The sequence below is a fragment of the Ranitomeya variabilis genome, chromosome 1 (assembly GCF_051348905.1).
Source record: "Ranitomeya variabilis isolate aRanVar5 chromosome 1, aRanVar5.hap1, whole genome shotgun sequence".
Classification (NCBI taxonomy): domain Eukaryota; kingdom Metazoa; phylum Chordata; class Amphibia; order Anura; family Dendrobatidae; genus Ranitomeya; species Ranitomeya variabilis.
This window is the reverse complement of record NC_135232.1, coordinates 57,916,393-57,988,481: the sequence shown is the minus strand read 5'-3', so window position 1 is coordinate 57,988,481 and position 72,089 is coordinate 57,916,393. Positions and strand designations below refer to the sequence as shown.

Genomic DNA, 72,089 nt, shown 5'->3' with positions numbered 1-72,089 from the left:
CCATGATGGGAGCTGCCCCATAGAGGAATACTGGTCCCAGTGCTATGCGGCGTATTGCTATAAACATATATCTTCCATAAAGTAGGCTATTTGACAATAGGAAACAACTGATTAACATTGGAGACTGTAGTGAGCATGCTTTGTGATGTGTGAATAAGTTACCATATAGGTATCAGCAGGGTCAATTAAGTTATATATTGCTCTAATAAGAAATCTGCCATACAGCAGACAACTGGGCCTAAGAACACAGCCGATTGTTAACCATGGGAGCGTGTAGTGAGCATGCTCTGTGACTAATGTTAATAAATTGCTGTATAGAAAGCTGCAGGATGGTTAAATTGATCATTTTTCTTTTAGGGCCATATTGCACTGATCTGTAAGCAGGAATGCCAGTGATTGGACATACTATAGGCAGTTGAATGTAAGAAAATAGCTAACTGACTACTATGGAAGGATGTAGTGAGCTTGCTTTGTGACATTTCAAAAGGTCGTTGTACAGAAAGCAGCAGTATGGATTACATGATCTTGTTCTGATCTTTAAGCAGATCTTACAGTAGGCAAGTGGACATAAAAGGAAATTCTGCAGATTACTATGGAAGAGTGTAGTAAGCGTGCTTTGTGCCATGGTCACTGCACAGATGGGAAGTAATAGATGTCTTCACTTCTTTTTTTTTAGCATGTAATTATAGATGAGTGGATCAATCTGTGGAGGATCATGTTTGAGTCAAATTTCATGAAATTTGTGGTATCACTAAAATTCTAACAGTTTGACTTTTGATTTGCAAAGAAAATATTGCCTGGCACCATTTCCTACAATGCGGAAATATCAGAGAGTGGGCTATTGTCTCTTTTTTGTGGCCATGTGGGGATCCCATAATGCCCTACAGCTACAACATCTTACAGTTATCAGCCTTTGTATAGTGGTGGTCAGTACCTAGGACATCACTGACCAGTGATTCTCAGTGGAGCACAGGTCATACAGTAAAGTCATTTTTCATCTCCAGTGTCACCGGCTAAGGGCTCCTTCTCACTTGCGAGAAATACGTGTGAGTCTCGCATGTTAAAACAAAGCTCTGGCGCCTGCACTTGGCAGCAGAGCGTGCAGCTCCATGTATTGCTATGCAGCCGCACGCTCCACTCTGGAGTGCCGGCACCAGAGCTTGGTTTTGACATGCGAGACTCGCACGTATTTCTTGCAAGTGAGAAGGAGCCCTTAGTCTCTCTCTCCTGTAGAATGTAAGATTTTATGGTCATCGGGGTCCTTTCTCCCCTGTAAAGTGTGAGCTCTTATGATTATTCGGGTCCTCTCTCTCCTGTAAAGTGTAAGCTCCTGTGGTCATTGGAGTCCTTTCTCCCCTGTAGAGTGTGAGCTCATGTGGCCAGCGGGGTCCTCTCTCTCCTGTAAATTGTAAGCTCTTATGGTCATTGAGGTCCTCGCTCTCCTGTAAAGTGTAAGCTCATATGGTCATCGGGGTCCTCTCTCTCTTTCTCTGTCCTGTCTCTTGCTCTTTCTCTGTCCTGTCTCTTGCTCTTTCTCTGTCCTGTAGAGTGTAAGCTCTCATGGTCAGCGAGGTCCTCCCTCTCCTGTAAAGTGTAAGCTCTTACATACAGTGAGGTCCTCACTTTTCTGTAAAGTGTAAGCTCTTAAAGTCAGTGAGGTCTTCTATCACCTGTAGAGTGTAAGCTCTTATGGTCAGCAGGGTCCTTGCTTTCCTGTAGAGTGTAAAGGTACCTTCACACGAAACGATATCGCTAGCGATCCGTGACATTGCAGCGTCCTGGCTAGCGATATCGTTTCGTTTGACACGCAGCAGCGATCAGGATCCTGCTGTGATGTCGCTGGTCGCTGAATAAAGTCCAGAACTTTATTTGGTCGTCTGATCGCCGTGTATCGTTGTGTTTGAAAGCAAAAGCAACGATACCTGCGATATTTTACACTGGTAACCAGGGTAAACATCGGGTTGCTAAGCGCAGGGCCGCGCTTAGTAACCCGATGTTTACCCTGGTTACCAGCGTAAAAGTAAAAAAAACAAACAGTACATGCTCACCTTGCGCGTCCCCCAGCGTCTGCTTCCTGACACTGACTGAGCCCGGCCCGAAAGTGAAAGCACAGCGGTGACGTCACCGCTGTGCTGTTAGGGCCGGAGCTCAGTCAGTGTCAGGAAGCAGACGCTGGGGGACGCGCAGGTGAGCATGTAGTGTTTGTTTTTTTTACTTTTATGCTGGTAACCAGGGTAAACATCGGGTTACTAAGCGCGGCCCTGCGCTTAGCAACCCGATGTTTACCCTGGTTACCCGGGGACCTCGGCATGGTTGGTCGCTGGAGAGCTGTCTGTGTGACAGCTCTCCAGCGATCAAACAGCGACGCTGCAGCGATCGGCATCGTTGTCGCTATCGCTGCAGCGTCGCTTCGTGTGAAGGTACCTTAAGCTCATGGTCAGCGAGGTTCTCTCTCTCCTGTAGAGTGTAAACCCCTATGATCAGCAAGGTCCCCTCAATTTTGCTTGTAGAGTATAACCTCTGATGATCAGTGGGGTCTGCTCTTGCTCTCTCAACTGTAAAAATGTGCTCTTAAGATACATGAGTTTTCTCTCCATCTCTCTCGCTATTATATCTTCTCTACAAGTATATTCTGAGCAATTAAGACCTTTCCAGTATTGAGATTCAGCATAAATTACAATTTGGGGGACAATATGGAAAGGACATTACTTTTTATAAATAATTATTATGTCTACTTATGATTTAGGGAGCTAAAGAAATAATGTGTAGTGTCTAAAAATAAATACATTATCTGCAGCAAAAGTAATCTTATAGAAAAACTATAGTGATTACCATTTTTGGACAGATTCTAAATAAATTTACATGTTTTGCCATCAATTGTGAGCACAACTTAAAGGCGGCTGTTTTGTTAGTTCCCTAGAAAATGAGTCACATAATGCTGCCACCACTTCATTCATCCACCAGACCCTTGTTTGCTGGATTGGTCAGACCCCTAGTGATCATGGATTTACCACCTATCCTGTGAATAAATTATATATACAGTACAGACCAAAATTTTGGACACACCTTCTCATTTAAAGATATTTCCATATTTTCATGCCTATGAAAATTGTAAATTCACACTGAAGGCATCAAAACTATGAATTAACACATGTGGAATTATATACTTAACAAAAAAGTGTGAAACAACTGAGAATTAGTGTTGAGCGATACCTTCCGATATTCAAAAGTATCGGTATCGGATTGGATCGGCCGATATCCAAAAAATATCGGATATCGCCAATACCGATACCCGATACCAATGCAAGTCAATGGGACACAAATATCAGAACGTAAATAAGCCCTTTATGTCCTTCTATATGCTGTGCCAGAGGGGGGAAGAGTGTGGGCGGTGCGTGGGCGGTGCGTGGGCAGACACTGAGAGTCTGTGTCTGCGGGCGGGGTCTGTGCGGGCCTGCCAAGGATCTGTACGTGCCTTCCGGGGCTGTATGCAGCGTGCCGGGGCTGCCTGGGCTCTATGCGGCATGGGGGGTCTCTGTGCAGCATGGGGGGGTCTCTGTGCGGCGTGGGAGGGGTCCCCGTGCGGCGTGGGGGGGTGTCTCTGTGTGGCGTGTGGGGTGTCAGTGCGGGCATCGTCTGATGGGACTACAAGTCCCATTGGATGATGCCTGCTACACTGACAGTGATTGACACATTAGCCAGTGATGGGACAGTAGTAGTCCCATAATCCGGCTAATGTGTTGAATGAAAAAAAAAATACTCCATACATACATACATGCTACATACATGCTACATACATGCTACATACATACATGCTACATACATACTACATACATACTACATATATACTACATACATTCATACTGCATACATACTACATATATGCTACATACATGCTACATACATGGTACATACATACATACTACATACATATTACATACATAATACATACATACATACTGCGTACATACATACTGCATGCATACTACATACATACTACATACATACATACATACATACCTACTACATACAGTACATTCATACATTACATAAATGACATACATATAGACATACAGTACATTAAACATAGATTAAATACTCACCATTACTTGTCATTTTGATCCCCGAAGCCAGCGTAATCTGTAAAAAATATGAAAAAAACAAACAACCAATATACTCCCTGTCCGCAGAAATCCACGAGTGTCCCACGACGATCTCCCATGGAGAGCGGCAGCAAAAGCTGTTGCAACCGCTCTCCAGGGGACCCAGATACACTGCACCAAAAACCAGCATCAAAACCTGCACCAAAAACTACATGTCGTGTTTTGGCGGACCGTCGACATGAAAAAACGTTCAAGTGAACGTTTTATTGTCCGTCGTGTCCACCATTTTCTACCGCACATGCGCAGCAGAAACTCCGCCCCTCCTTCCCGCACTTCAGAATGGGCAGCGGATGCATTGAAAACTGCATCCGCTGCCCACGTCGGGCACAAATTTCACAACGTGCGTCGGTACGTCGGCCCGACGCATAGCGACGGACCCGTACCAAAGCAAGTGTGAAAGAGGCCTTTATGAGCGTTGAATTAAAAAAAACACAAAAAAACTGAAAAAAATGGCGTGGGCTCCCGCGTAGCCTTTACTAGCTATTAAAATAGGGGGACCCCCCAAATAATGACTTGGGGTCCCCCTATATTTTATAGCCAGAAAGGCTACGCAGACAGCTGTGGGCTGATATTCATAGCCTAGAGAGGGGCCATGGATATTGCCCCCCCCCCGGCTACAAATACCAGTCCGCAGCTGCCCCGGAAATGGCGCATCTGTAAAATGCGCCAATTCCGGCACTTAGCCCCTCTCTTCCCACTCCCGTGTAGCGGTGGGATATGGGGTAATAAAGGGTTAATGTCACCTTGCTATTGTAAGGTGACATTAAGCCAGGTTAATAATGGAGAGGCGTCAATAAGACGCCTATCCCTTATTAATCCAATAGTAAGAAAGGGTTAATAAAATACACACATTAGAAAAAAGTATTTTAATATTCTTCATTTCACCATACTTACCATACTTCAGCGCCTGCAAAAAAACTTAAAATAATAAACCGCATACTACCTGTCTGCTGTAGTCCAATTAATAACGAGTGTCCCACGACGATCTCCCCTATCGAACAATGACATCGGGTGATGTCACTGCTCTATAGGACCCTCAGTGACACACTGACAGGAGACAATGGCTCCTGCAGTGTATCACTGAGGTTACCTGAGTTCAAAGTCTCACTTTATGGCAATTGCTGCCTGGGAAAATTTCTCATACAGCAATGCCATAAAGTGAGACTAGGGACTTTTTTTTACAGCGGCGGAGGAATACAATGCGGAAGGATACCTTCCTCCCGTCATTATGTATCTGGGTCCCCTGCAAGGGAGATCGTCATGGGACACTCGTGGATTTCTGCGGACAGGGAGTATATTGGTTGTGTGTTTTTTTTCATATTTTTTACAGATGACACTGGCTTTGGGGATCAAAATGACAAGTAATGGTGAGTATGTAATCTATGTTTAATGTACTGTATGTCTATATGTATGTCATGTATGTAATGTATAAATGTACTGTATGTAGTATGTATGTATGTAGTATGTATGTAGTATGTATGCAGTATGTTTGTATGTAGTATGTTTGTATGTATGCAGTATGTATGTATGTAGTATGTATGTATGTATGTATGTACGCAGTATGTATGTATGTAGTATGTAGCATGTATGTAGTATGTATGTATGTAGCATGTATGTATCATGTATGTAGTATGTATGTATGTATGCATGTAGTATGTATGTATGTAGTATGTAGCACGTATGTATGTAGCACGTATGTAGCATGTATGTATGTAGCATGTATGTAGCATGTATGTAACATGTATGTAGCATGTATGTATGTAGCATGTATGTAGCATGTATGTAGCATGTATGTATGTAGCATGTATGTATGTAGCATGTATGTAGCATGTATGTAGCATGTATGTAGCATGTATGGAGTATTTTTTTTATTCAACACATTAGCAGGATGATGGGACTACTACTGTCCCATCATTGGCTAATGTGTCAATCACTGTCAGTGTAGCAGGCATCGTCCGATGGGACTTGTAGTCCCATCGGACAATGCCCACACTGAGACACCCTACATGCCGCACAGAGACCCCGCATGCAGCAGACACCCCGCATGCCACACAGAGACCCCGCACGCCGCACAGAGACACCCCGCATGCCGCACAGAGACCCCGCACGCCGCAGACACCCCGCACGCTGCACAGAGACCCCGCACGCCGCACAGAGACCCCCGCAGGCCGCAGACACCCCGCACGCCGCACAGAGACCCCGCACGCCGCACAGAGACACCCCACATGCCGCACAGACACCCCGCACAGAGACACCCCGCACACCGCACAGAGACCCCGCACGCCACATAGAGCCTCGGCACACACACAATGAGCCCCACGGTCACGCACAGACACCGCCCGCACACGTGCACAAGCACACACACAGTCTCCGCCCACGCACCACCCACGCACCGCCCACACTTCATTATACTGCATAATTTCACTATAGGAACTTCCGATTCCGATTTCCGATATCGCAAAAAGATCGGAACTCGGTATCGGAATTCCGATACAGCGAATATCGTCCGATACCCGATATTTGCAGTATCAGAATCCTCAACACTACTGAAAATATGTCTTATATTCTAGGTTCTTCAAAGTAGCCACCTTTTGCTTTGATGACTGCTTTACACACTCTTGGCATTCTCTTGATATCACATATTTTCAGTTGTTTCACACTTTTTTGTTAAGTATATAATTCCACATGTGTTAATTCATAGTTTTGAAGCCTTCAGTGTGAATTTATATTTTATAAATAATTTGTCAATCTCATAAAATGCTTATTTTATAGATTTTGCCAAATGTGGATCTAGGTATCGCCCAGAGAATATATTGTAATAACTGTCAACGATGAAACAGGACTTTTTTGCATATGTAAACAGGAACAAAAAAATAATTGACATACAATAATATATCTCTAACATTTACATATGTATGCAAATTATCGACTCATAAAAACAAATCCCATATGGCATTCCTGAGCATTGTGCTTACTATTGAAAAAAAAAAGAGAAGATAACAGATTTGTAGAACGCACCAACAGAAGCTCATCTTTATTTAAAGTGGACAACTTGCATCCTAAATATATCAAGCCAAACATAATTTATAGCCCCGGACTCAAAGCTTCATTTCCCGACAGCTATGCTGACGATTGCTCTAATGTCTCTCAGTTATACCTAGACTTACAGCTCCCAAACTAGGAATGTTTATACAACCATAATTAAGGAAAATCATACTGTATTTTTGGCAATTTTTACACTTTTTTCCCTTTTTCTTTACTTATTTTTTCCTATAAATCATTTTTGTTGTTCAATTCCAATACAATTTTTGCCTCCTTTGGTTTTTACAAGCTCTTTGTTAGCTTGCACATTCAACTTTGATGTGGTCTGTAGTCATCAATTAGCGGAGAGAACCTCAGGAGAAGACAGATAAAAGGGCTACAAATTCCCTGTAAGACCATCAGCATGAGATCACTGAAAGATTTTCATTTAACTTTTCTACAGCCAGCAAGAAACAATGCAACAGAGACAATAGAAGAGAAATGGTGCAAAATTTTTAATAAAACTAAATTGCAAAAATTATTTTAATTACAAAATGCATGCTTTTAAGTAAAAAAAAGATGTCATCAAAGTGAGAGAACCTCTTTACGTTTTTGACTTTTCAGTTAAATTAGTGAAAGATGACATTTTCAAGTCAACTGCATTCAGAAAAGATAATCACTGTCACAATGAGCTGCAGATGCGGCCCAGCCCATAGACGCCCCCAAGCCGACCAACCTCAGAAGGCGTGGGGCGCATGTCCCCCGGTGACGAAATACGGACCCATAAAACCGCAGAGGGGGACCCTGGCCTACCCGAACTAGGGGAGAGCAGAGACCGGGGTTCTGTGGCAGCTAAGCATGTGGACAAGGAAAGAGACACGTAGGACTTGATTACACAGCACAACTTCAGGTATAGAAAAAGTAAAGTTTACTAAAGTAAAGTCACACAGTACATAAACAAAACATGATGATGGCAGGCTCCCGATTCCACACCTCCAGAAGGGTACCACCCAGTGGACCCCAAGGCACCAACGGATCACCAAGGCACACATAGGCGGGACATCAGGACCCAGGCAGGACATCAGGGTACACGAGGACATCAGGGCGCAGGCAAGACATCAGTATACAGACAGGACATCAGGACATCTGGACTCAGGAAAGACCTCAGAACATCAGGACACAGGCAGGGCATCAGGACACAGGAATACTGGATAGACATCTGGGACACAGGCGTGGCAGCCCAGGTCATCAGCTGGGACACTGGCGTGGCAGCCCAGGCCATCAGTTACATCAGGACATCAAACACAGGAAGGACATCAGGGTCCATGAGGTCATCAGGACACAGGCAGGACATCAGGGTACAGACAGGACATCAGGACATCTGGACCCAGGGTCACCGGCAGACATCAGACAGGAGTCATTCGGTTCCAGACATCTGACACGACCTACAGGCACCACCAGTCATCAGGCTACAAGCTCCAGGCAGCGGTCATCAGGTTCCTAGCTATGACCGTCAGGCTCCGGGCATCGGACCTAGGAAGGAACTCAAGCGTGATGGTGCAAGCACCGCCGTACTGGACGTGAGCCAGACAGGGTTAACACCGCATGGTAGTCAGAGCACAGAGTAGTAGATGCTCAGCAGAAACACCGGTTTCAAGAGACTCAAAGTCACTGAGAGTGAGGCTCCAGATGCAGAGGGATTCCAGGAACATAATCACAGCAGACACAGTTCAGACAGGTTCAGGTACAGAATCAAGGATTCGGGCCTGTATATACTGCCTCCAGGTCGGGCCAGAACAGGACAAAACAGGAATCAAGGCAAGGACTTTGGTACCAAAACATAGACAGGAGAGGTGCAGGAACACAAACACACATAGCAAAGTTCAGGAGCTTTTTGAGTAGCTCAGGCCCCGCCCATAGGGCAAGGGAACTTTATATAGGAGCTGCCCCTCAGCAACTGGCTGAAGACAGCATTTCAAGTACACACCCTAACCCTGATAAAAGCAGGGGAGGTGTGGCCGCGCATGCCCTAAGCACAAACAGAAACCATTACAGCACAAACAGTGCAGGGACTGATGCTCAGGGCACCTGGCTGAGACTGCAAGCACTGACACACGTGGAAAGTCATACACCAGCTGCAAATGACCTCGCAACCCATGGACAGCTTCCACAGCAGCAACCAGGGGCCGAACATGAGGAAGGTTATGCAATAGAAAAGACCTAACCACCCATGTACGGCTGCGCAGCAGAGCAGGGAACTGAGAAGGCTCCATCCAGGTAACAGCCAACAGTATCCCAGCTCAAATTAGGGGGAAAAGAGTAAAGGGTTAAAGCAAACATATGCATTGTCATGCCGAAAACCAGATACAGACAGAATGGCGTGACAATCACTTTGTAAAGACAAACAGAAAACCCCAAAATACTAGGGATGAGAGGACCTGTGGAAGTTCGGCTTCTGGTACCTGATCGAACTTTAGTCCTAAGTTTAGCTTGGCTACCATAACTGCACCCGAGCTTGAACCTGAACCTGATCTTCATTGAAATCAATGGAAAGCCAAACTTTGTAGTTGCAAAAAAATCTGTCTCTCTCCAGAATCCCGAACTGTAAAATGGACTTCCAGGAGAAGTTTGTGTTCGAGTTCAGCACCGGACACTAGGTGTCCAGTGCGAACCCTGAACTTTACAGTTTGGGTTCGCTCATCTCTACAAAATACTTGTAGGCAATGAGCTAAAAAATTCTATTGTATTCTACCCGAACAGAGACAGCAAATTGCAAATGATCTTGTTTTCTTTTAGGTTGCCAAGCATAAAACAAATAATCCAAATGACTAGAGGCCCACTAAGCTTATCGAGTCCTCATATTATTATTATTAATATTATTAGTAACTCCTTACCGACACACGATGAACTCAAAACGAGACCACATCTTTCCTGGCAGATGATGGCTGTGATGCTCAGCCATCATCTACCTCTAATAGTAGCTCATGAAACCAAACTCTGACTGCAGCTATTAGCCTTTTAAATGCCTCTGTCAACCATTACCAGCAGCATTTAAAGTGCTCCGGCAGAGGGAGGCATAACCTTTGTTGAAATCTCGAGGTGCCGATGGGTTGCCATGAGGATACTTCCTGAAAATCCTCATACCTGTTGTAGGGGGTGTGCAGGTGGCTGCTTTGCACCCTGCACTCCTGTACACACCTGCTTGTTAAAACTGGGTACATTTTGTATTAACAGTGTGCTTATGTTTATATAGTGTGTAGAACATATGTCCTTATGTGTTAGGGACAGAATTAGGGTAATATATTATTTGGAATAGGTACAGTGTTAGTACAGTGGGGGCACTATAGAGCTAGCTATTCGATTAATATGAAATAAGAAATGGTTCAGTAACAGTTAAATAGTTAAGCCAATAGAAGGGCTTATGGGAGGAGCTAGAATAACATAATATGAATTGTTCTAGAAGAAGTGAGTGAACAGAGAAGATGAGAAGTGTGACACGTCTGTCTTCAAGACTGGTGTTATCTGGGCAGTTGGAGTGGTCAGCGGTTAGGCCTTTGGGAACTCGTGATGTCCGGGACCTATGGTTCGACAGGGATTAGAAGCGTAATCCTGTAATTTCGCCCAAGGAAGGGGAAAGTGGATGGGGAGCACCGGGGATCAGCCAGACCTGCAATACAGAAAACTGTGGGAATGGAGATAACAGTACCAGATGATGTGTTGTTAAGGAAGACCAGGGACAGCTTAGAAGGTGGAAGATCTGTGACATGTGAAGACTGTTGGATGGTGTCTGTAATGAAGCTGAACGAGTTAAGTAAAGTTTTGTTGAAAATGAATCTGGACTTTGAGAATATTTGTGTGTTGCTGAAACAGATTGGGACTTTGCACGCTGAGAAGACTTCTGACCGACAGGTGGGTGAAGTACATTGCAAACACAGTACACCAGAGAAATTACAGTTTATTAATGTAGCGGGGTGCGATGGAAGTACCTGTCATGACGGTACTCCGGTGAAAGCCATCCTGTAGATGGCATTCATAGGAGACTGCAACACTATGCTATTGCTGTGTATAGTATAAACAATTGGATGATCGCAGGTTCAAGTCCCCTTAAGAGACTAAGGCTAGGTTCAGATTGCGTTAGTGCAATCCGTTTAGCGCGAGCAGGCTGAAAACCATGGGAGAATGAAGCCCTGCAAGCTCTGCTTCAGTGGCTAGCAGTGACATCATCGAAGTTACCACAAGTCACTGAGGCTGCATTCCCACCAGCACTTCACTGTGAGTTGGGACAATGAACAGTGGAGATCTCAATAAGATCACAATGAGAATTCTCACTGTGCTTACGATGATCTCATTGAGATCACCGCAGTCTATCGTCCAAGCTCACAGTGAAGTACTGGTGGGAATGCAGGCTCAGTGACTTGCAGTAACCTTGATAGCATCACCGCTTGCCACTGAGGTGGCGCTCACAGCACCTCATTCTCCCATGGTTTTCAGCCTGAATGATAGAGATGCTTACCTGCCTAGGCCTCCAAATAAATGCACTATCAGGATGCAGTGGACCTATGTGGTTAAGATGGCGGTAACACAGATGCAGAAATACCGATGAGGCAACCACTCACAACCTACCAAACTAATGAAGGGGGTGGCTGCTTGACATATTACTGTATATAAAAGACTTGTATGTGGCTCTGTTTACACAATGGAGATGCACAGCATCCAAGTTAACAGCCTAGTAGTGACACCCTTCTATTAACTCAGGCGGGATGCCGAGCGCTATCCAAATGCATCCCATGTGAACAGGCACCACAGTTTATAAGACAGAATGGGCCCAACTGGAGCCCGAAAAAAGTGCAAAAAACACATAAAAAATATGTGAGGTATTAGTTTATATTTTGGCCAAAATACGCAAGCTCGTAACCAAAGTCACGGGTGCCCACGCTTACAAGTCCTAACGCTAAACAGCAATAGCACAAAAAGAAGATTCAGAGATTCTCAAAATATTCAGAAAACAGCAAAAAGGCAGAGATGCTTACCTGCCTAGGCCTTCAAACAAATGCACTATCAGGATGCAGTGTACCTATGTGGTTAAGATGGCGGCAACACAGGTGCAGAAATACCGATGAGGCAACCACTCACAACTAGTGTTGAGCATTCCGATACCGCAAGTATCGGGTATCGGCCGATATTTGCTGTATCGGAATTCCGATACCGAGATCCGATACTTTTGTGGTATCGGGCATCGGTATCGAAACAACATTAATGTGTAAAAGAAAGAATTAAAATAAAAAATATTGCTATACTCACCTCACCGAGCGTTGTTTGCTTAAAATGCGCGCTTTTCCTTCCTTCCGTGACGTCACGGCTTTTGATTGGTCGCGTGCCGCCCATGTGGCCGCGACGCGACCAATCACAGCAAGCCGTGACATTATTTTCAGGTCCTTCTAGGCATTCAGTATTTTAAAATTACGTTCCGGCTTTGTGATTGGTCGTGTCGCGGTCACATGGGCGACGCGACCAATCACAAGCCGTGACGTCACGGGAGGCAGGAGACGCGCGCATTTTAAAATGCGCGCGTGTCTAGCCTCCCGTGACGTCACGGCTTGTGATTGGTCGCGTTGCCCATGTGGCCGCGACGCAACCAATCACAGCAAGCCGTGACATAATTTCAGGTCCTTCAGGATTTTAAAATTACGTTCTGGCTTGTGATTGGTCGCGTCGCGGTCACATGGGCGACGCGACCAATCACTAGCCGTGACGTCACGGGAGGCTGGACACGCGCGCATTTTAAAATGCGCGCGTCTCCTGCCTCCCGTGACGTCACGGCTTGTGATTGGTCGCGTCGCCCATGTGACCGCGACGCGACCAATCACAAAGCCGGAACGTAATTTTAAAATACTGAATGCCTAGAAGACCTGAAAATTACGTCACGGCTTGCTGTGATTGGTCGCGTCGCGGCCACATGGGCGGCACGCGACCAATGAGAAGCCGTGACGTCACGGAAGGAAGGAAAAGCGCGCATTTTAAGCAAACAACGCTGCCGGTTCCCTCGGTGAGGTCCAGGCTGCGTCGGAGGGTGAGTATAGCAATATTTTTTATTTTAATTCTTTATTTTACACATTAATATGGTTCCCAGGCCCTGAAGGAGAGTTTCCTCTCCTTCAGACCCTGGGAACCATCAGGAATACCGTCCGATACTTGAGTCCCATTGACTTGTATTGGTATCGGGTATCGGTATCGGATTAGATCCGATACTTTGCCAGTATCGGCCGATACTTTCCGATACCGATACTTTCAAGTATCGGACGGTATCTCTCAACACTACTCACAACCTACCAAACTAATGAAGGGGGTGGCTGCTTGGCATATTACTGCACATAAAAGACTTGTATGTTGCTATGTTCACACAATGGAGATGCACAGCATCCAGGTTAATAGCCTAGTAGTGACACCCTTCTATTAGCTCATTAGCTCAGGCGGGCTGCCCAGCGCTATCCAAATGCATCCCATGTGAACAGACACCACAGTTACAAGACAGAATGGGCCCAACTGCACCCTGAAAAAAGTGCAAAAACACATTTAAAAAATGTGAGGTATTAGTTTATATTTTGGCCAAAATATGCAAGCTCGTAACCCACGTCATGGGTCCCCACGCTTAATAGAAGGGTGTCACTACTAGGCTGTTAACCTGGATGCTGTGCATCTCTATTGTGTGAACAGCGCCACATACAAGTCTTTTATGTGCAGTAATATGCCAAGCAGCCAGCCCCTCCATTAGTTTGGTAGGTTGTGAGTGGTTGCCTCATTGGTATTTCTGCACCTGTGTTACCGCCATCTTAACCACATGGGTCCACTGCATCCGGATAGTGCATTTGTTTGGAGGCCTAGGTGGGTAAGCATCTCTGCCTTTTTGCTGTTTTCAAAAAAACCCTGTTTGGGAGAGAAGAACAGACAAATCGCGGCGCCCTAAGTGCGTAAACACAATATTATAGTCTTTAAAGGGTGCACAATTTTATGCACTCACCTGATAAAAGAATGAAATGGCTTTAGATTATGTATCCTCAAAATTTCCTCTGAGATACTTTTCAATATACAGGGCTTGCAGCTTGCCTCGGGTGGATCCAAGTGAAAGAGCCAGAGTAAGGCTCACACAGGATGAGTAATTCAAGAAAAGCACATCCAGCCCATGAATGGCAGCGCTTCCCAGGACTCGCATCCAAAGATGATATTTTATATTTTTTTTATTTCATAACTTAAAATAGAAGAGAAACAACGCGTTTTGGATACAGTATATATCCTTCTTCAGGTAACATAAAAACACAGTACAAATCCTACTAGTATAAAATTCAATTACACTTATATATAGTATCAAACCTTTTATCCCAGCCTCAGAAACTTGATTTGGGGCATCTGCTACTTAAACATAATAAAATTTTTAACATAAAAGTAACTCCAGTGGAGCAGATACCCTCTGGAGCTGCAAACAGGAATGCTCTTTTAAATAGGAAAGAAACGTTTTGGATATATCATTTGGGAACATTATTTCCAAATGGATTGAATGATATCATAGAGAGAGTGTAAAGGTTGTTTTTTTTTTTTCTCTTTTCTTTCTTTCTTGCATCAATGTTAACAAGGCTGTATCAATCAGTGGGTGTTTTCCTGAACTTGTTCCACACCCCAAATCAAGTTTCTGAGGCTGGGATAAAAGGTTTGATACTATATATAAGTGTAAAGAATTAAAATAAAAAATAGGGATATACTCACCCTCTGACGCGCCCTGGTAGTAACCGGCAGCCTTCTTTGCTTAAAATGAGCGCGTTTAGGGCCTTCCATGACGTCACGGCTTCTGATTGGTCGCGTGCCGCTCATGTGACCGCCAGGCGACCAATCACAAGCCGTGACGTCATTCTCAGGTCCTAAATTCCTAGAATTAGGAATATAGGACCTGAGAATGACGTTACCGCTTGTGATTGGTTGCGTGGCGGTCACATGAGCGGCACGCGACCAATCAGAAGCCGTTACGTCATGGAAGGTGCTGAACGCGCTCATTTTAAGCAAAGCAGGCTGCCGGTTACTACCAGGGCGCGTCAGAGGGTGAGTATATCCCTATTTTTTATTTTAATTCTTTATTTTTTACATGGATATGGATCCCAGGGCCTGAAGGAGAGTTTCCTTTCCTTCAGACCCTGGGAACCATACACTGGGAACTTCCGATTCCGATTCCCGATACCACAAAAGTATCGGATCTCGGTATCGGAATTCCGATACCGCAAGTATCGGCCGATACCCGATACTTGCGGTATCGGAATGCTAAACACTAGTGGGGAATATGGTTTATTATTTCAATATTATTCATTGGAATGAGTGTAAGGTGAGTATCATGGTTGTTTATTATTTTAAGTTTTTTTATCAGGGGACATAGGCTTTAATAGAATGGGCGTAAGGTGAGTATAACTGTGCTTTTTTATCTCAAATAAAGGAGTCAGTGTCTTTCTTTCTAATAAAGGATTTTATTCTGTCTATGTCATTTTTACAATCTAACTATGGGGTTAGTAATGGAGAGGTGTCTCATAGTTGTCTCTCAATTACTAACCTGTGGGCTTGACGTTAGCAGCAATAAACAGCTGACATCAACTCCACAAATATTACTCCACTTACCACCGCAACAGGGCAAGTGGGAAGAGCCATTGCCTTTTCTGGGTGACTGCAGGCTGCTATTTTTAGGCTGGGGGACAATATCCATGGCCTCTTACGAGCCTGAGAATACCAGTCCCCAGTTTTCTGCTTTATCTTGGCTGGATGCAAAAATGGGGGGCACCCCATGCCGTTTTTTTAAATTATTTATTTTAATAATTAAAAAAATAGCATGGGGACGCGACCATTCTTGATAACCAACTTTCAGCCCCCAGCTGTCAGATTTGTCTGGATGGTTATAAAAAAAAACAGGGAAAGCCAGGCTGTTTTTTTATTTAATTATTTATTTAAAACACAGGTGCTGGCTAATGATTACTCCCATCAGCCTGCTCTCGCTGTTATTAGCGGCAGCAGGCGTAGTCTGATGGGAGCAGTAGTCCCATCAGCTGATGCTTTTTCTGGGGTGGATTTGAGCTGCTATTTTTAGGCTGGGAAAGCAAATATCCATGGACTCTTACCAGCCTGAGAATACCAGCCCCCAGCTATTTGCTTTAGCTGGTTTGGTTGTCAAAAATGGTGGGGACCCCAGGCTGTTTTTTTTAACTTATTTACTTTAATAATTAAAAATATGGATGTGGGAACCACTCTATTCCTAATAACCAGCCATGATAAAGCTGATAGCGGAGGGTTGCAGCCCCCAGCTGTCATTTTTGCCTGTGCTGTTTATCAAAAATAGAAGAGACCCCATGTAACTTTAAAAAAAATATTTATATATAGCACAGGCGCTGGTTGCTGAAAACTACCATCAGCAGCACCTGCTCTTGCTGTTATCACTGACAGCAGGCGTAGGCTGATAGAAGTAGCACTCTCTCATCAGTCAATGAATTTGACCAGTGGTAAATTTTTTAACATTGATTTCAGCTGCTGGCTCTTGCTGTCATCATAGGAATCATAGCTCTCTGACCAGTGGTAATAATCTTACCACCAAGCAGAGCCATCGGTATTTCTTGCACTATCATGCAGATGACAGCGTATGAAACACCTGATGTTTGATGTGCCAAACCCGAATAGTAAAATGATCTTCATGAAGACATCTGTGTTCCAGGTCCATGTCCGAATGCTAGGTGTTTGGTACGGACCCCGTACTTTACTGTTCGGGTTCAACCATCTCTACTGGAGACATCTGCAACCTGTTCTGCTTATGAATCCCTGCTTCTTCTTCCAGTCTGTGAAACTTTACAAATTCTAAGTTCTTTACCCACATTATCATGACATTTCCCCATTAGAAGCAGCCCTGTCTATCCCTAGAAGAACATTCCCCCCACCCAAAGATCATCAAATTCCTGTCCTTAAAGGGATTTTCAAAAAAGCAGACCCCAAATTATTAATTGTAATAAAAACATACACATTTAGCATTCAACCTGCCCTGGTCAAGCACCATATTTAAGCACCTGCTTCAGTCTTTGTGTTTTAGATGCAGCTGTGATGTCATCGAACATCATTGCTGTAACCAATCACTGAGCTCAGTGATATGTGCTGTCTACATCAGCTGAACCGCCAAGCTCAATGATTAGCTGCATCGGTGATACATGTTGTGCTTGAAACATTACTTCTGAAACCAAAACAAAGAAACCAGAAAAGTGGCAGATAACTGGCACTGGACCAGGAGAGAGTGAGTACTGTCTGTATTTTCTTTTACAAATATTAAATTGGGGGCTAATTTTTAAGTTTAAATTCTATCTTCAGCTGAAAGACTCCGATTCTCCCTATTGCTCTCGACATTGCTCTTGAAACCCATAGCCATGACTTTCCTTATGCAATCACGAGTGGACAACTTTCTAGTTTCTGCAAGAAATACTCTGTGTAGCAGAGGAGCACCCTTTTTTAACCATATTACTCCCAATCTAATACCTATCATTAACTTTGAATTCCTGACACAGCTTCATAGTCCTATCCTAATCAATTTTAAAATATTTGTCTGAGTTGTTCTTGAAATTTGTATTTTCATCAAAATATCAAGGGTTTGAGGCTGGATGCCAAGGCGACCTGATGCTTGACCCTTCCACCCCCTTTGGATCTCTGGGTTTCATAGAACGATCAGTCATTTATAAATGTTAATCAGTCACAGGGAAACAAATGGATTGTCTGTCAGGATGGATACAGGTCACAGGTAACTTCATTACCAGCGCTGAGCATTACTTAGTAAATGGCACAACATTTAATATTTTTGGACACAGAAATGTTTGTCAAGTTTTTAGCTCTCTAGGTGATGACCTGTAATAATTGCCTCATTAGCACTTGAAACACCATTACGCTGCTATCATTTTATCTCTTCAGCGCAGACAAAGACATTACCATGGTAATATTGTTAAAATAACTGATGCTAGCATTTTGCCCTGGCTGTAATTATCCCAGGTCATAGCAGTATGATCCCAGCTATTATTTTTTTTATTTAACTTTATTTATTTTACACTTTAAGCCAGTATATAAGCTTAGGATTTTTACTAAGAAGAAAAAAAAATATGGTCTCTTAGATTATGGTTATAAAAAGCAAATGCGTGCAACATAAATACAAAATGGTTAATACAAATAATCACCGCTGCCATAACTTATAAACTGATGATATGCTCATTAGCAATTTAATAATATTGTTTTCTCACAACCACATACACAAAATTGTGGATATCCAGTAACATCAGCATTGCTGCTCACATAATTGAGACATTTAAGTCCCTCTTTAAGTCTCAAACTGAGTGTTACCTCTCCTTTTCAAACTTGGGAAAACCTTAATTTTCCAGAATTGTACCAGAACAGTCCCATCTAGGGTCGGACTGGAGCATCTGGACACCGAGCGATTCCTTAAAGTGACCTCGATGCATGCACTAAAGTCAGCCACCTGCCCCTGATAGGTCAGCAGTCATTTTAACATGATCATCCGGTTCTGAAGGGAGTGAACTACGCACGATGCCGGGAGCGCAGGCAGGTAAGAAGAATCTTTTTTTGCTCTTCTGTGGATGCAGCATGATGCGGAGCCATGACACTGGCATTGTCGAGTCCTTGGGGCATACCGGGGCCCTACCCCAACCCATACCTTGTAACCCCACCCCACACCCAATAATTGCCCAATACCCATATTCCCATTCACACAAAGAACACATGGCAATAATTTATTTGGAATAACTTGGCCACAGCAGCCTTTATTTTTTAACATACCAATTAAATAATTACACACAATATATTAACTCTTATACTAGGAGGAGTCCTTGAAGCTACAAAGAATCTGGTGATTACCCAAAACATAATCGTGAACATAACAGTAACACCGATTTACTCCCAGCCATTACCACCCTGGCTCGGGAGCACCAAGAATCTCAAAGGTTTCACTGTTCATGATAAACTTATCGGGGATTCAACCACCCCAGCCGAAAATCCCCTCCACAATTCACCAGATCCGAAACCTGATGAACTCCGAAAAACAATGGACCCATATGCCAATGGATCCCCCAAACCAATTTCCACCAACTCCAAGGACTCCCCCCAGCCGCCTCGGCCGCAATGACCCGGCAAGAACGCTAAAATAATACCACAATAACACCCACCTGACTTCAACCTATATCTTGGCAAAAAAGGAGGGGGGGCGGGAGGGGGCTACGATTCCAGGGTTTGGAGAGCGGGAACTAACAGGCCCCACCCCCAACCTGACCTTTAATACCACCCCCCACGGTGACCCTCCCCTTAATTACCCTATATCCCCCAAACCTCCAAACCACTGCCATGCTGGCCTCCGCCCAGGCCATGGGGGAGGGGGGAGGGCCCTGCTCTGGCCATTTCTTGACACTGGCATTGTCGAGTCCATGGGGCATACCGGGGCCCTACCCCAACCCATACCTTTTAACCCCACCCCACACCCAATAATTGCCCAATACCCATATTCCCATTCACACAAAGAACACATGGCAATAATTTCTTTGGAATAACTTAGCCACAGCAGCCTTTATTTTTTAACATACCAATTAAATAATTACACACAATATATTAACTCTTATACTAGGAGGAGTCCTTGAAGCTTCAAAGAATCTGGTGATTACCCAAAACATAATCGTGAACATAACAGTAACACCGATTTACTCCCAGCCGTTACCACCCTGGCTCGGGAGCACCAAGAAACTCAAAGGTTTCACTGTTCACGATAAACTTCTCGGGCATTCGACTACCCCAGCCAAAAATCCCCTCCACAATTCATCAGATCCGAAACCTGTTGAACTCCAAAAAACAGGGGACCCATATGCCAATGGATCCCCAAACCAATTTCCACCAACTCCAAGGACTCACCCCAGCCACCACAACGAGGGCCATTGAACCTCTCAAAGGCCCGAGACCCCACCATACCGAAAAGCTACGGCCCTTTCAATACCATCCTGTAGACCCAGAGCCCAAAAATCACTGCCAACTTGTCATGTCGGACGCTGTTCAGACCAGGTCATCCGACAGACAGAGGTAATTCTGCTTTTGACCACTATTTGCTCATTGGCGTCTGCTAGATTTTGTCTAGCTGTTCCGGGGTTAATTTACCTAATCCTTGGATTGGAAGCTGGGCCATGCCCACTGCCTTTAAATAGATCTTGTGTTCTCGCCATCAGCACACTTCCCCTGACGAAGCTGCTGCGGTAGCGATACGCGTGGGGCTCTTCTCCCACACCCCATTCTGGCCTTTATGGTCCTTCATCATGTGCATGCCGGCTCCTGCCTCATGGCTCATTAGCTTTCTTGGTGCTTTCCCTCATTTGCACTGCCGCACCACATAGGCCTTTGTGCATCTGGGATTTTTTACATCTTCTCATTGTCCTGACCATATATGATGGCTGCTCTTACCCCGAGATATTCCCTGGATTATGTATCAGGTTGTATGACTATGTATAGGGGTGACTAGTTGTTATTTGGATCAGTATTATCTAGGCTAGTACTGTTTCTTGATCCTATTAGGGATAAGTACTACTATTATTATCCTGTCTATTGTTTGCAGGTTATTATTGCCCTGTGTGGAGTGATTCGGCACACATTATACTTCAATTGTTAGAACTCATATTAACTAGGAATGGGGATGTGATATGTGTATATCTTGTTTTTAATTGTTTTTATATCGCTTTTGGTGTTTAATAAAGGTTGTATATTTTTCTATTATATGTGGTTGTGCAGGCGTTATATTTAGTCCAGCTGTTTCCTCTTTCTCTTTAAATAGATCTCCTGATCTTTGGGCGTCGCCGATTATAGCTTCTGTCTTGTGCGTTGTTATCTCGGTCTGGTGAGGAGAGCTGGTGGTTGGAGATTCGTTGCTGGTGGTGTATTTTCCTTTGTCTTATTTACTCCTTCCTATATTTGTATTTATTTTGCCCTGCACATTTATAGTGTATTCCTGAGTGACTGCGGCGTGGTGTATATTTTCCTTTATCCTTGTCTGTGCTAACTGTGGGTATTGGGGAATAACATCTTCACTGGGTGGTGGGCGGAGGTTTCAGCCTAGGGCTGAGCTCAGGAGACAGGGTGAGGTTCGAGGCCTGGACATGCACACCTTCAGTGTAAACTCCAGGTAGAGGGTCAGTCAGGATTTCCCTAGTCTGAGGGAAACTGCAGGGGCCCGGGTTATTAGCTCTCGCTCACCTAGTCTCTCCCTGACATTATAATCGGCCCAACACAAAAAAAAAAAAGAAAAAAAAGGGGTTTCTTTTTTTGTGTTTTGTCATGGATCCCATGACTTCCATAACCTGCCAGTTGGAGATGCTGTCCCTACAGGTCACGGAGTTAAGGGGGGCAGTACAGCAACAGGGACTAGCAGTGTCTAATGTGCAAGCTGGAGCGACAGGAAGAGTTGCTGAGCCTAAATTTCCTTTGCCTGAAAAATTTGCTGGGGAACGCAGTAAATTTGTTTCTTTTCATGAAGCTTGCAAACTATATTTCCGTATGCGCCCGATATCTTCAGGTAATGAGGATCAGCGTGTGGGCCTGGTGTTGTCATTGTTGAGTGGGGATCCCCAAGCATGGGTGTTTTCTTTGCCATCTGATTCTGCTGCATTTGACTCTATGGAGAGTTTTTTTTCCTGTCTTGGGAAAATCTTCGATGAACCTGACAAAATGGCTCTAGCAGAATCTAAGATACGCTCTATTCGCCAGGGGGAGCGAGTTGCAGAGGATTACTGTTCTGAATTTCGTCGCTGGGCGATCGATACACAATGGAATGATCCAGCATTGCGGAGTCAGTTTATACATGGGATTTCTGGAAGGGTTGAAAAAGCCCTTCTGATGTACGAGACTCCTGCTTCTCTAAATTCCGCCATGAGTCTGGTTGTCCGCATTGATCGCCGTTTGCGTCAGGGGGAGCATGTGACACCGCCTATGGGAGAGGGTTTAGGTTCACGTGAGGTTGCTGCAGGTGAGCCCATGGAGCCTATGCAAATCGCAGGGGTGTCACATGTGGAGCGTCCAGTCCCTGAGCTCAGGAAGCAGGGAGCCTGTTTTTACTGTGGTAAAACGGGTCATTTTATTAATATCAATAATCTGCTGCCTAAGAAAAACGCAACGGCGGAAAACTTCTTAGCTCAGAGGGTGTGGAGGAGACCAGTCTGAGCTTATGTATATCCTCCATGGTGGTTTCTCAGTGCATGCTCCCTGCTAAGGTTTTAGTTGCTGGCAGTGAGCTGCCAATTACTGTTTTTGTGGATAGTGGTTCAGCCACAAATCTCATTGATGAGGAGTTTGCGCGCACAGCAGGTTTTAGGATTGAAAAACTGTCTCATCCTATCCGCGTGGTCACCATCAATGCTGCTCCTCTCTCTCAGGGGGAGATTACTGAATTTGTGGCTGAGGTGAAACTCCACATTGGAGTTCTACATTCCGAGCAGGTTACATGTAAGGTGCTCAGGAATCTTCCTGCTCAGGTGGTTTTGGGTTTTCCTTGGTTGTCTATGCACAACCCGGTAATTGACTGGAAAACTCAGGACATAATTCGGTGGAGCGAGTTCTGCCAGGAGAATTGCCTGGCCACATGTGTGGCTGCAGTGACTTCAAGCGTTCCGGAGTCACTTCAGGATTTTGTGGATGTGTTCTCTGAGAAGGGTTGTTCAGAGTTGCCGCCACATCGTCCTTATGACTGTTCTATCAGGTTTAAACCAGGGGCCAAATTGCCTAAAGCAAGGAAGTTTTACATCTCCGGTCCGGAGAGACAAGCATTAAAAGATTACATTGCTGAAAGCTTGAGCAAAGGGCACATCAGGCTGTCATACTCGCCGGTGGCAGCAGGGTTCTTCTTCGTGAAGAAGAAAGATGGCGGATTACGCCCGTGTTTGGATTTCAGGCAGTTGAACCAGATTATGGTTCGTGATCCATACCCTATGCCTCTGATACCAGATTTGTTCAACCAGGTTGCAGGTGCTAAGTGGTTTACCATGCTTGACCTCAGGGGGGCGTACAACCTCATAAGAGTCCATCAAGGTGATGAGTGGAAGACGGCTTTTAATACCCCTGAGGGTCATTTTGAAAATTTGGTGATGCCGTTTGGGTTGACTAACGCACCTGCAGTGTTCCAACATTTCATCAATGATGTGTTCTCGCATGTTTTGGGGAAATTTGTTATCGGGTACCTAGATGACATTCTCATATATTCTTGCGACCGTGATACTCATTTAGATCATGTCAGGCAGGTGTTACAGCTTCTCAGAGAGAATAAGCTGTATGCTAAACTTGAAAAATGTGTATTTTCTGTTCAAGAGTTGCCTTTCTTGGGTTATATTGTGTCTGCTTCTGGTTTTAAAATGGACGCCGCTAAGGTGCAGGCGGTGCTGCGTTGGGAACGTCCTGATAACCTGAAAGCACTTCAGCGGTTCCTTGGGTTTTCTAACTACTATAGGAAATTTATCAAGGATTTTTCCATCATTGCTAAACCGCTAACTGACATGACTAAAAAGGGTACCATTTTCTCCGTTTGGCCTGAGGCTGCTGTGCGCGCTGTTGTGAATTTGGATTCTGGGCTCCCCCGGTGGCCGCTTGTGGAATTGGACTTGTCATCCTCTTTCCTGTTTCACCTGATTCCATCAGTAGTGGGTGTCGCTATTTAAGCTCATTTCTCTGGTGGTTTCTTGCCGGTCAACAATGTTATCTGATGCCTCTCAGTGCTTGTTCCTGCTTCTAGACAACTACTGATAAGTTGGACTTTTGTCCATGTTTCGTTTGCCTATTTGTTCCAGTTCGCAGCTGAAGTTTTGTTACTGTGTCTGGAAAGCTCTCGTCGATCAGGGATTGCTACTCTGGCGTTATGAGTTAATGCCAGAGTTTAAGGTAATCTCTGGATGGTGTTTTGTTAGTATTTTTCTGCTGACCATGAAAGTATACTATCTGTCTTCTGCTATCTAGTAAGCGGACCTCAAATTTGCTAAGACTATTTTCCTGCTGCGTTTGTTGTTTCATCTGAACTCACCGTCATTATATGTGGGGGGCTACTGTCTTCTTTGGAATATTTCTCTAGAGGTGAGCCAGGTCTTATATTTCCCTCTGCTAGCTATTTAGGTCTTAGGCCAGAGCTGGGCATCTAGCGATAAATAGGAAATGCTACCTGGCTATTTCTAGTTGCGCGGCAGGCTTAGTTCATGGTCAGTATAGTTCCATCTTCCGAGAGCTTGTTCCTCTATAGGCTTGCTATGATCTCTGCCTGCAGAGATCATGACAGTTTGACCGGCCACTAAAGTGTTAAAGACCCAGGTTGAGAAAGGAGAGTTATAAGAAGTCTGCTGGAATTTTTTTTTTTTTTTTTTCTTCCAGTCTGCCTTGCTGCAGTCTTTTTTCTCTCTCTCCTCCTAATCTCTGTATGCGCTGTGTGCACCTGACAATAATGGATCTCCAGAGTGTAACTGCGGGTTTAAATAATCTCATCACGAAAGTACAAAATTTACAAGATTTTGTGGTACATGCTCCGGTATCTGAGCCGAGAATTCCTTTGCCGGAGTTCTTCACAGGGAATAGAGATAGCTTCCAGAATTTCCGAAATAATTGTAAGCTTTATTTGTCCCTGAAGTCTCGTTCAGCTGGAGACCCTGCTCAGCAGGTTAGGATTGTGATTTCCTTGCTCAGGGGTGACCCTCAAGATTGGGCCTTCTCATTGCCAGCAGGGGATCCTGCGTTACGCGATGTGGATGCGTTTTTTCTGGCCTTGGGCTTGCTTTATGAGGAACCTCATTTGGAACTTCAGGCAGAAAAAACTTTGATGGCACTATTCAGTCTAAGTTTATTTTGTCTGTAACCCTGATTTGCTCTTTGTCATCCATTGCCACGGACGCCTATGTTGACTCTGGCGCCGCTCTGAGTCTTATGGATTGGTCCTTTGCCAATCGTTGTGGTTTTGATTTAGAGCCTTTGGAGACTCTTATTCCTCTGAAGGGGATTGACTCCACCCCATTGGCTAATAATAAACCACAATACTGGACACAAGTAACCATGCGTATCAATCCGGATCACCAGGAGATTATTCGTTTCCTGGTGCTGTATAATTTACATGACGATTTGGTACTGGGATTGCCATGGTTGCAGTCTCACAACCCAGTCTTGGACTGGAGAGCTATGTCTGTGTTGAGCTGGGGATGTAAGGGTATTCATGGGGACGTACCTTTGGTTTCTATTTCGTCGTCCATTCCCTCTGAAGTCCCTGAGTTCCTCTCTGATTATCAAGACGTCTTTGACGAACCCAAGCTTGGGTCGTTACCTCCGCACCGTGAGTGCGATTGTGCCATAGATTTGATACCGGGTTGTAAATATCCAAAGGGTCGTTTGTTTAATTTGTCTGTGCCGGAACATGCTGCTATGCGGGAATATATAAAGGAGTCTTTGGAAAAGGGACTTATTCGTCCATCTTCTTCTCCCTTGGGAGCTGGGTTTTTCTTTGTCTCAAAAAAAGACGGCTCTTTGAGACCATGTATTGATTATCGGCTTCTGAATAAGATCACTGTTAAGTATCAATACCCATTGCCATTGCTTACTGATTTGTTTGCTCGTATAGAGGGTGCTAAGTGGTTCTCTAAAATTGATCTTCGTGGGGCGTATAATTTGGTGCGGATCAGGCAGGGGGATGAGTGGAAGACCGCATTTAATACGCCCGAGGGCCACTTTGAGTATTTGGTCATGCCTTTTGGTCTTTCTAATGCCCCTTCAGTTTTCCAGTCTTTTATGCATGATATTTTCCGCGATTTTCTGGATAAATTTATGATAATATATCTGGATGATATTCTGATTTTTTCTGATGACTGGGACTCTCATGTCCAGCAGGTCAGGAGAGTTTTTCAGGTTCTGCGGTCTAATTCTTTATGTGTGAAGGGGTCTAAGTGCGTTTTTGGGGTCCAGAAAATTTCCTTTTTGGGGTATATTTTTTCTCCCTCTTCCATTGAGATGGATCCCGTCAAGGTGCAAGCTATTTGTGACTGGACTCAGCCCTCCTCTCTTAAGGGTCTTCAGAGATTTTTGGGCTTTGCCAACTTTTACCGCCGATTTATTGCTGGTTTTTCGGATGTCGTTAAACCACTGACTGATTTGACCAGACAAGGCGCTGATGTTGCTAATTGGTCCCCTCATGCTGTAGAGGCCTTTCAGGAGCTTAAGCGCCGTTTTGCCTCTGCCCCTGTGTTGCGTCAGCCTGATGTGAATCTGCCTTTTCAGGTTGAGGTTGACGCTTCGGAGATCGGAGCTGGGGCAGTGTTGTCGCAGAAAGGTTCCGACTGCTCCGTCATTAGGCCTTGTGCCTTCTTTTCTCGCAAATTTTCGCCCGCAGAGCGGAATTATGATGTTGGGAATCGGGAGCTTTTGGCCATGAAGTGGGCGTTTGAGGAGTGGCGCCATTGGCTCGAGGGGGCTAGGCATCAGGTGGTGGTATTGACTGACCACAAAAATTTGATTTATCTTGAGACTGCCAGACGCCTGAACCCTAGACAGGCGCGCTGGTCTTTATTTTTTTCTCGCTTTAATTTTGTGGTGTCATACCTACCGGGTTCTAAGAATGTTAAGGCAGATGCCCTTTCTAGGAGTTTTGACCCGGACTCTCCTGGTAATTCTGAACCCACAGGTATCCTTAGGGAGGGAGTAATTTTGTCGGCCGTTTCTCCTGATCTGCGGCGGTCCTTGCAAGAGTTTCAGGCGGATAGACCGGATCGTTGTCCGCCTGATAGACTGTTTGTTCCGGATGATTGGACCAGCAGAGTCATCTCTGAGGTACATTCTTCTGCATTGGCAGGTCATCCCGGAATTTTTGGTACCAGGGATTTGGTGGCAAGATCCTTCTGGTGGCCTTCTCTGTCACGAGATGTGCGAGTCTTTGTGCAGTCATGTGACGTTTGTGCTCGGGCCAAGTCTTGTAGTTCTCGGGCTAGCGGACTGCTGTTGCCCTTGCCTATTCCTAAGAGGCCTTGGACACACATCTCGATGGATTTTATTTCAGATCTGCCTGTTTCCCAGAAGATGTCTGTCATATGGGTGGTCTGTGACCGTTTCTCTAAAATGGTCCATTTGGTTCCTCTGCCCAAGTTGCCTTCTTCTTCTGAGTTGGTTCCTCTGTTTTTTCAGAATGTTGTTCGATTGCACGGTATTCCTGAGAATATTGTTTCTGACAGAGGTACCCAATTTGTGTCTAGATTTTGGCGGGCATTCTGTGCTAGGATGGGCATAGATTTGTCTTTTTCATCTGCTTTTCACCCTCAGACTAATGGCCAGACCGAGCGGACTAATCAGACCCTTGAGACATATCTGAGGTGTTTTGTCTCTGCTGACCAGGATGATTGGGTTGCTTTTTTGCCATTGGCAGAGTTCGCCCTCAATAATCGGGCCAGTTCTTCCACCTTGGTGTCCCCGTTTTTCTGTAATTCGGGGTTTCACCCTCGATTTTCCTCCGGTCAGGTGGAATCCTCGGATTGTCCTGGAGTGGATGCGGTGGTGGAGAGATTGCATCACATCTGGGGGCAGGTTATGGACAATTTGAAGTTGTCCCAGGAGAAGACTCAGCGTTTTGCCAACCGTCATCGTCGTGTTGGTTCTCGGCTTTGTGTTGGAGATTTAGTGTGGTTGTCTTCTCGTTTTGTCCCTATGAGGGTCTCTTCTCCTAAGTTTAAACCTCGGTTCATCGGCCCTTATAGAATATTGGAGATTCTTAATCCTGTTTCTTTCCGTTTGGACCTCCCTGCGTCCTTTTCCATTCATAACGTTTTTCATCGGTCGTTATTGCGCAGGTATGAGGTACCTGTTGTACCTTCTGTTGAGCCTCCTGCTCCGGTGTTGGTTGAGGGTGAGTTGGAGTACGTTGTGGAGAAAATTTTGGACTCTCGTGTTTCCAGACGGAAACTCCAGTATCTGGTCAACTGGAAGGGTTACGGCCAGGAGGATAATTCTTGGGTCAATGCATCTGATGTTCATGCTTCTGATCTTGTTCGTGCCTTCCATAGGGCTCATCCTGGTCGCCCTGGTGGATCTGGTGAGGGTTCGGTGCCCCCTCCTTGAGGGGGGGGTACTGTTGTGAATTTGGATTCTGGGCTCCCCCGGTGGCCGCTTGTGGAATTGGACTTGTCATCCTCTTTCCTGTTTCACCTGATTCCATCAGTAGTGGGTGTCGCTATTTAAGCTCATTTCTCTGGTGGTTTCTTGCCGGTCAACAATGTTATCTGATGCCTCTCAGTGCTTGTTCCTGCTTCTAGACAACTACTGATAAGTTGGACTTTTGTCCATGTTTCGTTTGCCTATTTGTTCCAGTTCGCAGCTGAAGTTTTGTTACTGTGTCTGGAAAGCTCTCGTCGATCAGGGATTGCTACTCTGGCGTTATGAGTTAATGCCAGAGTTTAAGGTAATCTCTGGATGGTGTTTTGTTAGTATTTTTCTGCTGACCATGAAAGTATACTATCTGTCTTCTGCTATCTAGTAAGCGGACCTCAAATTTGCTAAGACTATTTTCCTGCTGCGTTTGTTGTTTCATCTGAACTCACCGTCATTATATGTGGGGGGCTACTGTCTTCTTTGGAATATTTCTCTAGAGGTGAGCCAGGTCTTATATTTCCCTCTGCTAGCTATTTAGGTCTTAGGCCAGAGCTGGGCATCTAGCGATAAATAGGAAATGCTACCTGGCTATTTCTAGTTGCGCGGCAGGCTTAGTTCATGGTCAGTATAGTTCCATCTTCCGAGAGCTTGTTCCTCTATAGGCTTGCTATGATCTCTGCCTGCAGAGATCATGACAGCGCGCATTTGAATTTCTTAAGAACAGTTTTGTTTCAGCCCCCATTCTTGTGCAGCCAGACATATCAAAACCTTTTGTTGTGGAAGTCGATGCATCTGAGGTAGGTGTGGGGGCGGTACTATCTCAAGGCTCATCTTTGAGTGGTTTACGTCCGTGCGCCTATTTCTCCAAGAAACTGTCGTCCGCCGAACGTAACTACGATATCGGCAACAGGGAGTTGTTGGCAATTAAGTTGGCCTTTGAGGAATGGCGACACTTCTTGGAGGGGTCGGTACATCAGGTAACTGTTATTACCGATCATAAGAATCTGCTGTATTTGGAGTCTGCCAAGCGTCTGTCCCCCAGGCAGGCTCGCTGGGCATTGTTTTTCACGCGGTTCAATTTTGTGGTCACTTACAGACCGGGGTCTAAAAACACTAAGGCGGATGCTCTGTCCAGGTGTTTTCCGGGGGAGAACCTCGGGAAGATCCAGTACCCATCCTCCAAAAGGGTGTTGTGGTTTCGGCTCTCACTACCGAGGTTGAGGCTGAGATTGCCGAGGCTCAGGAGGAGGTACCATCTGAGCTTCCCATCAACAAATCTTTTGTACCGCTTCATCTCCGCCTAAAGGTTTTGGCGGAGCATCATGATGCTGTCCTGGCTGGTCACCCAGGGGTTAGAGGTACCTTGGAGTAGATGTCACGTCGGTTTTGGTGGCCCAAGATCCGACAGGACGTGGTCTCATACATGTCAGCTTGTACCACGTGCGCTAGAGCTAAGACGCCCCGCTCCCATCCTGTTGGCACATTACTTCCTCTTGAGGTACCTAGTAAGCCATAGACGGAAATCTCCATGGATTTCATCACTGATTTGCCCTCATCAGCTGGAAACATGGTCATCTTGGTGATTGTTGATCGGTTTTCTAAAATGTCGCACTTTGTGTCTTTGCCTGCGTTGCCTAACGCTAAGACTCTGGCCCAAGTATTTGTGCAGGAGGTGGTCAGACTTCATAGGGTTCCGTCTGACATCGTGTCAGATAGGGGGTCTCAGTTTGTGGCAAAATTTTGGAGAGCATTTTGCTCACAGCTGGGAATCAAGTTATCTCATTCTTCGGCGTTTCATCCTCAGTCAAATGGTCAGACTGAGCGTATGAACCAAAATTTGGAACAGTACTTACGCTGCTTTGTCTCTGATAACCAGGAGGAGTGGTCTACCTTTCTTCCTTTGGCTGAGTTTGCCATCAATAATCACCGCCAGGAGTCGTCTGGGGAGTCTCCTTTTTTTTGTGTTTACGGGCTACATCCTCAATTTTGTACCTTGAGTCAGAGGGGCTCTTCCGGCGTTCAGGAGGAGGACCAGTTAGGAACACAATTGTCATCAGTCTGGAGGAGAGTTAAACAGCGCCTGTTGAGTGTGGGTGCTAGGTACAAACGTGTGGCTGACAGTAGGCGTGTGCCAGGTCCGGACCTGAGTGTGGATGACTGGGTGTGGTTATCCACAAAAAACATAAGACTCAAAATATCATCCCTTAAATTGGGTCCACGGTTTATTGGTCCATTTAGGGTCACCACAGTCATTAACACAGTAGCGTACCGATTGGAGCTCCCTACGGTGTATAAGATACACAACGTGTTTCACAGGTCTCTTCTAAAGAAGGTGGTGGGTTCTGTGGACGCGGCGCCTATGCCACCTCCAGTCTTGGTGGATGGTAATTTGGAGTTTGAAGTCTCCAAGGTGGTTGACTCTCATGTAGTGCATCGCACTTTACAGTACTTGGTACATTGGCGTGGTTATGGGCCTGAGGAGAGGTCCTGGGTACCAGCCTCGGACGTTCATGCTGACCGGCTGGTCAGGTTGTTTCACCGCCGTCATCCGGACAAGCCGGGTCCTATTAGCCTTGAGGGCCCTGGGGTTCCTCGTAGAAGGCGGGGTACTGTCATGTCGGACGCTGTTCAGACCAGGTCGTCCGACAGACAGCGGTAATTCCGCTTTTGACCACTATTTGCTCATTGGCGTCTGCTAGATTTTATCTAGCTGTTCCGGGGTTAATTTACCTAATCCTTGGATTGGAAGCTGGGCCATGCCCACTGCCTTTAAATAGTTCTCCTGATCTTTGGGCATCGCCGATTATAGCTTCTGTCTTGTGCGTTGTTATCTCGGTCTGGTGAGGAGAGCTGGTGGTTGGAGATTCGTTGCTGGTGATGTATTTTCCTTTGTCTTATTTACTCCTTCCTATATTTGTATTTATTTTGCCCTGCACATTTATAGTGTATTCCTGAGTGACTGCGGCGTGGTGTATATTTCCCTTTATCCTTGTCTGTGCTAACTTTGGGTATTGGGGAATAACATCTTCACTGGGTGGTGGGCGGAGGTTTCAGCCTAGGGCTGAGCTCAGGAGACAGGGTGAGATTCGAGGCCTGGATATGCACACCTTAAGTGTAAACTCCAGGTAGCGGGTCAGTCAGGATTTCCTTAGTCTGAGGGAAACTGCAGGGGCCTGGGTTATTAGCTCTCGCTCACCTAGTCTCTCCCTGACACAACTGCATTCAAATGAATGCCGTCAGCCAACCAATACCCACCTTCCCCTTTTTCCAATTCAAAATGCCGAACGGCTACACCCCCGTTCCGGAACACAAAAGACAACACCGCCCTGTTCACCTTTATTCTGGCCTTGTTGATCTTGACACAAGACCGCATGTTCCACCAACGTGTCCATGGCACAATTTCCGACCAAACCACTGTTAGACCGGGATACAAAACCCACAAATGCAACAAATCCTGGTTTTTAACTCTAACCAATTCCCAAAAAGGCCGCACCCCCAAATCGTTCCCACCAGCGTGCAAAACCAAAATATCCAAAGCCCTATCCAAACTCATGCTGTTGTGCACCTCCCGCAATACCATGCTCCATAGCATACCCCTAAAACTGAGCCAACGTACCACCGCCATTGTTTGTTCAAAACCAAGCTGTCTACCCTCCTTCCACATGTCGGCACGCAAAGCTCCCCAATGGACGAACGAATGACCAAAGATCCAAACCAATAAAGGCAGCGACCCTGAAACAACAGAAACACAACAACTCAGAAAAAACTTAAACAAGACATGAAAGCACCAAAAGATGACGAAGAATTAATGTTCCGCGATCACTCGTTGCAGCCTAACGTAACTGTGATACCTATTGGACTGCCACCGACCAATCCGCTGAGTAACATCCACCCCCAAGCCACCCAATGCGGCCTCTGTTACCACCCCAATCCTAAAAGATTGAGGCGCAAAACACGAATTATCCAGGCCCAGCAATTGAACCTCCTTCTTGAAGACCACCGTAAATTGATACCTGGACAAAAATGTACCGTCGGTGTGACACAATAAAGCCCCATCCCGATTAGGCCGCAGCATCCAATAATTTGCCACACAACTCACCGGACACATAGCCGAACAGGCAACCTTACCCAGCACTACCTTCTTACCTCGACCTTCCTGATCAGTTTTAGACCTATTACAGCACATCCTTAGCTAAAATACCACCCATCACGCTCTTGCTGGTTGACACCAGCTCACCAAGCCTCACGCCCCAAAAAAGGCAAATGAAAAAGCCAACCTGAACAAACAACATTCAAAATCTGATGTACATACCGATGGCAAGACCCCTCCCACTTTTTCTAACAAGCCAAAGGATATAGGCCACCTAGCATCCCCGTGACTACATCACCTGCGAAATCCTTTAATAGCCTGCTTTACCAAAAAGACCTTAGACAAATCTTGCTGCCCTTGTAATTTGAAACCCAAGGCCAGGGCTGCCATAATCCATGACATCTTTGCCACTGACCACCCTTCAGAGGCCCCCATACTCAACCAGGATAGCAACGCACCCACCTGGTCCTGCACGCTCGGCCCATACGGCCCTTTCATCAGTATGCCCTCCCAAGATAATCAAACCACCTGATAAGCCTCCCAAGTTCTAGGAGCCAGCGACGACCTTATCAATTCCTCAGCATCTCGAATACCACCTGCCAGAGCTCCACAGGGCATTTCAAGCCAACGAACTCTGCTTCTGGTGCCAACGACTGAATACGGTCAAACTGTGAACGAGAAAGAGAGTCAGCAATGGAATTCCGTGAACCAGGCACATGGGCTGCCGTCACGTGTGCATTCAATGCCAAACATGCCAAAACCAACTGTCTCAGCACACGTACTACTGGAGGTGACGATGCCGTCAGCCCATTGATCGCGCATACCACACCCTGCAGGACAGCATAGAGGGTGGCAGGACTTTTTGTCCCTCTGTTACTAGCACTTAATCTCCTCACACAAGCAATTCCCCTGATGACTTGAGCTTGGAAGAAACGCGTCGGGACAACATAGGGAGAGTGCAGGGCATATGCTTACAGGGGTAGATGTGGACTGCCCTTGTAAGGGCAGGAGCTTGGGGGATAGCTTATTGCAGCCCCATAGGGATTGACAGAGGGATTGTCATCTCTTCATCAACCGGATGTTTATCTGACAAAAGAACACCCGGTGCTCCGATGCCTGCCCTATGGAATTGGTGAGACAGTTCCTTTTTTTACAGTTACAGTATGCATATTTTTCTGTTTTTGCTCATTACTGTTTATTGTTTCTATATGCATCTGTTTGTATAGGGTTGGTCGCTGTCTTATATGATTAGTGTACAGCTTCTCTATAAACCTTATCTCAGATTGATTCCGCATCTATTGTCGGAAACTTTTAATCCTGTCTAGGGCCTGTCATTTTTTCCTAGTCCATTATATATGCTGGTGACTTGGCCCCATATTAAGTGTTCACTTGGGTGACTAGTTTTTATTGACTTTTTGTGTATTAAAAGTTACATTTTATTTTCCACTTTTTTGCTTTGTTGTGCCTAATTAGTAGTGGGATTATCTGTAGGAGTTACACTCTATATACAGACATTGCCTTGCTTTGTTAGCCGGTATAACGAAACCGTCTTGAAAACCAGAAAACAGCAATTCTGCCTTTTCCCTATAAGGGTATCTACTTAGATAAGGGGCCATCTTTTCCAACTTCACCGATGTCACCCCCATGGGTATTACCAGCCCCTGTCTTAGACTTGGCTTTTTTTGAAGCATTTTGCAGCCCCATGAGAGGAGCCACTGCAATGGGAGCAAAGATGTTTAAATTTGCAGTTGGCCCCAAACTTGCATTGAACTGTCAGCATAAACCCGATTTATGCCCTCCTGAATTTCCTGATTGACCCGAGGAACCTGACCCACTGGGTTGATTAGCCTGACTTGAAGTTCCGGACCCCCTGTGAAAGGAATGACCGAACTTATACTGTACCATAACCCTCAACCATAGCCCAATGTCCTTTTGGTCCCATCTGATAGCAGGCCGAATAGTTTTTCGCTGTCTAAATTGTTCATCGTACCGAAGCCACACCTGCCCCCATAAACCCGGTGGGCCTCGCCGATGGAATCCATGTAACAAAATAACCCAGCGCAGTTCTGGGACTACAAGTCCCATCGGACGATGCCTGCAACAGGGACAGTGATTGACACATTAGCCAATGATGGGACAGTAGTAGTCCCATCATCTGGCTAATGTGTTGAATGTAAAAAAAACAAAAACAAAACATACATATTACATACATACTACATGCATACTACATACATACTACATACAATACATTCATACATTACATACATTACATACAATACATACATACAGACATACAGTACATTAAACATAGATTTCATACTCACCATTACATGTAACTTTGTTCACCGAAGCCAGTGTCATCTGTAAAAAATATTAAAATAACAAACAACCAATATACTCCCTGTCCGCAGAAATCCATGAGTGTCCCACGACGATCTCCTGTGGAGAACGGCAGCATCAGCTGATGTGACCGCTCTCCAGGGGCTCCAAGAACACAATGACGGGAGGAATGTATCCTTCCGCACTGTATTCCTCCGCTGCTGAAAAAAAATAGTCCCTGGTCTCACTTTTGGCATTGCTGTGTGAAAACATTTCCCAGGCAGCAATTGCCATAAAGTGAGACTTTGTCCTAAGGTAACCTCTCAGTGATACACTGCAGGAGCCATTGTCTCCTGTCAGTGTGTCACTGAGGGTCCTATAGAGCAGTGACATCACCCGATGTCACTGTTCTATAGGGGAGATCGTCGTGGGACACTCGTTATTAATTGGACTACGGCGGACAGGTAGCATACAGTTTATTATTTTACATTTTTTGCAGGCTCTGAAGTATGGTAAGTATGGTTAAATGACGAATATTAAAATACTTTTTTCCTAATGTGTGTGTTTATTAACCCTTTATTACTATTGGATTAATAATGGATAGGCGTCTTATTGAGGCCTCTCCGTTATGAACCCAGCTTAATATCACCTTACAATAGCAATGTGACATTAACCCCTTATTACCCCATATCCCACCGCTACACGGGAGTGGGAAGAGAGGGGCTAAGTGCCGGAATTTCTGGGGCTGCTGCGGACTGGTATTTGTAGCGGGGGGGGGGCAATATCCATGGCCCCTCTCTAGGCTATGAATATCAGCCCGCAGCTGTCTGCATAGCCTTTCTGGCTATAAAATATAGGGGACCCCACATCATTTTTTGGGGGGTCCCCCTATTTTAATAGCCAGTAAAGGCTACGCAGACAGCTGCGGGCTGATATTCATAGCAGGCTACAAATATTGGCCTTCGGCTGTCGGCTTTCCCCCTCTGGCGCAGAAAATTGCATGGGAGCCCACGCTCCACGTTTTTTTCCATTTTTTTAAATTCAACGCTCATTAAGGAATCTTTCACACTTGCGTTGGTACAGGTCTGTCGCTATGCGCCAGGCCAACGTACCGACGCACGTTGTGAAATTTGGGCACGACGTGGGCAGCGCATGCAGTTTTTCAATGCATCCGCTGCCCATTCTGAATAAGGGGTTAATAACGGAGAGGCATCAATAAGACACCTATCCATTATTAATCCAATAGTAGGTAAGGGTTTATAAAACACACACACATTAGAAAAAAGTATTTTAATATTCTTCATTTAACCATATTTACCATACTTCAGCGCCTGCAAAAAGCGTAAAATAATAAACCGTATACTACCTGTCCGCCGTAGTCCAATTAATAACGAGTGTCCCATGACGATTTTCCCTATAGAACAGTGACATCAGGTGATGTCACTGCTCTATAGAACCCTCACTGACACACTGACAGGAGACAATGGCTCCTGAAGTGCATCACTGAGAGGTTACCTTAGAACAAAGTCTCACTTTATGGCAATTGCTGCCTGGGAAAATTTCTCACACAGCAATGCCAAAAGTGAGACTAGGGACTATTTGTTTTACAGCGGCGGAGGAATACAGTGCGGAAGGATACCTTCCTCCCATCATTGTGTTCCTGGAGCCCCTAGAGAGCTGTCGCATCAGCTGATGCTGCCGTTCTCCACGGGAGATCGTCGTGGGACACTCATGGATTTCTGCAGACAGGGAGTATATTGGTTGTTTGTTATTTTAATATTTTTACAGATGACACTGGCTTTGGGGAACAAAGTGACAAGTGATGGTGAGTATAAAATCTATGTTTAATGTACTGTATGTCTGTATGTATGTATTGCATGTAATGTATGAATGTATTGTATGTAGTATGTATGTAGTATGTATGTAGTACACATGTAGTACGTATGTAGTATGTATGTAGTATGTATGTAGTATGTAGTATGTATGTAGTATGTATGTCGTATGTATGTAGTATGTATGTAGTATGTATGTAGTACGTATGTAGTATGTATGTAGTATGTATGTAGTATGTAGTATGTATGTAGTATGTATGTCGTATGTATGTAGTATGTATGTAGTATGTATGTAGTACGTATGTAGTATGTATGTAGTATGTATGTAGTATGTATGTAGTATGCATGTAGTATGCATGTAGTATGTATGTAGTATGTAGTATGTATGTAGTATGTATGCAGTATGTAGTATGTAGTATATGGTATGTATGTAGTATGTAGTATGTATTTAGTATGTAGTATGTATGTAGTATGTATGTAGTATGTAGTATGTATGTAGTACACATGTAGTACGTATGTAGTATGTATGTAGTATGTATGTCATATGTATGTAGTATGTATGTAGTACATATGTAGTATGTATGTAGTATGTATGTATGTAGTATGTATGTAGTATGCATGTAGTATGCATGTAGTATGTATGTATGTAGTATGTAGTATGTATGTAGTATGTATGCAGTATGTAGTATGTAGTATATGGTATGTATGTAGTATGTAGTATGTATTTAGTATGTAGTATGTATGTAGTATGTATGTAGTATGTAGTATTTATGTAGTATTTTTTTACATTCAACACATTAGCCGGATGATGGGACTACTACTGTCCCATCATTGGCTAATGTGTCAATCACTGTCACTGATGCATGCACACACGCACAGACCCCCAGCAGCCCGCACAGAGCCCCGGAACGCCACACAGAGCCCCGCACAGAGCCCCAGCATGCCACACAGAGCCCCAGCACACCACACAGAGCCCTGGCACACCGCACAGTGCCCCGGCATGCTGCACAGAGCCCCGGCACCCCGCACAGAGCCCCAGCATGCCGCACAGAGCCCTGGCATGCTACACAGAGCCCCAGCAGGCACGCACAGAGCCCTGGCAGGCACGCACAGACCCCACCCACACACACACGCAGTCTCCGCCCACGCACCGCCCACACTCCATTATAGTGCATAATTGCACTATGGGAACTTCCGATTCCGGTATCCGATATCGCAAAAATATCGGAACTCAGTATCAGAATTCCAATACAGCGAATATCGGTGATACCCGATATTTGCAGTATCGGAATGCTCAACACTAATGATCAGTATTGTAATATTTGGTCACTATGTCTTAATATGTGGTCCGGTGATGGTGTTGCGGTATTTCTCCCTGTATGTGGTATTATTTGGTCACTATTAGTGATGAGCATATTTGTTAGGAAAACGATCGCCAAACATAAATTCCGCATGAATATAGCACAATTGAATTTGTGATCAGAAGCACGAGTAAAATTTTATAAAATCGGGAAAAATCGGTAACATTCGGTAAAAGTGCGAGAAAATAGTTGCGTTGCCACAAAAGTATTTTCAGTACTTTTGCAATCATAATGGTGGAGTATCATGAGCACGGTGCACATGTTTGATGAGGGGAGGGTGTTTGCAGAGCTCAGAGGCGTGGCGTGCTTGTAAACAACATTTTTTTCTTACTTTACGTGTTCATATTGCGGCTAGACAATCACGGGGCAAGAAACATCCACAAAGTCCTGACACAATGGCTTGTGTCATTGGCTGCTGAATTCCCATGTCCCTCTCCATATAAAGTGCAGACATCTTGTTTTAGCACCATTTTGACACTGTAACAGCACAGAGAGGCTGCTCCTGATGCTGGCAGTGTTAGCAGCTATATTGTAGCTAGTTAGCTAGGCAGCTGTTTCTTACTCAGATAGTGTAGCTAGGTAGTGGCCTGTGTGGCTGTGAAATCGACCTTCGAGCAATTTGTTTTTGTCACTATTGAGATCCACAGACAATGACAGTAGGGCACATGTCATACAAGTGTGTTGTGCACTGCTTTGATTGTGCTCCATGCACGAGTATAGCATTCTAAATCTTGCATAGAGAATTTTTTTTTTGGGGGGGGCAGTTGCTACCATTATTAATCATGCCATATCTCACTTTGCTATTTAGTGGCAGTGAAATTCCACAGTGTGCATAGCTCATGCACATTAAAAAACATAAATACAATTTTTCTGTTGCTAAATGTGATACAGCACACTGTATTCCACATTGTAATTTTGTGGCAGTAATATGAACCTGTCTGCAGACCTAACATACATTAAAAAATATATATAATTTTTTCTGGTGCTGAACATGATACAGCCTGCCATATCCCACCTTGTCATTTTGTGGTGGTAATATGAAGCTGTCTCCAAACCTAACACACATTAAAAAAGTTATAATTTTTTCTGATGCATAGCGTGATACAGCCCGACATAGCCCACGTTGTCATTTTGTTGGGTTGAAATTAAGCTGTCTGCAGATTTCACGCACATAACAAAAAAATTGTGCTGCTAAATGTGATACAGCCCACCATATCCCATGTTGTAATTTTGTGGGGGTGAAATTGTTGTGTGTGCAGAGCTGCTGCACATAGAAAAATCAACATTTTGGGGTTTTTAGAAATGTGATACAGCAGGCTAAATCCAAATTTGAAATTGTTTGGAGCACATCTTTTAGGTTTTACATGTGTCACCCACACTTAAAAAAAAATTCTTCAGTTACTAACGTCATGCAGTAGGGGACATCTCACTTTCAAATTGTTTGTAGCATATGTTCTTTGTCATACAGGCCTCATCCACACTCTACTTAAACAATTATTTCTTCTGTGACTAACATGATACAGCATGCCATATTTCATCTTGTCATTTACTGCCACTGAAATTCAGCTGTTTGCAGAGCTGGTGCAGAGTTTAGCCCCTTAGTGACGGAGCCAAATTTTAAAAATCTGACCAGTGTCACTTTATTTGGTAATAAGTCTGGAACACTTTGACGAATTCTAGTAATTTTGAGAATGTTTTTTCATGACACATTATATTTTATGATAATGGTAAATTTAGGTTGATATGTTTTGTGTTTATTTATAAAAAATATCAGAAATTTTACAAAAGTGTAAAAAAATAGCAATTTTCAAACTTTGAAAATGTAGCGGTATTTTTTCATTTTTCAAGGAAATTTACAAACTTTATTTTTTTAGGGACCTATCCAGGTTTGAAGTGACTTTAGAGGTCCTATATATTGGAAAACCCCCAAAAGTGATACCATTTTAAAAACAGCACACCATGACATATTGAAAACTGCTGTTGAGAAGCTTATTAACCCTTCAGGTGCTTTTCAGGAATTAATGCAAAGTGACATTACAGGAATTAAAAAGTTGATTTTTACCACCTAAATGTCGCTGACTTTTGAACAGGTCACTGGTACCGGCAGACTCTACGGCTGCTATTTGCCATGACAAACATCAGGACCATACAATCGTAATGTCAGAGGTGGCACCCAAATTACCCTTGATTTTTCCCATGTCGCAACTCTCCAATCATACAACTGACCATACGGAACCACAGATGGGTGAGTCTGAAAAGCTTGTCACACATTCTATGCCATGGTCATCAGAAGTGTACTCAAAAGCTTCACAGAGTCAAGAGAAGGAAATCTGCACAGATGATCAAAATATTTTTAGCTTGCGTCCGAGGAAGGATGAAGTAGGGTCCGAACAGCATCCTGACCCTCATCACCAGACATTAACCCCCAGGGGAAGGTGATCCTGATGAGTCTCAAATATCTGAGGCTCACAGGGACCGTACTTTGCCGTCAGGGTAGGACGAGGATGAGGGAGACTCCAAGGGTGAGGAATGAGATTAACACAGAGGATGATGATGATGAGGTGGTTGATCCCAGTTGACATGAACACAGAGGCAAACAGCTGAGTAGGTCATATGAGGAGGAAGACGAGGAGGTTACGTTGTGCCATATGTCGCAGACACATAGTGATGCAGCCACAATGAGCAATGCATCATCAGCCATAACTGTGGCGGTGACCAGCAGCGTCCATCGGTCTGCAGCTCACAGGGGTGGCAAGGGTTGTCTTAACTGGGCCTTTTCTAACACTGCAAAGGATGAGCCAACTCATGTAATCAACATGCGTTACTCTGGGAATTCCACTGCGCTAAAATGCGGACCAGCGGACCTCAACAACCATCAGCCGCCAAATCAATCACATCTGCTGCTTCTTCCTCCTTCTCTCTTATGCCCCATCAATCTCATCTGCTAATTCTTCCTCCGTTACAGAGCCAACTATTGAGACGCATGTCTCGGACCGCAGAACATCAGATTCTTTACCCGCTCCTGTCACGCTAACTGAGAACCCGCCACCAGCTGTAACAGAAGGGGACATGCCTGCTGTTTTTGATTGATCTCAGAGAACGAGCACACCACAACTTTCTCAATCCACCGTAACATCTCCGCCTGCACCTCCCTCACGGTCCAGCAGTTTGTCTGATTCACTGTTCAGCGACCTCTCTCAGCACTACAGCCAGTCCATGGTACTGCAGTTGTGGTCACATAAAAGATTGTTTCCTCCCACGTATGACAAAGCTAAGAGCTTGAACTCCACTGTCTCCAATCAGTTGGCCACGGAAATGCTGCCCTTTCGCCTGGTAGATACAGATGGTTTCCAAAAGCTGATGGCCATTGCAAGCCCCCAGTACCTCCACACTGCATAGCCAGGGCTCATCGCAATCAGGCAGTGTTAAAATTGATATGCCTTGGCAATCGCAGACATACAGCAGAAGAGTTGTGTACAGCTCTCCACACTGAGTTTGAGCAATGGCTGTGTCTGCTGAATTTGCATCCATGTAAGGCCGTGTCCTTTAATGGTACCAACCTGGTGGTGGCCCTACAGTGAGGCAAGCTCACACATGTGTCTTGCATGGCTCACATCCTCAACCTGGTGGTACAGCATTTTATCCGCCACTATCCTGGCCTGGGTGAGCTGCTGCAGAAAGGAAGGAAGCTGTGAGCTCACTTACGCCATTTGCGCCGTCATCGACTTGCATCAATACAGAGGTCATTGTACATGCTAGTTAACAGATTGATATGTGATGTGCCAACACGGTGGAATATATGGCATATGTTGCAGCGACTGTGGCAGCAGCAACGTGCCCTGATGCAGAATGTCATGTCGTATTGCCTGGGCCAATGCAGTGAGGACGTTGGGCACTTCAGTTTACAGAGTGGGCACAGATTAAGCACCTCTGCACACTTCTGCAAATTTTCGAATAGGTTTCTAAGATGGTTAGCGCTGATGATGTGCCATCATCAGCATCACTATTCCGGTCATCTATATGCTGGAGAAGACTTTGAATAGCCTGCAGGAGGAAGTGGTGGTCCCAGAGGAAGAGGATGAAGCAGAGGAGGATGCGGAAGGGATAACATTTTCTCCATGTCCCAGACTGTCGTCACACAGGTGAGTGCCAAGGGAGGGTGGATTGCTGCGAACGAGGGGGGATTGTGATAACAGACAAACTGTTAATGTCCATATGCTGGGTTGTATTTAGAGGAATACCTGTCAGTCCCTATTATACTATTTCTACTGTGGTGAAATTAATGGCACTTTGTTGGTGTCTTCCACTATTTTTTGTAAATGTGTAGACTCCTGCTTTGGTCTCCTTCATGTGTGTTGCCTGTAGCAATACGCCTCTGACACCGTCATTTCTCCACTTCATTGTAGTCAACTACCCTTGTTACTACTATCCTTCAATTTTTCTGACATTATTAGTCTACGAAACTGATATACTGTATGTGCCACCTGTGTGTGGTTCAACATGAAAGCAGGTTGAGCTGTTGTGTGTGGTATCATAGCTCCCAGTACAGAAGGCCTACACCCATCCCTAACCCACTTTGTCTTACTTTTACATTCAATTGAAAGCTGTAAATGCTAGCCTACACCAAGATACCTCATGCATGGCTGATTGCTGCAGTGTCATGCTACAATTTTTACTGTGGATGAATTGAGGCCATTTTCCTGGTGTCTGTCCCTCATTTGATGTGTTTTGGCAAATTTTGGGGCAGTTAGAAGGTGTTGTGCATGCGTTTGTTTTTGTCTCCCATTGACTGTAAAGGCATTTGGTTATAATCGGCAAATATTCAATGAATAAATTGTCAAATATTGCAAATTCAGTGAACATAATCCGAAACAAACATTGAAATATTTGCTCATCTATGGTCATTATGTGGTCTGCTCATGATGTAGCGGTATTTCTCCCTCATACAGTATGTGGTATTATTCTGAATAAATTGAGCTAAGATTAAATGGAGCAGTGGTCAGACATCCCACCTTACACTCTATAGGAGAAAGAAAAAGAAAAAGAGAGAGGACCCAACTGAACAAAATAGATAACACTCTACAGGAGAAAGAGATAGGATCCCACTAACGAAAATAGCTTACATTCTACAGGAGAGAGAGAAAAAGAGAGAGAGAGAGGAAGAGAGAATGCTCCCTAACAATAAGATCTTACACTCTACAGTGGAGAGAGAGGACCCCACTAACAATAGATTACAATCAACAGGACAGAGAGGACCCTGTTGACAATAAGCGCTTACACTCCACAGAAAAAAGAGAGCGGATCCTGCTGACTATAAATGTTTACACTGTACAAGAGAGAGAGAGAACTCTGATGACCCTGAAAGCTTACACTCCACGTTGACTATAAGAGCTTATGCATCACAGGAGAGATAAAGAGATAAATAGGGAGAGGACCCCACTGACCATAAGAGCTTACACTATACAGGAGAAGAGAGAGAGAACCCCATTAACCATAAGAGCTTACACTCTCCAGGAGAGAGTGGACCCCATTGACCAAAGAAGCTTAAAATCTATAGGAGAGAGAGGACCTCATTGATCATAAGAGCTTACACTCTACAGGAGAGAGAGGACCCTGAAAGAGCTTACACTCTGCTTACAAACTGTGCTCTGCTCGGAACCGCTGATCTGTGATGTCCCAGGTACTGACCACCATTGTGCAAGATACGATAATCTACTAGATGTTACAACGGCAGGACATTATGAGGAAGTCCGCATGACAACGCAAAATGATGTTAACTTGCTCCCTCATGCTTCAGCAGTGTGGGAAATGTGTTGTGCAGGTATTTTGTTTATTTTTATAAAAGTACAAATAGAATCTTACAATGTTCTAATTCACATGAATTTCAGGAAATTCCTCTCGATCTCATGTATCGATCTGCTCATCTCTAATAAATAACACACCAAATTTGTGTAGCATGTAGTGATGAGAAAATCTCCCAAATTTAAAATTTGTCAGTTTGCTCAATTTTGGAAAGGAAACTCAATTTGATGACTATCAAATTTACCTTATTATACTTTTTGTAGATCGCAGAACATAATAAACATAGGCTGGAAAGAAAAATCCTTACTTACCATTGATCTGCCGCAACACCCCTTTTGGACCTCCTGTGTAACGCCCCCCAGCATCTTAATTGCTCCATTCTGGTGCAAGCAGGATCTGCAATGAGGCCTAGAGGGTGAATTACAAGAGCAGCATAGGTTAGTGGCAAGTTAAGTATTGCAGTCTATGTTGTGCTGAATTCAAACTAATCGAATTTCAAGAAAAATGTTAAAATAATCAGGTTTTTTAATGAAATTTAAGACAAACTCAGTTCACCTAAGACATATTCCCTTATATATTGCAGCAAGGCTATTTTCATTTGCTCTCAATATGACAGCTCCAACAACTCAATAGTATTTATCGATGTAATCACTTCAGTGTCTTGAGGGTATGTTTATATGGAGAGGAGGTGGAATTGCTCTGGAAATTTTCAGCATCAGTTTCGCCAGAAACGGCTGAGACATCTACTTTACATCAGCACTCCTGTACTGAATCATGCAGATTTTAGTACAGATTTAGATCTGTGAATTTTCTTCTGTGGACAGAGCAAAAGTAAATAAAATCACTTTCCCTGGTGCTTTAGTGGCTTCCTTCTCTGATCTTAACATACTTTAAAGGTTGATAGTAACCTAACACGACTGTGCCATGCAACATGACAAAACGTAGCCTTATGAGGAATTACCACTTTTATTTTATGAAGCACTCCCATCAAAATTTGCATAATCTTAATATATTGCAGTTATCATATTATACAGTACTTTGTACTTACAATTGCTTATTTTGATTTCTACCCAGTTAATTCTTCTCTTTTCCATGACATCATGAGACTAAACACAGACTAGCTGAATCCTTCTAAGCTCTGTTTAGAAACAGGAGGTCAATTTTCCCTGTATGACTCATGAGACACTGCAAAAGTCACTGGCAGGGAAAGGAGCAACTGAGTCAGGAGTTGAAGAGGCACATGTGTTGTGAAATTGGATTTTGGGCTCCCCCGGTGGCCACTGGTGGAATTGAACTGGTGTGCATCATCCTCTCTGTTCACCTGTTTCCATCAGGAGGTGGGAGTCGCTATTTAGCCTTGCTCCTCTGTCACTTCCATGCCGGTCAACATTGTAATCAGAAGCCTTTCTGTGCATGTTCCTGCTGCTAGACAACTCCCAGCTAAGTTGGACTTAGTCCTTGTTTGTTTTTGCATTTTGTTCCAGTTCACAGCTGTAGTTTCGTTTCTGTGTCTGGAAAGCTCTTGTGATCTGAAATTGCCACTCTGATGTTATGAGTTAATACTAGAGTCTTAAAGTAATTTCAGGATGGTATTTTGATAGGGTTTTCAGCTGACCATGAAAGTGCCCTTTCTGTCTTCCTGCTATCTAGTAAGCGGACCTCAATTTTGCTAAACCTATTTTCATACTACGTTTGTCATTTCATCTAATATCACCGCCAATATTTGTGGGGGCCTCTGTCTGCCTTTCGGGGAAATTTCTCTAGAGGTGAGCCAGGACTATATTTTCCTCTGCCAGGATTAGTTAGTCCTCCGGCCGGCGCTGGGCGTCTAGGGATAAAACGCAGGCTACGCTACCCGGCTACTGTTAGTTGTGCGGCAGGTTTAGTTCATGGTCAGTTTAGTTTCCATCCTTCCAAGAGCTAGTTCGTATGTTTGCTGGGCTATGTTCTCTTGCCATTGAGAACCATAACAGTTTGACCGGCCTAAAAGGGTTAAATTAATTGACAGAGAAAGGAGAGAAAAGAGAAGTCTGCTGAAGATTTTTTTTTTTTTTTTTCTCAGTTCTGAGTGTGCTTGTAATTGAATCTCTTGCAAGTCTGCCTATATTGCAGCCTTTCTCTCTCTCTCTCCTTCTAATCCTGGAATGGCTCTGTGTTCACCTGTTTAAAATGGATATTCAGAGTTTAGCTGCAGGTTTGAATAATCTCACCACGAAAGTTCAAAACTTACAAGATTTTGTTGTTCATGTTCCTATATCTGAACCTAGAATTCCTTTGCCTGAATTTTTCTCGGGGAATAGATCTGGCTTTCAAAATTTCAAAAATAATTGCAAGTTGTTTTTGTCCCTGAAATCTCGCTCTGCTGGAGATCCTGCTCAGCAGGTCAGGATTGTGATTTCTTTGCTCCGGGGCGACCCTCAGGATTGGGCTTTTGCATTGGCTCCAGGGGATCCTGCGTTGCTCAATGTGGATGCGTTTTTTCTGGCCTTGGGGTTGCTTTATGAGGAACCTCAGATAGAACTTCAGGCGGAAAAGGCCTTGATGTCCCTATCTCAGGGGCAAGACGAAGCTGAAATATACTGCCAGAAATTCCGTAAATGGGCTGTGCTTACTCAGTGGAATGAGTGCGCCCTGGCGGCGAATTTCAGAGAGGGTCTCTCTGATGCCATTAAGGATGTTATGGTGGGGTTCCCTGTGCCTGCGGGTCTGAATGAGTCCATGACAATGGCTATCCAGATCGATAGGCGCCTGCGGGAGCGCAAACCTGTGCACCATTTGGCGGTGTCTACTGAGAAGATGCCAGAGAATATGCAATGTGATAGAATTCTGTCCAGAAGTGAACGGCAGAATTTTAGATGAAAAAATGGGTTGTGCTTCTATTGCGGTGATTCAACTCATGTTATATCAGCATGCTCTAAGCGTACTAAGAAGCTTGATAAGTCTGTTTCAATTGGCACTTTACAGTCTAAGTTTATTCTATCTGTGACCCTGATTTGTTCTTTATCATCTATTACCGCGGAAGCCTATGTCGACTCTGGCGCCGCTTTGAGTCTTATGGATTGGTCCTTTGCCAAACGCTGTGGGTATGATTTGGAGCCTCTTGAAACTCCTATACCCCTGAAGGGGATTGACTCCACCCCATTGGCTAGCAATAAACCACAATACTGGACACAAGTAACTATGCGGATTAATCCGGATCACCAGGAGATTATTCGCTTTCTTGTGCTGTATAACCTACATGATGTGTTGGTGCTTGGATTGCCATGGCTGCAATCTCATAACCCAGTCCTTGACTGGAAAGCTATGTCTGTGTTAAGCTGGGGATGTAAGGGGACGCATGGGGACGTACCTGTGGTTTCCATTTTATCATCTATTCCCTCTGAGATTCCTGAATTCTTGACTGAATATCGTGACGTTTTTGAAGAACCTAAGCTTGGTTCATTACCTCCGCACCGGGAGTGCGATTGTGCCATAGATTTGATTCCGGGTAGTAAATACCCTAAGGGTCGTTTATTTAATCTGTCTGTGCCTGAACATGCTGCTATGCGAGAATATATAAAGGAGTCCTTGGAAAAGGGACATATTCGTCCTTCGTCATCTCCCTTAGGAGCCGTTTTTTTCTTTGTGGCTAAGAAAGATGGCTCTTTGAGGCCGTGCATTGATTATCGGCTTTTGAATAAAATCACGGTTAAATATCAATATCCGTTGCCACTGCTGACTGATTTGTTTGCTCGCATAAAGGGGGCCAAGTGGTTCTCTAAGATAGATCTTCGTGGGGCGTATAATTTGGTGCGAATTAAGCAGGGGGATGAGTGGAAAACCGCATTTAATACGCCCGAGGGCCACTTTGAGTATTTGGTGATGCCTTTTGGTCTTTCAAATGCCCCTTCAGTCTTTCAGTCCTTTATGCATGACATTTTCCGTGATTATTTGGATAAATTTATGATTGTGTATCTGGATGATATTTTGATTTTTTCGGATGACTGGGACTCTCATGTCCAGCAGGTCAGGAGGGTTTTTCAGGTTTTGCGGTCTAATTCCTTGTGTGTGAAGGGTTCTAAGTGCGTTTTTGGGGTTCAAAAGATTTCCTTTTTGGGATATATTTTTTCCCCCTCTTCCATCGAGATGGATCCTGTCAAGGTTCAGGCTATTTGTGATTGGACGCAACCCTCTTCTCTTAAGAGTCTTCAGAAATTTTTCGGCTTTGCTAACTTTTATCGTCGATTTATTGCTGGTTTTTCTGATGTTGTTAAACCATTGACTGATTTGACTAAGAAGGGTGCTGATGTTGCTGATTGGTCCCCTGCTGCTGTGGAGGCCTTTCGGGAGCTTAAGCGCCGCTTTTCTTCCGCCCCTGTGTTGCGTCAGCCTGATGTTGCTCTTCCTTTTCAGGTTGAGGTCGACGCTTCTGAAATCGGAGCTGGGGCGGTTTTGTCGCAGAGAAGTTCCGATTGCTCCGTGATGAGACCTTGTGCTTTTTTCTCGCGTAAATTTTCGCCCGCCGAGCGGAATTATGATGTTGGGAATCGGGAGCTTTTGGCCATGAAGTGGGCTTTTGAGGAGTGGCGTCATTGGCTTGAGGGGGCTAGACATCAGGTGGTGGTATTGACTGACCACAAAAATCTAATTTATCTTGAGTCCACCAGACGCCTGAATCCTAGACAGGCGCGCTGGTCGTTGTTTTTCTCTCGGTTTAATTTTGTGGTGTCCTACCTGCCGGGTTCTAAGAATGTTAAGGAGGATGCCCTTTCTAGGAGTTTTGAGCCTGACTCCCCTGGTAATTCTGAACCTACAGGTATTCTTAAGGATGGAGTGATATTGTCTGCCGTTTCTCCAGACCTGCGGCGGGCCTTGCAGGAGTTTCAGGCGGATAGACCTGATCGTTGCCCACCTGGTAGACTGTTTGTTCCTGATGATTGGACCAGTAAAGTCATTTCTGAGGTTCATTCTTCTGCGTTGGCAGGTCATCCTGGAATCTTTGGTACCAGGGATTTGGTGGCAAGGTCCTTCTGGTGGCCTTCCCTGTCTCGAGATGTGCGAGGCTTCGTGCAGTCTTGTGACGTTTGTGCTCGGGCCAAGCCTTGTTGTTCTCGGGCTAGTGGATTGTTGTTGCCCTTGCCTATCCCGAAGAGGCCCTGGACGCACATCTCGATGGATTTTATTTCGGATCTTCCTGTTTCTCAGAAGATGTCTGTCATCTGGGTGGTGTGTGATCGTTTCTCTAAGATGGTCCATTTGGTTCCCCTGCCTAAGTTGCCTTCTTCTTCCGAGTTGGTTCCTCTGTTTTTTCAAAATGTGGTCAGTTTGCATGGTATTCCGGAGAATATCGTTTCTGACAGCGGTACCCAATTCGTGTCTAGATTTTGGCGAGCATTCTGTGCTAGGATGGGCATAGATTTGTCTTTCTCGTCTGCTTTCCATCCTCAGACTAATGGCCAGACCGAGCGGACGAATCAGACCTTGGAGACATATTTGAGGTGTTTTGTGTCTGCAGATCAGGATGATTGGGTTGCTTTTTTGCCTTTAGCGGAGTTTGCCCTCAATAATCGGGCCAGTTCTGCCACCTTGGTGTCTCCCTTTTTCTGTAATTCGGGGTTTCATCCTCGATTTTCTTCTGGTCAGGTGGAATCTTCGGATTGTCCTGGAGTGGATGCTGTGGTGGAGAGGTTGCATCAGATTTGGGGGCAGGTAGTGGACAATTTGAAGTTGTCCCAGGAGAAGACTCAGCTTTTTGCCAACCGCCGGCGTCGGGTTGGTCCTCGGCTTTGTGTTGGGGACTTGGTGTGGTTGTCTTCTCGTTTTGTCCCTATGAGGGTTTCTTCTCCCAAGTTTAAGCCTCGGTTCATCGGCCCGTACAAGATATTGGAGATTCTTAACCCTGTGTCCTTCCGTTTGGACCTCCCTGCATCTTTTTCTATTCATAATGTTTTTCATCGGTCATTATTGCGCAGGTATGAGGTACCGGTTGTGCCTTCCGTTGAGCCTCCTGCTCCGGTGTTGGTTGAGGGCGAGTTGGAGTACGTTGTGGAAAAAATCTTGGACTCCCGTGTTTCCAGACGGAAACTCCAGTATCTGGTCAAATGGAAGGGATACGGTCAGGAGGATAATTCTTGGGTGACTGCCTCTGATGTTCATGCCTCCGATTTGGTCCGTGCCTTTCATAGGGCTCATCCTGATCGCCCTGGTGGTTCTGGTGAGGGTTCGGTGCCCCCTCCTTGAGGGGGGGGTACTGTTGTGAAATTGGATTTTGGGCTCCCCCGGTGGCCACTGGTGGAATTGAACTGGTGTGCATCATCCTCTCTGTTCACCTGTTTCCATCAGGAGGTGGGAGTCGCTATTTAGCCTTGCTCCTCTGTCACTTCCATGCCGGTCAACATTGTAATCAGAAGCCTTTCTGTGCATGTTCCTGCTGCTAGACAACTCCCAGCTAAGTTGGACTTAGTCCTTGTTTGTTTTTGCATTTTGTTCCAGTTCACAGCTGTAGTTTCGTTTCTGTGTCTGGAAAGCTCTTGTGATCTGAAATTGCCACTCTGATGTTATGAGTTAATACTAGAGTCTTAAAGTAATTTCAGGATGGTATTTTGATAGGGTTTTCAGCTGACCATGAAAGTGCCCTTTCTGTCTTCCTGCTATCTAGTAAGCGGACCTCAATTTTGCTAAACCTATTTTCATACTACGTTTGTCATTTCATCTAATATCACCGCCAATATTTGTGGGGGGCCTCTGTCTGCCTTTCGGGGAAATTTCTCTAGAGGTGAGCCAGGACTATATTTTCCTCTGCCAGGATTAGTTAGTCCTCCGGCCGGCGCTGGGCGTCTAGGGATAAAACGCAGGCTACGCTACCCGGCTACTGTTAGTTGTGCGGCAGGTTTAGTTCATGGTCAGTTTAGTTTCCATCCTTCCAAGAGCTAGTTCGTATGTTTGCTGGGCTATGTTCTCTTGCCATTGAGAACCATAACACACATGGTTTATGTAAGGCAAATAGACTTCATAGAGTAGAGAAAAAAAAAGAGAATTAACTGGGAAGAAAGGCAAAATTAGCAATTGTAAGTACACAGTGCTATAAAATATGGTGTCTGCAACATATTAAGAGGATAAAAACATTGATAGAAGGAGCACTTCTTTATCTTTCATCCTACAATAATTTTTCATATTATGACTTTCAGCTAACAAAGCTGGGTCGCTGCCAACTCAAAGGCTCCAAAGCAACTGGCTGGTCTGTCTTCATTGGATGTACACTACTAGCTGGGAACCGGGGCTGATAATCATCCAGAAATTCCAGGACTGTCTGTAAAAATTGGGCACTTTTTTGCCTTGTTTGTCTAAAACAAATTGTACGCCTGTGATTTTTTTAAGCTGAAGAAACTTATAAAGATTGTTAACCCATTACTTGCCAAATTAGCAATTTTCATATTTTTTTTTTTTTTATGACAGATTTTTAATGATTTGGGTACTAGTGAATCAGTAACATAATTTGCAAAAAAAAATTCAAGTATGGATTTTTCAGAAAAGGGCGTCCCAATATTCAATTAAAAATGACAATGACATGATTTCCTATTTTGAAAACATTCATTTTTAAAACACAACACAAAAAATTGGACCTAATTATAAAAATTATAAAATCTTAGTTGCTAGAAGCTAAAGATTAGACGTCCCAAAAAAAGGACATTGGTAGATAATGGATTATGACTAGTGTTGAGCGATACCGTCCGATACTTGAAAGTATCGGTATCGGAAAGTATCGGCCGATACCGGCAAAGTATCGGATCCAATCCGATACCGATACCCGATACCAATACAAGTCAATGGGACTCAAGTATCGGATGGTATCCCTGATGGTTCCCAGGGTCTGAAGGAGAGGAAACTCTCCTTCAGGCCCTGGGAACCATATTAATGTGTAAAATAAAGAATTAAAATAAAAAATATTGCTATACTCACCTCACCGAGGGAACCGGCAGCGTTGTTTGCTTAAAATGTGCGCTTTTCCTTCCTTCCGTGACGTCACGGCTTCTGATTGGTCACGTGCCGCCCATGTGGCCGCGACGCGACCAATCACAGCAAGCCGTGACGTAATTTTCAGGTCCTTCTAGGCATTCAGAATTTTAAAATTACGTTCCGGCTTTGTGATTGGTCGCGTCGCGGTCACATGGGCGACGCGACCAATCACAAGCCGTGACGTCACGGGAGGCAGGAGACGCGCGCATTTTAAAATGCGCGCGTGTCCAGCCTCCCGTGACGTCACGGCTTGTGATTGGTCGCGTCGCCCATGTGGCCGCGACGCAACCAATCACAGCAAGCCGTGACGTAATTTCAGGTCCTTCAGGATTTTAAAATTACGTTCTGGCTTGTGATTGGTTGCGTCGCGGTCACATGGGCAACGCGACCAATCACAAGCCGTGACGTCACGGGAGGCTGGACACACGCGCATTTTAAAATGCGCGCGTCTCCTGCCTCCCGTGACGTCACGGCTTGTGATTGGTCGCGTCGCCCATGTGACCGCGACGCGACCAATCACAAAGCCGGGACGTAATTTTAAAATACTGAATGCCTAGAAGGACCTGAAAATTACGTCACGGCTTGCTGTGATTGGTCGCGTCGCGGCCACATGGGCGGCACGCGACCAATCACAAGCCGGGACTTCACGGAAGGAAGAAAATGCGCGAATTTTAAGCAAAGAACGCTCCCGGTTCCCTCCGTGAGGTCCAGGCTGCGTCGGAGAGGTGAGTATAGCAATATTTTTTATTTTAATTCTTTCTTTTACACATTATTACATTAATGTTGTTTCGATACCGATACCCGATACCACAAAAGTATCGGATCTCGGTATCGGAATTCCGATACCCGCAAGTATCGGCCGATACCCGATACTTGCGGTATCGGAATGCTCAACACTAATTATGGCTGTAATTCTCCTCATGTTACTGTTTTCAATGAATTCAGCTCATGTCTACATATCAGAATTATGTCTTCACATATTCTGGGAATGTCCAAAACTTTCGATACTTTGGAGAGATATCTCTACTGTGGAGTAAAATCAATGAGTTTCCCCTCAAAATTTCTCCCCAATTGGATCTCATATTTCTGGAAGCTGATGACTATGTCATAAATTAGATATTTTTCTTTGCATATTTTTTCTGTTATAAAAACTTGTATTGCCTCAAAGGGGAAATCAATGGATTTTCCCTCTATTTCTGACATAATCGACTTTATATCCTCCCATAACTCCTTTGAAGTCTCCGTAGCTTTAAGGAATAACTCTTTTCCTAAATTTATTCCAAATGGTCCTCTTGGAACAGAATTTTTCCTTCAAGCTAGAAAAGCCTCTTTATATGATGTCTTATTGCTTTGTCAGAATTCTTTAAATCTATACTTTATTTTATGTTGTTTTTGCACTTGGTATGTCAATTGTTGTGGTGCAGCTATGGTAAAATGATCTTCATTTCCTGTCCCTTTTTTCTTCTCCTCTCCTCTTTACCCCCCTTTTCCTATTTTTGTTGACTTTCCTTTCCCTTATTTCTTTTCCTGGTCCCTTATTCTGCATACTGTAAATATCACCCTAATAAAAAGAATTTTGAAACATATCAGATGAGCTGCACACATGGATCACTTATAATATGGATGATATACTGTATTATGGTTGTCTATTGTGAAAGAATTTTTTTTGGCCGCCAGTGATTTTTGATAAGCTGTCCAGAAAACATAAAAAGTCATATTGGCAACCAAGTTGGGAACTTTCTCTACTATCTTCATTTGGGAAAACAATACCCCAAACTTCCAGTTCTTGCAGATTACGGTATTCTGCACACTACCTACTGAACCACAGCCAAATCTGTGTTTTTTTTGCAGCATATCCTTGTAATTTAAAGCTCTGTTAGAGTAGAAGCCACTCCAATTAGGAAGTTTCCTGAACTCAGTTTATGGCTGAGTATAAGAAATGAACAGCTTGTAATTTGCAATAATCTCCAGGGGTTTGCCGGAGTGTTTGTATGTTTTACACCTTTTATTAATTTGGGTGTTCTGTACACAAATTTAGCCTTTTCATACATGAAAGCAAACAGCAGAATTCGCTGAATATAAAACAAAATAAACTTCCTGTTCCTATATGTCCACCAAGTTTAGTCAGACCCCTCAACAGTACTTTGTTCCAGTACGTTCTCACAATTGCTACCTTATCCTAAGGGTTGAGTCACTCGACCATTTTCTCCACATCTAAGAATAACGGTCCGGTTACTCTGATCAGACTTTGATCATATTTTGATGTCTGAAGTAGGCAGAATTGTGAATTCAGAACTGCTGCATATGAACGCTATGCAAAAAGAATCTCAGAAAAAAATATCTACTTTAATTCCAGTATTACTACACATGAAAAAAATCATGCTTTGGCACATGTTTTGATCGAAATGTCCATCTGACAAGCATACGGTGTGGAGAAATGGGGGTCAGTGAGTGCTCTTGTCCGCTGGCCCACCTGTCTTCAGCAAGACTGCATGGACTAGGGCTCATACCACTGAACGCCCGTGCTCTCTCCTTGTTGGCAGAACACTACCCAAACAGCACAGGGTGAGGGTAAAACAGTGTGGCAATACTTTATTGAACCACAACACAAAAGCAAACAGAACAACCCAGCAAATACCCAAGATGGTGCACATTACAAAGTCTCACCCTTCCGCTGACCCTCCGGGATAATGGCAGATGTTACATCAGAGCTCCAAGAGTCACTACCCTACCTGTGGTACGTACACAGAAAGTGGTAACAACAAGCATAGGAAGATGACAGTTCATTGAGTCCATACAAGGTGCAAGGCCAGTTAATCCGAGAAACACAACCTGGCTTCTCAATTCAATTCAATTCAATTCAAATGACCTTTATTGGCAGGACTAAGTACATGTTAGCATTGCCAAAGCATATGGTAAAAATAGGGGGATAGGGGGGTGGGGTAGGGAGGCATATAGAGGCCCAGGATATATCAGGCTCCTTTTAGAGGATAGGGGACATATCTATGGTGGGGTATAGGAGTCCATGGCATATCAGACTCTTAAGTCAGGGGATAGTGACATGTCCAGGGTGGGGTACAGGAGTCCATGACATATCAGGCTCCTCTTAGTCTGTGGCAGGCACTTCTCTAAACGTCTCCATGGAAAGAAGCGACAGGTGGGTCCCAATCCTGGCATTCTCCAAACGTGTCCATGGTTCAGCGATGGGCAAATGTGGCAGCTCTGTATTTCTTCAGTACTACTAAAAACTCTGTGTTATTTAGATGCACTTTTTGCTTTTTACTTATTTTCAGCAGGGTTTTTGCTCACTTTTTCTCTTGTAGGTTTTATCTCTTTTAATTTATAGTGGGTCATCATTCCTAAGAAGAATCATGGCTGTACTAGCTCAAAAGGGTGATTCTACTCAATACTGAGCAAAGGGTCTGAATACTTATGACCATGTGATATTTTATTTTTAATTTTTTATAAAATTTGCAAAACATTATATATTTGAGTTTTTTACAGTCAAGATTGGGTGCGCAGTGTACATTAATGTGAAAAAAAATGAACTTTTTTGAATTTACCAACTTAAAGGGGTCTGAAAACTTTCCGCACCCACTGTATGTACACAGTGACTACATCAAAAAGTATAGTGAGTGCAGCTCTGGGGTGTAATGCAGGATGTAACTCAGGATCAGTACAGAATCAATAATGTAATGTATGTACACAGTGACGGCAGCAGCAGAATAGTGAGTACAGCTCTGGAGTATAACTCAGGATCAGTGCAGGATCAGTAATGTAATGTATGTACACAGTGACTGGACCAACAGAATAGTGAGTGCAGCTCTGGAGTATAATACAGGATGTAACTCAGGATCAGTGCAGGATCAGTAATGAAATGTATGTACACAGTGACTGCACCAGCAGAATAGTGAGTGCAGCTCTGGAGTATAATACAGGATGTAACTCAGGATCAGTAATGTAATGTATATACACAGTGACTGCACCAGCAGAATAGTGAGTGCAGCTCTGGGGTATAATAAAGGATGCAACTCAGGATCAGAACAGGATCAGTAATGTAATGTATGTACACAGTGACTGCACCAGCAGAATAGTGAGTGCAGCTCTGGAGTTTAATTCAAGTTGTAACTCAGAATCAGTAATGTAATGTATGTACACACTGACTGCACCAGCAGAATACTGAGTGCAGCTCTGGAGTTTAATACAGGATGTAACTCAGGATCAGTACAGGATAAGTAATGTAATATATGTACACAGTGACTGCACCAGCAGAATAGTGAGTGTAGCTCTGGAGTATAATACAGGATGTAACTCAGGATCAGTAATGTAATGTATGTACACAGTGACTGCACCAGCAGAATAGTGAGTGCAGCTCTGGAGTATAATACAGGATGCAACTCAGGATCAGTAATGTAATGTATGTACACAATGACTGCACCAGCAGAATAGTGAGTGCAGCTCTGGAGTATAATACAGGATGTAACTCAGGATCAGTACAGGATCAGTAATGTAATATATGTACACAGTGACTGCACCAGCAGAATAGTGAGTGCAGCTCTGGAGTATAATACAGGATGTAACTCAGGATTAGTGCAGGATCAGTAATGTAATGTATGTACACAGGGACTGCACCAGCAGAATAGTGAGTGTAGCTCTGGAGTATAATACAGGATGTAACTCAGGATCAGTAATGTAATGTATGTACACAGTGACTGCACCAGCAGAATAGTGAGTGCAGCTCTGGGGTATAATACAGGATGCAACTCAGGATCAGAAGAGGATCAGTAATGTAATGTATGTACACAGTGACTGCACCAGCAGAATAGTGAGTGCAGCTCTGGAGTATAATACAGGATGCAACTCAGGATCAGTACAGGATCAGTAATGTAATGTATGTACACAATGACTGCACCGGCAGAATAGTGAGTGCAGCTCTGGAGTATAATACAGGATGTAACTCAGGATCAATACAGGATCAGTAATGTAATGTATGTACACAGTGACTGCACCAGCAGAATAGTGAGTGCAGATCTGGAGTATAATACAGGATGTAACTCAGGATTAGTGCTGGATCAGTAAAGTAATGTATGCACACAGTGATTGCACTAGCAGAATAGTGAATGCAGCTCTGGGGTATAATACAGGATGTAACTCAGGATCAGTGCAGGATCAGTAATGTAATGTATGTACACAGTGACTACACCAGCAGAATAGTGAGTGCAGCTCTGGAGTGTAATACAGGATGTAACTCAGGAACAGTACAGGATAAGTAATGTAATGTATGTACACAGTGACTGCACCAGCAGAATAGTGAGTGCAGCTCTGGAGAATAATACAGGATGTAACTCAGGATCAGTAAAGTAATGTATGTACACAGTGACTGCACCTGCAGAATAGTGAGTGCAGCTCTGGGGTATAATACAGGAGGTAACTCAGGATCAGTACAGGATCAGTAATGTAATGTATGTACACAGTGACTACACCAGCAGAATAGTAAGTGCAGCTCTGGAGTATAATACAGGATGTAACTCAGGATCAGTGCAGGATCAGTAATGTAATGTATGTACACAGTCACTGCACTAGCAGAATAGTGAGTGCAGCTCTGCAGTATAATACAGGATGTAACTCAGGATCAGTGCAGGATCAGTAATGTAATGTATGTACACAGTCACTGCACTAGCAGAATAGTGAGTGCAGCTCTGGGGTATAATACAGGATGTAACTCAGGATCAGTAATGTAATGTATGCACACAGTGACTACACCAGCAGAATAGTGAGTGCAGCTCTGCAGTATAATACAGGATGTAACTCAGGATCAGTACAGGATCAGTAATGTAATGTATGTACACAGTCACTGCACCAGCAGAATAGTGAGTGCAGCTCTGGGGTATAATACAGGAGGTAACTCAGGATCAGTAATGTAATGTATGCACACAGTGACTGCACCAGCAGAATAGTGAGTGCAGCTCTGCAGTATAATACAGGATGTAACTCAGGATCAGTACAGGATCAGTAATGTAATGTATGTACACAGTCACTGCACCAGCAGAATAGTGAGTGCAGCTCTGGGGTATAATACAGGAGGTAACTCAGGATCAGTAATTGTAGTGTATGTACACAGTGACTCCACCAGCTGAATAGTGAGTGCAGCCATTAAAGGGTTAATCTCTTCTTGTTTAATATATAAAATTGATTGTGAAACCAATCACCTTTTCAATTTGCAATTTATGAAATATCCCCTCTATTCTAAAAGGGAACCTGTCACCCCGTTTTTTCAATATGAGCTAAAAATAGCGTTAAATAGGGCCTGAGCTGCGCTTTACAATAGTGCTTTTATTGTCCCTTGTTTCCCCACCTATGCTGCCAAAATACCTTAATAAAGTCACCGTTTTCGCCTGTCACTCACGCTGGTCTGGTCAAATGGGCGTTGTTAAATCACTGTTTCTCCCCCCGCGCCTCGGTGTGTCTGACGTAACTCGCGGTGATGTGCTGTATGCTATGCCCACAGTTGGGCAAAGCATAATGCGCAGGCGCAAGAGCCGAATGCACTGCGCAACTGCAAAAAAAGAGCGCGATCTGTGTGATTCACAGATCGAGTTACGTCAGACACGCTGAGGAGCGGGGGAGAAACAGTGATTTATCAACGCCCATTTGACCAGACCAGCGTGAGTGACAGGCGAAAATGGCGACTTTATTAAGGTATTTTGGCAGCAAAGGTGGGGAAACAGGGGACAATAAAAGCTCTATTGTAAAGCACAGCTCAGGCCCTATTTAACGCTATTTTAAGCTCATATTGAAAGAACGGGGTGACAGGTTCCCTTTAAGAATGGGGAGATTTTTAACCATAGTTTGCTTCTCATTGCCTAAGTTACGAGTCACCTTGGCAGTCTGTTACAGGAAGTCCATTTCGTGAGATAAAAATTTACTATGTATGTTCTTTGCTTTAAAGCTTGCAAGTTCTGCTCTGGAGCTGGGAGATGACCTTCGGTTCAGTGCCTTATGCCCTTCTGATGCCACAGACCATGTGCGGACTGTCTATCCTCAGGAGCTTCTGGCCCCCTAGGGAGCAAAGAGGCAGAGGAGCGGCGCTGCTGAAGATATTAGATGAGCCCACCCTTTATGTACATGTGATACAATCTGTAACCCACCAAGTAATATAAGTTAAACACTCAACTGTCGGGACTGATGAAAACGTTTCTTGTTCATTAATTCCACATGTAGACTATAAAATGTGTTCAAAGTTGCATGTTATGTAATTTTGAGAATAATTCCAATAAAAAGCAGCATACCTTCAATATCCAGTTAATAAAGTATCTAAATCCCTGGGGTCGCGTGTTGGCCAATGTCACTCGCAATGGAAATATCAGTAAAATGGCATCTGCAGATGCTATAGTAAGGTTTGTGAGTGACATGAAAAAGTCCCAATTCACCTTTAAGAGGCACTTGTTCATATAGTGACAGGGCAAGTAAAAGAAATAATGAACGCTCTCACTTTGAAACGTCCTACACTTGATGTTTCAGCGGCAACCAAATGTTAATGGTGCCATTGTGTATATCAACAATATGTATTCTGCCAAGTTCTAAAGAGTCAGTGAAATGAAAGGGTCTTCTTTTAATTCCAATCATCGGTAGACTTTGAAAGAGAACATGACATCTTCTGCATCAGATCCTTTAAATGCTTCGATGGCAGATACACAATACTCAGCACTCGGCTACCTGAGTAATTGAGGCTTTGATCCATCAAAGTTTGACATCTTCAAACACTCAAGTAGTTTTATTGGAAAGGTTTTCTGACAATAGCAGCCTAACCCTGCCATTTCACATCAGTGAGGGATTTTTTTATTTTTTTTTATTATCATTATTGTTTTTGAAACCGTGTCCAACGCCGGGCAGAAAATAAGTTTAGTATTAACTAACAATTATGGAACAGGTGCAGGGAAGCATTTATCACACGCATTGCACCTTGGCATTATGATAAAACAAATTACTAAAAAAAGAACGTTTTTGTAAATTATCCCAATTAGTTTTTTTTTCTCCTAATTTTGGGTTTCTATCTTGCGATTAAAAAAAACATGTTGTGTTCAAATATGCTAATCAAGTTTCACCTAAGTTTCAAGTTCACTCAAAACCTGAAGAAAAAAAAGGTCTTTGTAGCCCTCAACCCTCACAACAAAACTTTGCATCTAATCTGTCCGGAAATGGCCCTGATTCCCATTCCATGTGATTTTCCATACACTCTTTATGGCTGGATGGTCCCTTTTTTCCATCATTCTGCCATGACTATTGGTGCTAAGACTTCCTTTTCTAGCAAAGATGCTAGGACTTACTCTTATAGGTGCTAGGTTTCACTTTTCAGCATGCATACGTGATATTACGATCTCGAAGATCCTAATAAGTAGTAGGTGTAATAAAAATATTAGCATATACCTTTATATGGAAATGTAGTATAGTTCTTCTGATAAGCTATGTCGCTTACCTTGCAGTAGCTTAGGTACCCATTTTAAAGATCACTCCTATAGTGACAATTAGTACGTTGCTAGTGGTCATAACCATGGATACCTAAGCTATTGCAATGCCCTGTACATGGAGTAAGTGACATAGATTATCAGAAGAACTATACTACATTTCTAATTGGAAGTATTTGCTACTATTATTATTATTACATCTACTACATTTTGGGATTGGATCTTGGAGATGGGAATATCCCTTTAAGCTTGTCTTTTTTGACAAAGAAACCGAAACATAAAACAAAAACCCTTCCACGCTTTCTGATATATATATATATATATATATATATATATATATATATATATATATAAATATATTGACAACAGGTAACGCATTGTAAGCTAAACAGAAAGGAGATTCCCAATGGGTGAATTTTTTTTTTATTAAAATGATCACAGATTGCCATATTATCACGTCATCTATCAAATGAGACCAAGTTGTCTAAAAGTAAAGGGCTATTCCCAACTCAGGCATTTAATCAGTGTTGGTCCCAGGACCTGGTGACTTTGGGCAAATGACTGGGCCCACTGTGCCCTGGCCATGACCCACTGGACTCTGTCTGCACTACATGGGCTCCAGAGTTGAGTCTGCGCCATTCATTGCTGTTTTGTTATACAGCCAGGACACAAGTCTAACTTCTGTGATCTGGGCCAACACATTTTACAGTAGTTTAACCTCTAAGATGCTGCTAGCAAATGTGACTGTAAATGGAATGCCAATAGCCGTGTTGTGATACCAGGGACCTTCAGCGGGCCACTGTGTCTATTAAGTTTGTACATCAATGAAGCCCAGCCTATGATTAGGCTTCATAACAGAACAGTCATTTTCCAACACACTGCAATATTAGGCTATGTGCACACCATGAGTATTTGATTGCAGACATTTCTGCATCTCTAGGAATTTGTTGGCAGCAAAAACGGACAGGAAAATACGAGCATTTTCTATACTGTTTTTGCTTTTTTTTTGTTTAGGAATGAATGGATTTTGGAGCAAAACAAAGATACAACAAAACAAACAAAGTTTTGTCATGTGATTTCCTTAGTAAATAAGATGGAGGTTCGAAGATATTTTGGGGCTGTTTTGCTGTCTCTGGCACTGGATGCCTTAACTGTGTGCAAGACATCATGAAATCTGAAGACTACCAAAGAATTTTGGGTTGCAATGTAGTGCCCAGTGACAAAAAGTTGGGTTTCGTCCTAGGTCATGGGTCTTCCAGCAGGACAATGACCCAAAACATACTTCAAGAAGTACCCAGAAATGGATTGAAATAGAGCTTTGGAGAGTCCTGAAGTGGCCAGCAATAAATACCATAGAACACTTGTGGAGCGATCTTAAAATTGCTGTTATAAGTAGGCACCATATAATTATGAGAGATCTGGAGCATTTTGCAAAAGCAGAGTGGTCCAAAATTCCAGTTGAGAAGTGTAAGAAGCTTGTTGTTAGTTATGGGAAGCGATTGCAGTTATTTATTCCAAAGGGTGTGCAACTAAATATTAAGTTGAGGGTGCTAACAATTTTCTCTGACACATTTCTGGGGTTTTGTGTGAAAAAATGTCCAATTTGTTTTTTTTTCTCTTCTTTTTTGTGTTATTTCAGTACACACAAAGGTAATAATCATGTGTAACAAAACATGTGTAATTGCAATCATTTTCTGGGAGAAATACTTCATTTTCTGGAAACTTTTTAAAGGGTGCCAAGTAGTGTTCAGCATTCCGATACCGCAAGTATCGGGTATCGGCCGATATTTGCGGTATCGGAATTCCGATACCGAGATCCGATACTTTTGTGATATCGGGAATCGGTATCGGGATCGATATTAATGTGTAAAATAAAGAATAAAAATAAAAAATATTGATATACTCACCTCTCCGACGCAGCCTGGACCTTACCGATGTAACCGGCAGCTTCCGTTCCTAAGAATGAGCGCTTGAAAGACCTTAGATGACGTCGCGGCTTGTGATTGGTCGCGTGAGCGGTCGCGTGAGCGGTCACGTGACCGCCACGCGACCAATCACAAGCCGCGACGTCATCTAAGGTCTTTCAAGTGCTTGAAAGACCTTAGATGACGTCGCGGCTTGTGATTGGTCGCGTGGCGGTCACGTGACCGCTCACGCGACCAATCACAATGAAGGAGAGTTTCCTCTCCTTCAGACCCTGGGAACCATACAGGATACCTTCCGATACTTGGTGTCCCATTGACTTGTATTGGTATCGGGTATCGGTATCGGCGATATCTGATACTTTTCGGGTATCGGCCGATACTATCCGATACCGATACTTTCAAGTATCGGACGGTATCGCTCAACACTAGTGCCAAGACTTTCGTCCATGACTGAATGTCATTTTCTGTGCATACAGTGGGGAAAAAAAGTAATTAGTCAGCCACTAATTATGCAAGTTCTCCCACATTAAAAGATGAGAGAGGCCTGTAGTTGACATAATAGGTAGACCACAACTGTGAGAGTCAACATTAGAAAACAAATCCAGAAAACCACCTTTTCTGATTTGGCAAGAATTATTTTGCACATTATGGTGGAAAATAAGTATTTGGTCACCTGCAAGATTTCTATCTCTCACAGACCTGTAAACTTCTAGTTTAAGAGGCTTCTCTGTCCTCCACTCATTACCTATAGTAATGACACCTTTTTGAACTTGTTATCAGTATAAAAGACACTTGTCCACAACCTCAAACAGTCACACTACAAACTCCACTATGGTGAAGACCAAAGAGCTGTCAAAGAACACCAAAAACAAAATTGCAGCCCTGCACCAGGCTGGGAAGGCTGAATCTGCAATAGGCAAGCAGCATGGTGTGATGAAATCAACTATGGGAGTAATATTAAGAAAATGGAAGACATACAAGACCACTGATAATCTCCCTCGATCTGGGACTCCACGCAAGATCCCACCCCATAAGGTCAAAATGATCACAAGAACGGTGAGCAAAAATTCCAGAACCACACGGGGGACCTAGTGAATGTTCTGCATAGAGCTGGGACCACTGTAACAAAGGCTACCATCAGTAACACACTACGCCGCCAGGGACTCAGATGCTGCAGTGCCAGACATGTCCCCCTGCTTAAGCCAGTAAATGTCTGGGCCCATCTGAAGTTTGCTAGAGAGCATTTGAATTATCCAGAAAGGTATTGGGAGAATGTTATATGGTTTGATGAAACAAAAGTAGAACTGTTTGGTAGAAACAAAACTCATTGTGTTTGGAGGAGACAGAATGCTGAGTTGCAGTCAAAGAACACCATACCTACTGTGAAGCATGGGGGTGGCAGCATCATGCTTTGGGGCTTTTTCTCTGCAAAGGGACCAGTACGACTGTTCCGTGTACATGAAAGAATGAATGGGGCCATATATCATGAGACTTTGAGTGCAAACCTCTATCAATCAGCAAGGGCATTAAAGATAAAACGTGGATGAGTCTTTCAGCATGATAATGATCCCAAGCACACTGCCCGGGCAACAAAGGAGTGGCTTCATAAGAAGCATATGAAGGTCTCCAGATCTCAACCCCATAGAAAACCTTTGGAGGGAGTTGAAAGTCCGTGCTGCCCAACAACAGGCCCAAAACATCACTGAGGAGATCTGCATGGAGGAATGGGCCAATAAACCACCAACAGTGTGTGCCAACCTAGTGAAGACTTACAGAAAATGTTTGACCTCTGTCATTGCCAACAAAGGATATATAACAAAATATTGAGATGAACTTTTGTTAATGACCAAATACTTATTTTCCACCACAATTTGAAAAATAAATCTTGCCAAATCAGACAAGGTGATTTTCTGGATTTGTTTTCTCATTTTGACTCTCATAGTTGTGGTCTACCTATGATGTCAATTACAGGCCTCTCTCATCTTTTTAAGTGGGAGAATTTGCACAATTGGCTGACTAAATACCTTTTCCCCCACTGTATGTCATAAATGTTTAAGGTGGAAAAATTCCTTCCCTAAATTAGTAAATTAAAAGTTCCAAATGTACTTTGTGATTCCCTTGCTTATGATTTTTAAGCGTTTACTTTGCTGCCAGTAACTGCTGACATTCAGAAGAAGGAAACTGGTTTACAGCTAGTCCTGACTTTAAAGTGCATGATTATCATTAAAGACAGTTCCTAAGAATTTATTTTGCAATAATGCTGCAGGCTATTGATCACCTGACGAATGAGCAACTGATCATTTGGTTTGCACAAATGTTTATTCTCGGTAGCACATTGATGTCTGTAAACGGGAACTGCGCTGCCGAGAATCAAATAAGAACATGCACATTGAATGCTCTTTAATTTATCATTCAGTGCACATGAAGAATGTAAACAAGCCATTTAATGAACATGGACCAGAAAACATGTTGCTGGTCTACAGTCGTTTAAAGGTAACCTGTCTTTGGACTCATGCTACCCAAACCACTGGCACCATGAATCAGAGTAGTCCGACATGATTGCTGCTAGGTATGTTTTTTTCTCTGAAATGTTCTGGGGTTTCAGAGGAAAAGTAGTTTGAAGAGGTGACAAACGACCATAGACAAGACTAGACCACTTTGGAGCCTCATCTGAGTGTTTTTTTTTTTTACTTGCTCAGCACAAGTTGATTGACAGGTCTGAACCTACATAGACACGTGGGAGAAATTGATCAATCAACTAGAGCAGTGCCAGGATAAAAATTACATTTTCTCTAAAATGCTGGAGTGTTTCATAGAAAAAATATACCTAGATGCAATTGTGCAGGCACTATGTGATTCATGGTACCCATGGTTTGGGCTGCATGAAGCAAGTAACTTGTTCCCTTTAACTCTGTACATTGTCAAGTGTGTATGGACTTTTAGCTGGCAAGAGGAAACAAAGGTATTCAGTCTAGACCAGGTTCTGTGAGAAAAACACCAAACCTTGTTTCTGATTGTTTGCTACAATGTATCTCTCAGCTGTTTTGCTACTTTGAAAACATTCACATAAACAAAACAAAAGCGTATTATCCATTAAAACAAAATAAAGACAATATTAATGGGTCTCATCATATTGATGATAGGTCATGTCAGGAGGTGGGTAGGTTTTCCAATCATTTCTATGTGTTTCCTGGAAAGCCTATTCGGAGCTTTATCGTCATTAATGTGTTATGGATGTTCCAATCCTTGGTTCCATCTGGATCATTTTTCTCTGTTCCTCTTCCTTCTGTAGCCTGCAGGTTGTGATTAATCTTTGTAGTTAATGCATATCCAAATATGTGCTGCTTGTGTTTAGCTAGGCATATCTCCGTCAGAGAACATGTGTATTTTTCTCTGTCATTGTTGGTAGAACAGCAGTGAAGAGAATTATAACCATGTTTAGGGAAAACAGATGCTAAACAATCTATAGACACATAACTAGCAAGATGTATGGAAAATGAAGAAGGCAGAAAAAAAGGCAAATTCTACTTATTTTAACTTATTTTTTTTTATTTCAGTCTCCCAATTTTTGATGCCAGTATTGCATGTAATGTTGAATTACTTGGTTGACTGGTTAAGAAATTTTATTGTCTAATTATAAAATTGGAAAATGTTTCATTTTAAAAGAGTGAAAAGCAAAAGCAAATAATTGTACTTTTTTTGGGGGGGCTACAGAAATATTTAAGGTGTTATTTTGTAAAAATGGAATATTGAGTTCAATATGGTTTCTACATATTAAAGAATTACAGCATAAAAAATATAATTTCTACTTTCTTCCAGAAACAGCACCACACCTATCTATGGGTTGTGCCTTGTATTTCAGATTAGCTCCACTGACATGAATGAGCTTGAGAGGCAATCCAACGCTACATACATATAGCCAGGCACTGTTTTATAAAGAAACCATGTTTTTCCAACATTGAACAACAAAGTGGATCTGTCAACAGATTTATACTACAAAAATTGCATACATTAATTTAAATATCATAGACCTGAATAGGCTGATGTGTTTAGTTTCAAAATACATGCTAGAATGGCAATAATACCATGTATTAAACTTTTCATTAGTGATGAGCGAGCATGCTTGCCAGTACTCGGTACTCACCCGAGCATCTCACTGCTTGAGATGCTCGGAGCTCGCTGAGTATTTCTGGGGTTCCTCGGCAGGAGCTTGGGTCCCCTCCCTGCATTATTGGCGCTCTTTAGAGAGCCAAAAAACATGTAGTGATTGTCTGCCACACATTGTAATGCCGCAGTCATGTTGGTTGTGGCATTACAGTGATTGGCTGGCCACACATCGTCATCAGGTCTATACCAGACCTGGCACCGCCATGCTCGTCACAGTCTACTGCGGAATCAGGCAGTGTAGAGAGAGGTGCTGCTGACTAGGGAGAGATTTGCTTTTTTCTTAGTTAGTGTAGGTATACCACAATATATTATACACATATCCATCTCAACTAACAGTCCTTCGGAAGACTAATCCAGATGCATAGATATCAGTGCTAGGCATGCAGTGTTTCTGGCAGCCATTTAAGTTTTGTTGCAGTGTGTTAGCGAAGTTATTGACACCAGTTTGCTGTTAAAAATAGTTACCTACAGGCCAGCAATTTCAAACTGTGGTTCCACGGATCAGATATAAGTTCGCTCCAAATTCAGCCATTTGTAGTGAACATGAAAATATTGTCCTCCATTTAAAATGGGCAAGGCACGTGGCAAGGGATGGGGAACTGGACGGGATGGTGATGGTGCATGCAGAGGACGAGGCCGAGGCTATGGGCAAGCTGAAATTGTGCCACAACATACACCCACATCTTCTCACCTGACCTTCCTGTCCGAATTACTAGGGGACCACAGCACACCACTATTGAACCCAGAGCAGTGTCAAAATGTTGTTGATTGGATAGCGGATAATGCTTCCAGTCACTTTCCCAACACCACCACCATGTCTTCCACATGGTCAAGTCTCAGTAGCCGTGAGTCTGGACCGCATACACCTCACCCTGATCCTCCTTCCTCCCACCATGCCCGAGTGCCTGGAGATAACTGATCTCACACTTGGACACTCCAAAGAGCTGTTCACTTTTCCATTTACAGATTTTGGCCTCTCACTCGGTCCACATGAAGCAGGGCATGAGAAGATCGCATGTAGCGATGCCCAAATATTTAAGCAGCTACGGTCACACGAAGGCGATGGTGTGAAAGTGTCACAAGAGGTGGACGATGATGAGACACAATTTACAGAAAGTCAGGAGGAGGAACTGGGTATGGAAGTGGAAGAAGAGGTGGTGGATGATATAGTAACTTACCCAAGGTGGCATGTGGACATGCAGAGTTAGGACAGCAGCACACATGGGGAGGGAGGCATAGCACCCCAACAGGCAGAAAGAAGCAATGTGGTGGCCACAGACAGAAGGCGGGCAACTGTTCCCCATAACACCAACATGACGGAAGTTGCCAGTACAACTGTTATGTTTTTCCAGGCTGGTTGTTTTAGACTCTGCCGAAAACCTCAAAAAGGCCATTTGCACCACCTGCCTCGCCAGCATCAGCAGGGGTACATGACCACCACCAGCATTATCAGGCACATGGCAGCAAAGCACCCGTCTTTATAGGTCAAACCCCAGGGCCCAGGAACAGTGTCTGCTGGTGACATCACTGTTTCTTTCGCTGTTGTGCGTGCAAGCAAATCCACTGTCCATGGTGCATGCAAAGATGCCTCGTGCCCTGCACCCGAGTTGTCAAACTCAACTAGTAGCATCAGCAGGCACGTCCAAGTCCAGCATTTAGTTGTCCATACCCCACTCCTTAGAATGCAAGTGCAAATACGCACTCAACGCACCACAGGCCACACTGCTAAATTCACACATTTCTTGACTGCTTGCGCTTGAAATGTTGACGTTTAGGCTTGGGGAGATGGAACTTTCTGCAACCTACTGGTGGCAGCCATCCCTTGATAATCGGTCCCCAGCCGCCACAATTTCTCCTGGCATGCCATCCCCACATTACACAAGCACGTGTCCCACGGCATTAGCCATGCCCTCAATAATGCAGTTACTGGAAAAGTCCACCTAACCACGGACACATGGACAAGTGCTTGTGGGCAGGGATGGTATATCTTGCTGATGGCACACTGGGTTAACATAATGGAAGCCAGGACCCAGCCAGACCTTGGGATGGAACATGTCCTCTCGATGCCAAGGACTGCAGGCCCTACGTTAATTAGATTTGCCCCCACAGTCTACAGCTCCTGCACATCTCCGAAATGACCACATCAGTCACAAGCTGGAAGCACTGCAGCAATATCTCAGCTAAGCGGCAACAAGCTGTGCTTAAACTAATATGCTTAGGTGACAAATGCACAATTCTGAAGAGTTGTGGACAGCTCTGAAGGAGCAGGCAGATCCGTGGCTGACACCACTGAACCTGTTGGCAGCTCTTAGGTGAGGTGAGCTCAAACACGTTCCATGCCTGGCTCATGTGCTTTACCTCATGGTTCAGTGGTTTCTCAAAACCTACCCAGAGTTGCCAGATCTGCTTGTCAAAGTACACTGTCTGTGTGCCAATTTTAGAAAGTCATCTACAGCTTCTGAAGCCATTGCCATACTTCAGTAGTGTTTGCAGATTCCGGCTCACCGACTGTTGTGTGATGTCAAATATAGGTAAACTGACTGAACAGCAATCTAGTCTGAACTGGTGCATTATCAAAAAAGACTTACATAGCAAATAGATCAATGGCTCCACTCAACTGTACTAAAGCAAGGGAATGTGTGATACATGAAATGTGAATAGCATAATGGCTTGTGAAATCTATGAAAAAACACATGAGATGCTTAGCACAAAATTTGGCCAAAAAATGTGAGCCCATCCACCATCGTCAAGGTAATCTCATGGATCGGATGGGTCCCTGACCTGTCTACCTAGTGTGAACACTTACCTCTGGCTAATAACGTGGTAAAGCCTGCATTTATAGGAAGGTCAGAACCAACTGTGTTTGGATGCAAGTAAAATCACAGCATGGTGAAGGGCGGGGCGTTCAAGTCAGAAAAAATAGTACATAGCAAATATAGGTAAACTGACTGAACAGCGATCTAGTCTGAACTGGTGCATAACCAAAAAAGACTTACATAGCAAATAGATCAATGGCTGCACTCAACTGTACTAAAGCAAGGGAATGTGTGATACATGAAATGTGAATAGCATAATAGCTTACCATCATCAAGGTAATCTCATGGACCCATCCGATCCATGAGATTACCTTGACGATGGTGGATGGGCTCACATTTTTTGGTCAAATTTTGTGCTAAGCATCTCATGTGTTTTTTCATAGATTTCACAAGCCATTATGCTATTCACATTTCATGTATCACACATTCCCTTGCTTTAGTACAGTTGAGTGCAGCCATTGATCTATTTGCTATGTTGCGTGATGTCCCCACATGTTGGAACTCTACACTGCAGATGTTGGAAAGGATTTGTGAGCAGAAAAGGGCAGTTGTTGACTACCAGGATCAACAAGACAATCGGTATTCAGTTCATACTCCACACATAAGACTTCAGGAGCGGACATGGATGTCAGACATATATGCCATCCTCCAAAACTTTGTGGACTCCACCAAGATGGTGAGCAGCGATGACTCCATAATTAGCATCACCATCCCGCTTCTCTGTGTTCTGAAATGCTCTCTGCTCACAATCATGTGGATTGGGTGTCAATGAGGAAGAGGAGGAGGATGAAGAACAGGAGATGGCTACAAGCACAACTGTCATGCCGTCTGTTCAGCGTGGATGGCAAGAGGACAGTGAGGAGGAGAGCATGGTCAGTCGTCCTCTTGATGAGGACACAGAGGTCTTGCCTATTAGCAGCCTGGCATGCATGGCTGAGTTTATGTTATGCTGGCTTTCCCGTGATCCTCGCGTTCTCAAAATTTTAGGTGACAGTCATTACTGGTTGGTGACACTTCTAGACTCACACTGCAAGGAAAACGTTCTATCTCTTATTCCAGAGGCAGACAGGTCAACTAAAATGGGACAGAGCCAGAGGGCCCTTGTTGCAGAATTCTTAAAAAACTTTCCATCTGAAAATGCTGGGGGCAGATGTCACAGTTCCTTGGATAACCAAGGAGTACAGGTGAGAGAGACACAACTCCAATCCAGCAGAGGCAGGGGAACACTGGCAAAGTTCTGGGAGAGTTTTCCCATAACCTCCCACCCCACTGGCCCTGAGGCGTGGGGTACTCTCACATGGAGTGCAAAGTTTTGGAAGATGCTGAGGGAGTACCTTGCTGACCCTACCATTGTCCTCCGTGATTCCTCTGTGATATTGGGTAAACAAGCTGGACACATGGCATGAACTGGCTCTCTATGCCTTGGAGGTCCTGGCCTGCCCTGTCGCTAGCATTTTGTGAAAGCGGGTTTTTAGTGCCGCTGGTGGAATTATAACTGATAAGCGCATCCACCTGATAACTGAAAGTGCTAACAGGCTGACTCTTATAAAAATGAACAAGAGCTGGAGTGGGCCAGACTTCTCTACACCACTGAATGATAGCAGCAAAAGATAAACTCAAATTCAGTGTCTTTTTTTTGGAAGGTCTATTACCATGCACCTCTTCACACCCACACATGGGTATACGCTTCCTGATTTTGGCTATTTGTTGTGGTCCTGCTCCTTCTCCTCATCCTCAGCCTACACCAGCAGATCACCAGGGTGACCGTGGTCCGTGATGCAACACCCACATAATTTTTTTAAAGAGTGTTTATGATGCCTGCACCAAACAGTATGGGAGACCCACTTCCTAATAATGGGAAAATTGTTTTATGCGGCCCTCCTCAACGTTGCTTCCAAGGGGTATTGGGGTGCATCCAAATTTGTGGCAGCTCTTGCATTCACTGCATAGGCAAACAGTATGGGAGACCCACCCTCTTTTGGGCCTCCGCCCCCTGTTGGGACCACCAGTATGGAATGGGCTGCTTTCCCATGGAACCTTCCATCCCCTGGCATCTCTCGACCAATCCAATTAGTTCATCGGCATTCTGGGTGTCACCCTGGCAACCCAAGTCTGTACAGGCATTGGCAGGGAGTGCACACACTAGTCCATCACCACCCATTCTACCATCTGCGCAGGCGTAGAGGACTCTGGCTGTAGCCACTTCTGGACCAGGTGCAACAGGTCAAATATTTGGGAGAGCTGTGGTTTGTCCTGGTGCTACGCCCAACGGTGAACCCGCTAGGCTCTGAGAGTCATTGTTACCCCCAAGCATGCAAGAATCTCTGTTTTTAGCTTGCCATACTCTTTAGAGTCCTGCAAAGCTAAATCATAGTATGCTTTCTGGGGTTCCTCAGTCAAGTATGGCGCCACTGCCTGTGCCCGCTGCTCTGGCTGAAGTTTCTCCCTTTCGGCGACCCTTTCAAACACAGTCAGGAAAGCATCAACATTACAATTCTCCATTGTAGATTCTTCAGCCTCAACAATGCAGTTCTCCACTGCACGTTGTTTAGTTTCAACAATGCACTTCTCCACTGCAGGTTCTTCAGCTTTAATATTGCAATTCTCCACTGCCAGTTCTTCAGCCCAAACACTGCAATTGACTGTAGGTTCTTCAGCTTCAATATTGCAATTCTCCACTGCAGGTTATTCAGCCTCAACACTTCTATTGACTGCAGGTTCTACAGCTTCAATATAGCAATTCTCCACTGCAGGTTATTCAGCCTCAACACTGCAATTGACTGCAGGTTCTTCAGCTTCAATATTGCAATTCTCCACTGCAGGCTCTTCAGCCTTAACACTGAAATTTTCCCCTGCCAGTTCTTCAGCCTCAACACTGCAATTGACTGCAGGTTCTTCAGCTTCAATATTGCAATTCTCAACTGCAGGTTACTAAGCCTCAACACTGCATTTCTCC

General features: G+C 44.0%; 1 long non-coding RNA gene across 1 annotated transcript; it reads left to right on the top strand.

Annotated features, from left to right (window-relative positions):
• Positions 1-18,663: 18,663 nt before the first annotated feature.
• Positions 18,664-58,995, top strand: LOC143793706 (uncharacterized). The gene is made up of 3 exons (XR_013220209.1): positions 18,664-18,795; positions 44,029-44,202; positions 58,710-58,995. It is a non-coding gene; the product is annotated as an uncharacterized LOC143793706 (long non-coding RNA).
• Positions 58,996-72,089: the final 13,094 nt, after the last annotated feature.